The sequence below is a fragment of the Carcharhinus amblyrhynchos genome, chromosome 6 (genome assembly GCF_965287045.1).
Source record: "Carcharhinus amblyrhynchos chromosome 6, sCarAmb.v2.hapA, whole genome shotgun sequence".
NCBI classification, from domain to species: Eukaryota; Metazoa; Chordata; class Chondrichthyes; order Carcharhiniformes; family Carcharhinidae; genus Carcharhinus; species Carcharhinus amblyrhynchos.
The window spans coordinates 47,173,258-47,245,346 of record NC_137329.1 but is presented as its reverse complement, the minus strand read 5'-3'; the positions used below and the strand labels follow the sequence as shown (position 1 = coordinate 47,245,346).

The window sequence follows — 72,089 nt, the reverse complement described above, 5'->3', positions numbered from 1 at the left end:
GTTTTCCAATTTTTATGATAATTAGAAGGTAGAGATAATATCGAAATAATTGATTATAAAAAATAAACATTATTGTTGTAAGGTTTCATATAATTCTCGATTGTGTTTTATGCAGTCCGTTCCTGATTGCCCTATTTCCCCGACTAATGGACTTACTGTGATTTACAGCACTCAAAACTCTGAAAAGTTCCAGTCTATTCATACCATGACCAAGTCGGGGTCACTCTGGATGTTAATTTATAGCTCTGTCAATTCTGTGTGGTTCTGGTATGTCTTTGGACTGTACCTCACTTCGCAGTTTGTTGAAATTCGAATTCCTCAGCTTTGCAAATGCCATATAGATGGGTTCAAAGCATGGATTAATTTTGTGCCAATACCTGGCTCTGCGCTAGCTGTCAATCATCGGTGCACATCAGGGAGGTGGGGTAATAATTTGTCACTGGACTAGTAATCCAGAAACCTAGGGAAATGCTCTGAGGATCTGGGTACAAATCCCACCATGGCAGATGGTGAAATTTGAACTCAATAAAAAAAAAATTAGAATTAAAGGTGTAATGATAACCATGAAACCACTATTGATTGTCTTAAAAACTCATCTGGTTCATTAATGCTACCCTGATCTGAACCCACAACAATGTGGTTGACTCTTAAATGCTTTCTGAAATGACCCAGCAAACCACTCAGTTCAAGGGCAGTTAGGGATGGGCAATAAGTGAGGGGATAGCACAGTGGTATTGTCAATTGACTAGTAATCCAGAGACCCAGCGTAAAGGTCTGGGGACCTGGATTCAAATCCCACCACAGCAGATTGTGAAATTTTAAGGCAGAATGGTGGCACAGTGGTTACAGCAGCATTGCTGCTTCACAGCACCAGGGTCCTGGGTTCAATTCCCGCTTGGGTGACTGTCTGTGCGGTTTGCACATTCTCCCTGTGTCTATGTAGGTTTCCTCCGAGTGCTCTGGTTTCCTCCCACAGTCCAAAGATGTAAGGGTTAGGTTGATTGGCCATGCTAAATTGCCCCTAATTTTGGGGATTAGCAGTGTAAATATACGGTGTTACGGGGATAGGGTGAGATTGTTGTCGATGTAGGCTCAATGGGTCGAATGGCCTCCTTTTGAACTGTAGGGATTTTATGATCTACAAATACTGGTCTAGCCAGTGACACCCACACCCCAAACAACTATTTTAAAAATGATGTTTCTGTGGTGTTTCCCTGTAACTCACCAACCCAGTAACTCAGGTTCATTCCCCAATCAGTGACTGATTTCAGGCAGGGCAGCAGACTGACTGCTGCAACTGGACTTTGGGAAGTGAAAATATATTTTCAAGTTTGGTCAACATCTTCAGGTAAGATTCCTCACTCGAAACAATAATGAATTAAATCATTTAAAACAAACGGTTAATAAATAGAGAAGATAGGAATTTCACAGAAGACATTAACCGGTTTTCAGTTGTGATGAAAGGATATTGATGTTAGCCTTTTTTCTTTCTACAGACGCTGCCAGTGAGTGTTTCCAGTATTTGCTGTTTTCATTTTGTGTTTACCAATTTATTATGAGTCACATAGAGGAGCTTCACCCAATGACTGGAAAGGACAGTTCTGATGGACTGGATTTACCTTCCACACAAAAAGGTACCTGGTTAGGTACATACTGGTCAAGCACGTGAAGAATCAGCACTTGAATGAGATACAGGAAAACTGTACGTTCAAAAGTGCCTGACATTGAGATACCAACTTGAGGGCAGGAGGAGAGATAAAAGGATTTACAAACTGCCTATGACCAACACACCTCTGTGTTAATATGATATACGTTTGCCCGCATTAGCTCTCTGACTAATTTTAGAAATGAAATGTGGATACAGCTCACAGTCAACACAGAAGAAGAACCCTTGATTAACACATATCTTACATTCTTGCCTTAGTCCAAAATATTTTAAAAGTGGATTGATTTCATGCCAACAGCTGTCTTTGCATTGCCAGATGTCAATCATCAGTGCACACCAGTCCACAACAGAGCTCCGACAGTCCCAGTGTCCATGATGCTGCTTCTCAATGTTACAGCACCCAGTCACAATAAACATCTGAGAACTGAGCCCCTCCCACCAACAGCCTACAGTACCATCTGCAACCCATCACCCCACCAAGGAACTAATTCTCCACCTTAAAATCAAGGATGATTTGCTTCATGCTTTCACTCCAAATAGAAGAGTTCTAAGATCGCTGACAATTCCCTCAGTGTCCAAAGATGTGTAGATTAGGGGGATTAGTGGGTTAAAAACCTGGGGTTTATGGGGACAGGTTGGGGGTGGGGGGGGTGGACCTGCATAAGATACTCTGTTCATAGAATCACAGAAACCCTATAGTGTAGAAAGAGGCCATCTGGTCCATCGGGTCTGCACCGACCACAATCCCACCCAGATCCTACCCGCATATCCTGACATATTTTTCCCGCTAATCCCTCTAACCTACGCATCTCAGGACACTAAGGAGCAATTTTTTAGCATGGCCTCTTCCAACGCCTCTGTGTTAATATGATATACGTTTGCCCGCATTTGCTCTCTGACTAATTTTAGAAATGAAATGTGATCTCAAGTGATCTCAGCAATCTTGAGTTCATGTCACACTATCTGTAACCCCCACGATTTGCCTGGGCTTGCAAAATCTCACTAACTGTCCTGGCTGGAGATAATACACATCTCTTTAACCTGTGCTTAACCCTCTCTCCACTCACATTGTCTGTACCTTTAAGACTTGATTACCTGTAAAGACTTGCATTCCAACCATTATTTTGTAAATTGAGTTTGTGTCTTTATATGCCCTGTTTGTGAACTGAAATCCCACTCACCTGATGAAGGGGCAGTGCTCTGAAAGCTAGTGGCTTGTGGTACCAAATAAACCTGTTGGACTTTAACCTGGTGTTGTGAAACCTACAGCAGACAGCTCAAAGAACTGAAGAAGTACAACCAGTGATGACTCTGCAAGATCCTCCAAATCAGGTGGCAATGAAAGATGTCCAACAGTAGTGTCCTCTCCCAAACCAACTTGCCCTGTCCAGAATCAAAAGGTGAAACAGCCTAAACCAGCTTCACTGGGCAGCCAGAGAGGCTAACAGCTGGCTCTCTGTTATCACAGCTTCTTAGTAATTGCCTTATTTTGTATTTTGAATTGAATATTGGTGAGGATTTATCGTGTGGCGAAAGTACAGGCTATCAATAATTATGTTAAAAATAGCATTGCTGTTTATAAAGTCCTTCCATAAAAAGATAGTAAATTTGGCAAACTGAATCTAATCACTCTGCCGACAGGCTGACAGCACCATCTGCTGTTCACCTGTACAATTAACTGCGGTGACTAATTCCACTTCCGCCAACATCAAATTTACAATTGTCCCAACCAAAGTGTTCATGTTCATAGTTAAATTTTAAGAACCACAAGACCAGATATCCCATTTTTGAAAAACTCCCTTGATAACAGTGCAGCAAACCTCGATGTAAGGAGCAACTTCCGGGACAGTTCATCTTGTAAATGAAAAATGTGCTCTTTAAATACCCACTGACATGTCAGGATGCAACTCCTGCGTAAGCTGACGAAACATAAAGGTGGATTTCATGAGCATTATTTAAAATGTATTATTTACTGAGGAAAGCAGCGGGCTGAGGGAACGATTGATAGATCCGCGTGTCTACACCAGGGGGCAGTATTTATCAGCTTGTCGAAATTAGCGCCTCACCAAAAATGTTCTGAATCATTCGTTAGATGAATGGCTTCAACTGAAGGAGCAGAGAGGCCCGAAGACGGGAGCAGTCCATTGCAAGGAAGCAGAAATAAACAGCACAATAGAAGACCCTAAACGTTATAGTCTAGTAGATGAAATAGGGTAAAAGAGGAATCGATTGTTTGAAGCTCACGGATAGAAACTTTTGTAGGGTTTCATAGGCACTCCCTCAGCCTGATTTACAAACCAATGAGAGAATAAGCTCAATGATTTCACCAAAGCATTTAAGACAAATGCCATTGCTCCTCTGTCGGGCACTCTTTGACACACTAATCGCTATTACTACAAGGAACATACTCTTGTTTTATATTGCAATATGGTTCATAGCCTTCAGTTTGCAACATATATTGACATCTTCCTTTATAAGATTGGCTCACATGTTTGCAGATTAAAACCCCTCCTGACTTTTAATAGCCTGATACCAGTAGATCTATAAATATGCACTATTGTCATCCTGATCTTCCTCATCATTGGTGTGACACAGTGGTTAGCACCAGCTTCAATTCTGGCCTATGGTGATTGTCTGCAAGGAGTTTGCACGTTCTCCCCATGTCTGTGTGCGTTTCTTCCGGATGCTCTTGTTTCTTCCCACAGTCCAAAGATGTGCAGGTTAGGTTGATTGGCCATGCTAAATTGCCTTAGTGTCCCAAGATGTGTTGATTAGGGGAATTAGTGGAGTAAGTACATGGCATTACAGGGATAGGGCCTGGGTAAAATGTTCTGTCAGAGAGTCAATGTAGACTCAATGGGCCAAATGGCCTCCTGCACTGTAGAGATTCTATGATTCTATGATCATTTTCATGATTGGAAATAGTCTTGACTGGTTTTGATTCTTCCTTTAAGATGTTCTTTAAAACTTGCATTTGGTCACCTGTTCTAATACCTCATTTGGATATGAAGTGCTCAGGTGCTGAAGCAGTCCAGGTCCAAATGCAGCAAGACCTGGACAATATCTAAGACTGGGCTGACATTTGCACTCCACAAGTGCCAGGCAATGTCCGTCAACAACAAGAGAGAATCTAACCTTCACCCCTGAACATTCAGTGGCATTACCTATCCACCATCTGCAAGGCGCAAGTCGAGAGTGTGATGAATGCTCTCCACTTGCTTGGATGAGTGCAACTCTAAAACACTCAAGAAGCTTGATACAATCCAGAAAAAAGCAGCCCGCTTGATTGGCACTCCATCCTCAAATGTCCATTAACCTCCGCCACCAAAGCACAGTGGCAGCAGTGGGTACCATCTACAATATGCACTCACCCAAGGTTTCTTAGGCAGCACCTTCCAAACCCAAAACTACTATCATCTGGAGGAATAATTGCAGCAGACATAGGGCACCACCACCCAGACATTGATTTGGAAATAAATCTCTGTTCCTTCAGTGTTGCTGAGTCAAAATCCTGGAACTTCCAGGAGTATGGGTGTACCTTTTGTTTTTAATTCTTTCACGAGGTGTGGGTATCGCTGGATGGGCCAGCATTTTTGCAAGTTCCTAATTACCCTTAAACTGAGTGACTTGGCCATTTCAAAGAGTCAGCCATATTGCTGTGGATCTGGAGTCACACGTAGGCCAGACCAGATAAGGATGGCAGATTTCCTTCCTTAAAGGATATTAGTGAATCAGATGGGTTTTTATGACAATCGACAGTGGTTTCATGATTATCTTTTAATTTTAGGTTTTTTTATTGAATTCAAATTCCACCATTTGCAGTGGTGGGATTCAAACCTCGGTCCCTAGAACATTAGCTGAGTCTCTGGATTATGCCTTCTGCATTACACAGAGTGTGAGAGATTCAAGTCTGAACTCCCACTGAAAAAACAGCGGTGATTTACACCAGTTTTCCTCAACTCAGCACTTAGAATATTTTTGTTTTTAAGAACATAAGAAATAGGAGCAGGAGTAGGCCATCTAGCCCTTCGAGCCTGCCCCTCCATTCAGTAAGATCATGGCTGATCTGAAGTGGCTCAGTTCCACTTTCCCGCTTTCTCCCCATAACCCTTAATTCCCCTGTCTATCAGAAACCTATCTACCTGTGACTTAAATATATTTAGCGAGGTAGCCTCCACCACTTCAACGGGCAGAGAATTCCAGAGATTCACCACCCTTTGAGTGAAGAAGTTCCTCCTCAACTCCGTTCTAAACTGCCCCCACCTTACCTTGACGCTGTGCCCTCTAGTCCTGCTGTCCTTTCTGAGCGGGAAGAATCTCTCTACCTCTACCCTATCCATCCCTTTCATTATCTTATACGTCTCTACAAGATCCCCCCTCATCCTCCTAAACTCCAACGAGTATAGACCCAGTCTATTTAGCCTCTCTTCATAGTCTAACCCCCTCATCTCCGGATTTAGTCTCTCTTCATAGTCTAACCACCTCATCTCCGGAATTTGTTCCAATTCAATCCAATCAAGTCCAAGTCAGAGTCTCAACAAGTTGAGACATTCCCAATCCAAGCTGACAAGACAGGGCTCTCACCTCCTGTCTTGGACTTGATCTACATGATCCAAACTGATTGGAGTAGGCATAGCTCCTCCTCCAAGGCTTGATCTCATTTGCATCTTAGCCAAAAGGTCGGCTAAGATCAAGTGTAGTGTCAACATGCTGTGCTTAGTTGAAGTCATTAGGTTGTATCTTAGCTTCATTTGAAGCAATTTTAAAAGTGGCATCTCAGCCTTTTGGATCAGGAATGTCTCAACTTGTTGAGACTCTGAAATGGACTTGATTGAATTGGAATAAAAACATAGAATGTCCTAAGGTCTCACTTACAGGTTCACCTCACACGGTTGCTCACGTAAAAATAGCCACATAAACCCTGCAGTTGATTCACTGTTTAAATCCTAGTTTTTACACGAGTTGCCTCATATTTGATTCAGCAATTTGGAAGCAGAACCGGAAGCAGCTGTATTATTAATACCTTGAATTTCCATAACATTAGGTTATGGCAGAGGTTACTTGTTGATCATGACCTGGGTCTTCCCATGATCCAGTTTCGACAGACACATCTGCCGATTTCCTGATGATTGATGGAATACATCCACTGAATTTAGATTTAAGCCTCAAACACCAAGAAGATTAAGTTTGGTTCCTAGGTCTATTCTGAGTTGGCTGATCACAAGCCAGGCAAAAGTGGCCACAGCAGCCCTGAACTAGGGATGGTAACATTGCCAGGACTAAAATCAACGGGAATGTCCCCAACATTTAAGCCAGTCTGAAGGGCCCTTTAATCAGAACTATCAACCATCCATGATTAATGACACGAAGGTACAAACTACAGCACAACAATCCTTTGAACAGGTGCTCACACCTAAGTTTGAGATATATATCCGGTTTTAGATGTTTCATTTAATACTTTCCAACTTGTATGGCCTAATTTTTATTTTGCACTTGGTAAAGAAAGGAAGCCCCATTTTGACTATTTCAGAAATAGATTAAACAAAATGCAGAGTCCTCCCTAATTTATCACAGGTAGCATGTGAGATACCTAAAGGCCACCATTGTGGCCATTTATAATACAGTCTGATCCCAGATTGGGACAGTTGGGGTACAAAGTGAATGAGTTTTAGTGGGCCACTGGGCTTTTTTTATTCATTTGTAGATGTGGGTGTTGCTGGCTGGCCAGCATTTATTGCCCATCCCTAGTTGCCTGAGGGCAGTTGAAAGTCAACCACATTGCTGTCTCTGGAGTCACATGTAGGCCAGACCATGTAAGGATGGCAGATTTCCTTCCCTAAAAGAAATTAGTGAACCAAATGGGTTTTTCCAACAACCAACAATGGTTTCTTGAGCATCAGAAAATTCCTAATTCCAGATAATTTTTATTGAATTTTAGTTTTACTAAATTCAAATTCCACCATCTACCGTGGTGGGATTCAAACCTGGGTCCCCAGATCATTAGCTGAGTTTCTGGATTAATAGTCAAGCAATAATACCATTAGGCCATCAGCTCCAGCTGAAATATGACTTTGTCATTTCTCAGCTAGACCATCCATAAGTACAGAACCACTGAGTGTAAAATTCAAGCTACAGGGCAAATGGACCTGAATAGGCACAGTGAACACTATCAATCAAACAGCAGGCAGTCAAATATAGGCCATTGCTAAACAAATGTTTTGTGACACCAGCCAATCACTTTAATGTGAAGTAAAAGCAAAATACTGTGGATGCTGGAAATCTGAAATAAAAAGGGAAAGTGTTGTAAATATTGACAGTTGGTCTGTCAGGTAGCTGCTGAGTTTTTCCAACATTTTCTAGTTTTATGACCTTAATATGAAGCTTCACTTTCATAGCAGCAGCCAACTCCTGTACCTCAAATTACAGCAGTTTCCAGTGGTTATGCTGCATCACATTAGTTCCTAAACTAATAGTCCCTAGTCACCGAAGATAACATGGCAGATGGAGACAGCACTTATTAAAGCATAAAATATCCTGGGCTTTATTAAGAGGGCCATGCAGTACATGAGCAAAGAGGTTATTAGACCTGGAATGTTGTGTATAGTTCTGAAGCCACACTATAGGAAAGGTGTGAATGTATTGGAAAGCATGTAGAAGAGCTTTACAAGGATGGTTCCAGGGATGGGAAACTTCAGTTATGGAGGCAGTTTGGAGAGATTGGGACTGTTCTCCTTGGAGCAAAAATTTGACAGAGATGTTCAAGATCATGAGGGGACTAGGCAGATTAGATAGGGAGAAACTATCACTGTTCATAAAAGGATCATGAATGAGAAGGCACAGTTTTAAAGTGATTTGCAAAAGAAGTAAATGTGAGGAAAGGAAATACTTTTTCAAACAACAAGTGATTCGGGTCTAGAAAGCACTGCCTGGAAGTATGGTGGAGGTTGGTTCAATCGAGGCATTAGATAATTATCTGAATAGAAACAATGTGCAGAGGACAGGGAAAAGGCAAGGGAATGGCATTAAATTATATGCTACTTTAGACAACTGGTGCAGGCATGATGGCTGAATAGTCTTCTTCTGTGCTGTAACAATTCTATGATTTTGTAGTCCCCTCAATATGGGGAGATATTAAAAAGATTATTCTACCCTACAGTACAAGGCCAATGTTGAATGTTGTACCGCAGGATTAATAAATGTCTATTCCGGCATGGATCAATGGATTCAATGGCCTATTTCTGTGTCATATATTCTATGGAATCATGAAACATTAGACGTTAGGTTTCCACCTAAGTTCGCTCTTCTTCACTGTTCTTCTTCCTTGCCCAATGCCACTGACTTGTATCCTATGAGTGCCAAAGGTCAGGTCTTCCTATTCACCAGGGCACTTTTCAAATCTAAAGGTGACGAACTGGTCAAACTATCCAACAATAGAGATTGTTGTAGCCCAGTTCAGCCTTATTCTGAGACTGAACCGACACATAAAAATTTTCTATAAGGGTAGCTCGATGGTGATCAGGAAAAATTGAACTAATTTTTCTTCCCCAAACTAATTCTAGTGTCCAGAGTGAAAAGGAGTGTCAGCCCAACAACTAGCCAGGCTGAAATCAGCTGAGATGAGAACTGACCTCCTGACCCTGACGACTCTGATGAAAGGTTATAAACCTGAAGTGTCAATTGTTTCTTTCTCCAAACATGGAGTGTTTCCAACATTTTCTGTTTTTATTTCAAATTTCCAGCATCTGCAGCATTTTGCTTTTGCAGTTGTTACATGTTGGCTTTAACCAGTTTGTAAACAGGCTCCAAGTGGAAAGCTCTAATTGGAATGAAAGTGCAGCACCCGAAATAAATTCTCTCATGTTTGCTCTGATTGGGTAAGAGCTGAGTGTCAGTCAGTGAAACAGTTGCCGAGAGTCCTGAGCAGCAGAAATTAATTTTACTTTCACTTAAGAAGCTGATTTTAGACAGCAGCAAAACATGGTCCTCTTCATCAAACATACCCACAATGACAGAAGAAGGGAAACCAGACTCAGAACCTTAAACGTCTCAAGTTTAAGCAAATGGTGAACTCCTGACTTTCTACTCCAAATCTCAGTTGTCTCATGTTTTCTTGATGTTCTGATCTGTTAAGTCTTTGTAGCATTTGATGGATTTTGTTTTCAACAGGGCAACTAAGACCAGAGGACGCACAATCACTTGTCAAACTGCACAAACACAAGTCTCAAAGCCGAGGAGAATTTCTGGTGAAAATTAACAGCTAGCGACTTCAAACAAGATCATATATTGTCTGCACACCCCATATCCTCTGTACTCAAGAAATAAACTCCTTTCAGAAAATAGTTAACATAAAATGGCACAGCACTGCCTCACAGCTCCAGGGGCCCAGATTCAATTCCAGCCTTGGGTGTCCTTCTGTGTGGAGCTTGCATGTTTTCCCCGTGTCTTCATGGGTTTCCTCCAGGTGCTCTGGTTTCCTCCCACAGTCCAGCGATGTGCAGGTTAGGTTGATTGGCCATGCATAAATCCACCCCAGTGTTAGGGGAATTAGCAGGGTAAATATGTGTGGTCAAGGGAATAGGGCATGGGTGAGATTGTGGTAGGTGCATACTCGATGGGCCAAATGGCCTCCTTCTGCACTGTAGGGAGTCTATGAGTCTATGAAAATTAGTTTAAATGTGACACCTTTAGCTCAATTAACAGTTCATATGACAAAATGCATACATAAAATAAATCCTTTACTGAGACACAAGATGGACCTGATATTCATCACAGAGAGCTCTATATTAGGAAGGGACAATAGTTTTTTTTCCCTCAGTAGTTGAATCAGACTTCAAAGTTTTCTTTTAGATGTTATCATTTATTAATTGAATCTAGTCATCCACAATCAAATTGCTTTGATCTGTAAGAATGTACTTACTCTGATACTTTCTGTAGAATGAATTATTTATCTAGTTAAGGACTGAGGGCCTGTGATTCTGATGGCATTTTGGTGCTGCCTGCAGTGAAATGGGGCCGTGCATCCACTTGCTAATAGACCCTGATGCTGACCATGCTGTGAGTCAGATAATCAGCATTAGAAGCTGAGTGGAGGCTGTGTAAATCCAGTCTGCGATCGATGTGCTGAGTTTAAAGATCTCACCAGAGCAGGTGAAGGAAGCCATTTGCTTATCATGACCCTCCCTTGCTGTTCCTCAGGTTCTCTCTACTGCAATCAGATCAGAATCCAGCACAAAGAGTCTGGAATTTGCCAAGATGATGCTTTTGCTGGCAGTTCCAATGAGCCCCTCTCACTTAGTAAAGGGGATAAAGCTGCCCACAGTTATGAAAATGCAACTTCATGAGTCATATGTTTTAAGTGGATAACTTTTAGTTTTGGGATTTGAATTTTCCATTTTTTTCAATTCATTCATCGCATATGGGCATCACTGGCTATGCCAAAATTCATTATCCATCCCTAATTGTCCTTGAGACGTTGGTGGTGAGCTGCCTCTTTGTAGTGTTGCTGACCATGTGGTGCTGGTACACCCACACCGCTGTTAGGGAGGGAGTTTTACAGCGATACATTTCAAAGTTAGGATGGTGAGTGACTTAGAGGCGAACTTCCAGGTAGTGGGGTAAGATAAATGGAAAAAATCTGTGTTTGAGAAACTGGTAAACATTCCTAATTACAATTCAATAGATAGTCCACATCCATCACAGGGGTTAGAGCTAGATTTGTGAAAACAGTAACTAACAGCTGATCCTCTCTTAGCTCCTTGTTGGAGCCAGTGAGTCAGGGAAGACTGCAGTTGGCCCCATTAGAGATATAAATTATTTGCATGGATCCCAGTTTCTAAAGGCTGTTTTGAAGGTAAAGCTAATTTGTTTTAATCTTTATCCTAGGTGGATTACAGAGCATTTTATTTGTTTTAGGTTTATTTCTGTGATATTCTCACTGAAACTTGCAATCAGCTTGGGAGAAGCTTTGAGGCAGACAGTTGACTTGGTCAGGAATTGAAAAGAAGCTGTGGATCAGGACCAGAGGGTTATCAGAAATCAAGGGTGCTTTTCTGATTTGGATTCACTAAGCAAGAATTCAATTAGGTCCAAGTTTGAGTTGGGGTCTCTTCAATCGTGAGACGCTTGAGAAGAATTGGAAGGTCTCTTAGCCATATGCACATGTACCCAAAATATCTCATACCTCCTGAAGAATAATGATTTCCCAGAGAGCAGCCAGTCACCGATTCACTCTCAGTGGATGGGACTTCTGCGGGGGGAGTCATTGGTCCTGGGGAAGGACAACTGATACTCAATTAAGAGCCTAAATGGCACTTAATTGGGTAGCCCTTCCTGAGAAAAGACAATGTGGGTCTCTCCCACACTCTTCAGCCAATGGGTGATGCCACCATTGCCTAACATTAAATTCTGCACATAAATATGTGGCTACAAGAGCAGGTAAGAAGCAGGGAATCCTGTGACATAACTCACCTCCTGATTCCCAATAGTCTGTCCACCATACACAAGGCACAAGTCTGGAGTTTGATGGAACATTCTCCATTTGCCTGGAAAAGTGCAGCTCACAACACTCAAGAAGATTGACACCATCCAGGACAAAGCAGCCCACTTGATTGGCATCCCATCCACCACCTTAAACAATCGCTCCCCCCACCAGTGACACACTGTGACAGCAATGTGCACCATGGGAAAGATGCATTGCAGCAACTTGCCAAGCCTCCTTGAACAGTGCCACCCATAACCTCAACCATCATGGAGGACAAGCACAGCAGATGTAATGGAATATCACCACCTCAAAGTTCCCCTCCAAGTCACACACCATCCTGACTTTGAGCTACATTGTTATTCCTTCACTGTCACTAGTTCAAAATCCTGGAAATCCATTTCGCATAAGTATGATATCAAAATTTTAGGACCTAAATTTTGATTTTTTTTCACTTACGCCATGTGGGTTGTCAGAGGTTTATTTAATCTAAATGTATTTAGTGGGAGTAGTATTTTCTTGCACAGATCATTTAATTATTAACATAGCCCATTCAGGCACTACCACAGCCAAAGAGATTAGGAGAGAAACAAAATAATTCAGGATGTAGCAATTAATTAAGATTCAAAACAAACATGAGGTAAAAGATACTGATGGAGGTACAGAGTTCCATACTTGAGGTGCTGAGAATGAGTTTGAAATTGCAATGAGTCTTGCTTTCAGGACTGAGGATGTAGGAAGGAAGAAGAATGTAGGATAAACTATTCAGAATTTAGGATGAAGAGATAGACATTAATTGATCAGAGTGCAGCTACCAAAGATAAAAAGGATGTAATTGTTCAAACTCCCTGCAGATAATTTCCCATACTGTTCACATGGAAGCTTACTTCCTTCAGTCAGCCCTTGCTTCTCAACCAATTGTATTAAAATTAAGTCCCATGTGTCAAGGGTTAATTGTGAGGTTAATTGCAAACTGGCTAGAAGACAATATGATGTGGGAATGCCAGTGTTGGACTGGCGTAAACACAGTAAAAAGTCTGACAACACCAGGTTTTAGTCCAACTGATTTATTTGATAATACTCACAAGCTTTCGAGGGGACTGCCTCTTCTGTGCTTTATATGCTCTGTCTGAGGCCAGAACTCTCCATTCACCTGACGAAGAGGCAGTCCCCTCGAAAGCTTGTGAGTATTATCAAATAAATCGGTTGGACTAAAACCTGGTGTTGTCAGACTTTTTACTAGAAGACAATAGGCAGAGTGATTTTTAACTGCTCTTGTCACTAATGAAATGTCTCAGGGATCGGAGCCGAGTCTCCACTTGTTTATTGCGTTTATATATTTCAGCAACACAGAAATAGTATGCTGACTGAATTTGTGGACAAAAGTGGAATTGTGTGTAAAAATACAGTCTTTAATACACCTTAAAGGGCAAAGAAGACAGTAAGATATGATCTAACCATAGTGAATGAATAAAATTAATATGCATTTAATGTATAGAATCTGTGTTGTAGCACATACACATCACCTCCCATGAAAATGGAAAACTCCATTACACCACCACTGAGAGTTTGGCTCAGTCATTGCACACAGTAATTTGACTGGGTAAAATTGTCCTTTATTATTGAAGTACAAGCGCCTTGGGCAAATCATTTGGCACAAGGAGGACAAGCACATTTAAAATACTAGAACCCAGCAAGAGTTATACAGTTGAACACTGTGCCTACATGAGATCCAACCTAATTTGTCATTTATAGGCTATTAATGCCCATTACACATACATTGAAGGCTACAGTCTCTTCCTGCATGATCCCAGTTTCTTTTCAATATGTATACAATTAGTCTCAAATTCTATGCATAGTACTTGATCAAACCAAAAATACACATTTGCTGCCTGCTACATTTTAGCCTCAGTTTTCATTCAAAAGCTTTCCCCATAATGAACTTCAACCAATTTGAGATTCAATGCTGCCTCTTCCAGTCTTTAGCTGTTCAAGTACATTTACCCCAGCTTCCATCCAGTGAGCAAATGGGTCCTCCTGGAACTGAACTCTTAGTCCAGTATTGTTTCCTATCTTGTAGGGAATGTCCCCAACCTCCAGTGGACAACTTTTCACAGTGGGATGCCTGAAATCAAACCAGTGTGTGAGAGTCACAGGCTCAGATTCAACACTCTGTCATCAAGCATCCCATCATTATATGGTGCAGCATTCCATGGTCTTCAAATACTAGTTAAGACTGTAACCCTTGACAAAATATCTATGAGTAACACCAGATCAAATCACCCTCACACAAAACTGATCTTCCAGCTACAATACTTATAACTTTACTCTTTGGTCATCTGTGTAGGACTAAGCTCATATCTGATTGTTTAGGAACTTAAATGAAGGTGGTGTTAGTCAAAGATTTAGGACGCAAAAGGTTTGGTTACTTTAAACAGTGATTCTCTACGCAGAAAAGCTACCGTTGACTGTGAATGCATGCAAATAGACAACAATAGCAGGCAGTCAGGGGATATGGAAACTACTCACAGCAGCTTCCAAATTTTCAGAGTGATTATTATTGCAAAGCAGCAGGATTTCATTAAACATTCTAATACTAATCAGGGATTGCCAACATTAACCTGCAAAACTCAGTGAGAATGGATAGTGTGCATCTTTGTACTAGAGGCATAGCAGTATCAGGTAATGTGCAGTCCCTCCAAGGTGTGATGATTATACCTGAAGCCAGTTGCTGGATTACACACTGCACCTACTGTTAGCAGCAGATAATTCTCCAATTGTAAATTATTGCAAGATTAATGCCTTGAGAACATCAACAGGTTTGCCCAAAGCTCATCCTTGCAATTTTCTAAGCTTCTCAGCCTGGTGCCCAATGCATGTTTCATGTGATACCCCTACATACTCTAACCTAGCTACTGCATTCCATCATCCCATCATTTACCCGTTACAGAAACGTCATTGGGAGTATGATATGCCTTCTTCATCATGGATAGATACAAGTACATGCAAATGACAGGAATATGTCAGAAGACATTTTCCTCATTTGTTCTCAGTAACACTCAACGGCAGGAATGCCTGCTTGTTCCTGGCATCCAGCATTCCTGTGGGAAGCTGCCAAGAGATTGAAAGATGAAAGGGATGGGAAGCCTTTCCAATCATTCACCTTCAGCAGCACTCTCCAGACTCACACCAGGTTCACAACTTGGTAGTGGCCAGGGAGCCTAATTAAAAATGTGAACCACCCCCTCACCCCAGAAAAATGTCACAGCAGATCCTTGTAGTGGTCAGAATGTTCACCCTGTTATGACATCTTAGATTTTACACTTTTCCTGAAACAAAGTTTTTATCTCTTCTGGCACATTATCCCAAATACATTTTTTCATGGAGAAGTCCCTTCTGGCACCTTCTTCACAAATGTATATTTCTGCTCTTGGGCTAGTCTAGCTTACCTTATTCTACAGTAATAATCAGGATTTAACTCATCCAATATTTCATTTATTTCAATGAAGACTACTCATCCGAGCAGCAGGCCCAAACATTAGACTAACAACCAAAGGACAGATATTCAGTTTCTTGGACTTGAAGGTTGTTTTTTTTACTAACACACAATGCACATTAGCCTAATTTGCTCACTGCTGATCATGGAACATCAATAACTGAGCAATGTCCCCTGAGAATTCTGTCACAAAGATAGCCATTTTATCAACATTCTTTTAATCATAGGCAATGAATAAATTAAGAATGTGCTACCATACACATCTTTATTGCAAAATCTTCTGTAAAATGCCCCTTCAGGCCCAATAATATGAATAATGGAAACTGTCAGTCTGGTATTCTAGCTGCATTTTTTTAAACTTGCTAGGGGATGGAAAAGAACCGGTCAGAACACCAAAGCAAAATATTGCCCTCAGTAAGTTTAGCAATATTCTGTGCAGAAAGGAAAGAAAAATAGAGTGTGGCCTTTCAGCAGTACCTGACAAACTTGGCTTCAATACCTACAAAGAGCTGGGCCTAGATGGCCGAAGCAGTACTGCAATTTCTTAAAGATATCAATTTGAACAGGGAATAGTGTTAATGGATTTCTCAGTTGAATACTGAGCCTACTGTACAGGATAGCATGTTTGCTTCCCAAATGTAGATGGTTTTGAAACAGGGATTGCTTTCAGAGTTTATACTTTTGCAGGTTAATGTCTTGTAAATTAATTGGTCAGGGTGTTATCTAATCATGCCTTGGAAATAACAACCAAATTTGGACTTGCAATAGGGATGAGGGGTTAGGGTGGGGATGTGGGGGTTGGGAAGAGCTCAGATGCCAAATTGCTTATTGATCCTGCTGAGAGCATCTGAAACAATATCGAGTTCCTGACAAAGTTCCTTTACAACATTGGTGATGCTCTTGGTATCTTTCAGAACCTCCACACTCTGTGAGTACGGGTTGTATCTCACACCAAACGGACGCTTGATCATCTTTGCAAATTCCCTTGAAAAACAAAATTGATAAATTGAGGTTAAAAAGGTATCTGTGTCAACATACCAATAGACCTCTTTTTAAAGGTGGACAGGACAGAAGATCCCAGATTCCAACCTGAGGCTGTATTTAGCTAGCTGGTGTCAGTTGGGAGAACAATATAGCTTATGTGATGCTGGGATGAAAAAGAAAAACAGCCCAGGGTTCCCACAGCTCTTAGTGTTCATTATCTCCCTCTCATTAGTGCTGTTTAGATATCAATCCACCAAGCTGTGACACACTTTCTGGTCAAAATAACCTGTGGACCTGCTCATAAAGGCCAAATCAGGAAGAATGACTATGTGGGCAAGGTACCAGGGGGCTTAAAGAGATATCACCTTCTGGAAACGTAGACAGAAAAGGAAAGAAGCATGTTGTCGGCCTATAATTGACATCTGCATGTGTACATTCCAGCAGGGCTCGTTGGATGGTGATCAGGATGGGGAAACATGGTTTGATTTTTCCTTCCATAATCAGAGACAGCTTTGAGATTAGAGAAGTCGGATATCAAACTTGGGATTTTCCTGATCTGCAGGGCTCAACCAGATGTTTCTTCACATGTGAGGTCTCATCGTTTCTTCAGATAGCACACTGATTACCCTCATAGTCCAGTTCAACCAAATGGTAAGAGATGATGAGTCAATATTTAATGTTTTTTCTGGCATAACTTTACTTCATTATTTATTGTGAATTTTGTAGTTAAGATAAGAGATGTCAATGCTGGAAAATAGAGAACTTGAAATTTTGAGCATCCATTGTTAACATATAGAACAGTACAGTGTGTATAGGACAGCATGGCGGCACAGTGGTTAGCAATGCTGCCTCACAGCATCAAGGACCCGGACTCAATTCCCGACTAGAGTCACTGTCTGTGTGGAGTTTGCACATTCTCCCTGTGTCAGTGTGGGTTTCCAGTTTTCTCCCTCAGCCCAAAGATGTGCAGGTTAGGCGGATTGGCTATGGTAAATTGCCCTTTAGTGTCAGGGAGACTAGCTAAGGTAGGGCTTGGGTGGGATTGTGGTTAGTGCAGACTCGATGGGCCAAATGCATGTAGGATTCTGTTATTCTATGAACAGGTTAGTGGAAGTAAAAGTTCCTTTTTCTCCACTCAGCAATGTGTCATGGCCTCAAGCACACACAAACACAACCAACTCCACCTACTTTTCCCTCATTTTATACATTGTACTTTCTAATTAAGATGCTAATTTAGTGCCACTTGATATTAAGTCAGACAGATTTTAATTTGGTGCATCAGCTGGTAGGAACTGAATTGATTTGTAAGCTGTAGATCCTTACAGCCAGCAGACAACAATTTTTATCACAACAGCTTGAGGTCGATATAAGCCCACAAACCGGGGCTGAAGTGTCTAATTCACGATTCAGTCCCCAAATCTACCACATTCTATTAGTGCCCCTGCTTACCTCATCTTCTCTTTTGCATCTTCAAAACTTTCTGAAACGAAATAGACATCTTGGAATGTGGTGATGAGACACTCCTGCTTGCTTGTGACTTTTGGATCAAAAGGTTTAATCTTGGCGTTTCCTGAGAGTGAGTGCTATAGCATTAGAGAAAGAGCGGGTTAGTGTTTCTCAAAAATGAGACGTGCAGCTACAAGTGTTTTGCTTAGTAGAAACACAGGGAAATGCAGAAGATGCAAGACATGACCAAGGTTGAATGGAGTGTAAGACAATATGAGGTAAAGACAGAAGCAAAACTTTGTTGATATCTGTAGATATTAAGAGAGGAAATAGTGAGGAAGGTGGAGATTTCCACAGTTTTTTTCACCTGAGAACTAATACTTTGCAGTAGAAGATGATGTAATGAGTATTAATGTCACCTTAGGATGAAAGAAGCTGGGAAATGCCATACTTGGAACTTAGGAGGAATGTCTATTGCGGTCTTGATAACTTGGAAAAAGACAAGAGTGGTGAGAGTAAGGATGGAGATTAGAGAAGAAGGTTCAGATGATTGTATCCCTATAATCCCAAATGTGGCACAGTGGTTAGCACTGCTGCCTCACAGTTACAGGGACCCGGGTTTGATTCCCAGCTTAATTCGTTGTCTGCACGTTCTCCCCATGTTTGCATGGGTTTGCTCCGGTTTCCTCCCTTGGTTTGAAAGACGTGCTGGCTAGGTGCATTGGCCTTGCTAAAATCTCACTCAGTGTACCTGAACAGGTGCTGGAGGTGGCAAGTAGGGGAACTTCATTGCAGTGTTAACAGAAGCCAACTTGTGACACTAACAAATAAATTAATAAATAATACAAAAGAACAGAAGGGAATGTAGTGATGAAGGAATGGGTAAGAATTTAGGCCAGAATTTTATGGTTGCTCAGGTGGGCACACACCTGACTCAGAAGCACATAAAACCATGCAAGAAGATATTGGGCCAATGTCATCACGCACCAGCTCAACATTTCGGTTGGCGGGTACGCGCAAGAGCTGTAAGCATGCCTGCGGACAATCAAACAGGTGGTTTAGCTCATTAAGAGTCTGATCAAGCACAATTTTACATGGTCTGTTTGTTTATACAATGGGCCAGTGGGCCACTTGGCCAAGCTGCAACCTCGATCCAGGGCAGGATAAAATGTCAAGGCTGAAATAAAATTTAAAGAAGGGTCTGTGCATGATGTTTGTGCATGAATGTCCTGCCGAGACACTCTCTGCAGCGTTCTTCTATCACAATGTATTTATTTACAGACTAGCAGCTCCCTGAGACAGCTATACAGTGGCTGCCCCCTATGGGAGCACATTAGAAGTGCCAGCTCATACCCTCCCTTTTCTATGTGCCCACCCTCTTCCTGTCACCCCAGCACTATTGAGTGTTTTGCTAGCTGACCATTAACTGGCCCAGAATGAAAGCGGGTTCCACAGCCAATCATAGCCAGAAGCGCATTTCTTATCCGCTGAATGTGTGTGGCTCGGCAGGTGAAAAATTCAGGCCTAAAGAGTTTATGTCTTATTGAAAAGTTAATTATACAGATCTACTGCACTCTCAGATCCTAATTTGCTTAGAGTGATACTAACCTTCAACTCACTGGCAGAAGACAGCAGACCAGCTCCATAAACTCTGTATTGGCCATCTTGCTTACACAGACCAAATTCCACAGTAAAAAAGTAGCACTGTAAAATGAATCAACAGTGAACAAAATTGAAACACAATCAGCCCCTTACATCATATAGCTGTAGTTTCACATTGATTTCTCCCACAGTCCAAAGATGTGCAGGTTTGATGGATTGGTCATGCTAAATTTCCCCTTATCTTCCCAAGATGTATACTTTAGGGAAATTAGCAGGGATGTGGTGGGATGGGCTCTGTTGAAGAGTCAATGCACCAAACAGCCTCTTTCTGCACTATAGGGATTCTATCATTCACAATTTTAACGTAACTTACTGTGGCTAGTTTCTGAACTGCTTCATCAGGTGCTCCCAGAGAAGCCAAGCCAATCTCCTGAGAGAATTGAGCAAAGCTTGGTTCAGCCAGAAGAGGAACATGTCCCAACAGCTCATGGCATGTGTCACTTGAAAGGAAGTGCAAGAAAAAAGTTGCTATAAATTCCGGGGGTAATGTTATTTGGTATTGTTTATGCAAGCAATGAACAAAACACCAAACTATAAAGCAGCAATTACATATACAATTAAGGCTTTAATTTGAAGATCAACATTGAAATGATTTAAGTAAATTTAAATATCACTATACATTGGACTTATATTACAACAAGGAAAAGTACACAATAATGTAGGTTCTCAATTTCTATTTTGAACACGCTCAATGATAGAACTTCTATAGCTATCTCTGTAGAGAATTCCAAAGATTCACCAATGGCTGAGTGAAGTTATTTCTCTTCATCTCAGTTTTAAATGGTCAGCCATTCTGAGACTGTGTCCCTTGGTCCTAGACTCACCAACCAGGGGAAACATCCTATTTACATCTACTCTGTTATGCTGTGTAAAAATTTTATAAGTTTCAATGAGACGACCCTTCATTGTTCAAAACACTAAAGAATACTGACTCAGTTTCATCAATCTTTCCTCATAAAACAATCCCAGGTATTTGTCTGGTGAACCTCTCATAGAATCATAGAATCCTACAGTGCAGAAGGAGCCATTCAGCCCATCGAGTCTACATCAACCACAATCCCACCCAGGCCCAATCCCCATAACACCATGCATTTATCTACTAATCCACCTGACACTAAGGTACAATGACCAATCCACCTAGCCTGCACATCCTTGGACTGTGGGAGGAAACTGCAGCACCTGGAAAAACCCACGCAGACACAGGGAGAACGTGCAAACTCCACACAGACAGTGATCCAAACTGGGAATCAAATGAATATCCCTGGTGCTGTGAGGCAGCAATGCTAACCACTGTGCCACTGTGCTGTCCTACACTCCCTCTTGCACTGCCTCCTTGAGAAGCATATCCTTCCTCAGATAAGGAGACTAAGACTGTGCACAATACTCAGGTGCAGTCTCACCAAGGTTCTATACAATTGCAGCAAGACATCTTTTCTCCTGTATTCAAATCCCCTTGTGATGAAGGTCAACATATCATTTAATTTCTTAATAGTTAGCAATACCTGTATGCTAGCTTTTAATGATTCCTAATCAAGAACACCCAGGTCCCTCTGGACATTAACACATCTCTCGATTTTGGAAATGCACTGCCTTTAAGTTTTTTTCTACCAAGGTGAATAACTTCATGCTTCTTCACATTATATTCCACCTGCTATGTCCTTGTCCATTCACTTAGCCTGTCTAAGTCCACTTGAAGTCTCCTTGCATCCTCCTCACAATTTATATTCCCATCTAACTTTGAGCAAATTTTGAAATATTACATTTGGTCCCCAAATCCAAACCGTTTATGTAGATTGTGAACAAGTGTGGCCCCAGCACTGATCCTTGCAATACCCTACTGGTGACAGCCTGCCATCCTGAGAATGGCCCGTTTACTTCTACTCACTACTTTCTGCCTGTTAACCAATTCTCAAATCATACAAAAAATAATTCACTAACAATAGGGGAAGGATCCACTTGTCATGGTCCATGTAGGTACCAATGACTTAGGTAGGATAAAGAAAGGTAATAAGCAAGATTAGAATACATGGGATTGGCATTTAAAGTCAATATTTGACGTAAATATTTTATTCTGTTTACTCAAAGTATCAACAGCATAAATAAAAGCATCAGTGTACAACCTTTATATCATCAGCACCAATATTAATGAATTAATTGTCAGGCCATTAATTAATTGCTAATTGGAATTAATTGTGTTTAATTTTATGCAGGTAGTGATTCTTAACTGGAGTTCCCGTAAGTCCCTATGTATGGACAGTCACTGATGCTTGTTGGTTTAGAAGGTATATACTTGAGATGTTCAACTCTGTAAATAAATATAAAGAGAGTGAACATTGGTTCCAGTTCTATCCTTCGCCAGCTGATTGAATTTTATAATCCCTTCCTCCTGGGCTTCTATTACATATCCTCAATTAGTACTGGTAATGAGAAGCAGAGACAGTTGTTGCCAATATTCGCTCAGCGAATGCATCAAAATATTGGGATTCATTTTTAAATCTTGTTAGAGATATTAAGATTCCCCTGATTTTCAACAGTCCAAACATTTCAAATGTACTGGAAGCAGGTGTGATAGCTCTAATTTTAAGTAAGTAAATTAATATGTAGCACTTTTCAAGTCCTATCATATGTTCATGTCATGCTGTCCCCCTTTGTCTTCCCTGCTGTTTGGTATCATGTCCAGCTATAGCCAGTGAAAGACTTACGGTTCTGGAGTATAGAGGGGGTCTGAACTGTGCCTCACATATTGAGTGCAATGAAACACTCGAAATGCCAGACCTGCGAGGAAATCCCTGGGGGACAGATAACCAGCCACTGGTCGGATAATGAACCCGGTTCTTTCTGAAATAAATAAGGAAAGGGTGTTACCACAGCTATAAAATAGATAACTTAAGCAAATAAATAAGTTATATGAATAGAAAATGTCAAAAGAAAATAAATATTTTAGACACTCATGAATGCCAATTGGGCCAATAAGACTGTCACTTTTGTATAGGTTAACCCAACCAACTCTTTTCTTAACATGCCCCACAACTCCTTTCATATATCCTGAAATTACTTGTCTTTTGAAGCTTTCATAGTATTCACTTAACCATCCAATAGCCCTTCCAGCCATGGTATTCCACAATGCACTAATTAAAAAATGTTTTAGTTTTCACTCCAAGTTTCTTGGTTGGAATTTTACCATCCTGCTGCCACGGGAATCAGAGCATGCAAGGAGCAGATCATGGAAAAGTCCATTGACCTCGGACAGGAATTTGCGGTTTCGGGACGAGCGAGGCCGTAAAATCCCTCCCTTGTGTCTTGAGCATTTGAGCCTTAGCAATGTGAACAATTTACCCATGACAAACTTCTCAATATTATTCAGAATTTTAAAAAACTTAAAAACATTACAAAATCTAGAATAAGAATATTTTTCCATTATAACCCATTCCATCCAGAGCCAGTCAGAACAAGTGTACAGCATTCTGCACATCAAGCCTGTTCTACCGCTCTGTTTGTCATGGCAATTCTTTATCTCTTTCACTGCCAATTCCCTCTCCTTTCTCCATAACTCATTATTTTCTTTCTTGCTCTTTAAACAACTCAACTGTTTCTACCTCAATGATTTTCTGGATAACACACACCATATTCTCAGAATCCTATGCTACATTTGCTGGTACCTAATTCAGATCTTGAATATGATAATCAGATTGCCACGATGTCTTTTTCCCTATAAACTAAAAAATATGTGGACTTCCCAGGGAAGCAAATTAATTTGGAACCAACTGACAGTTCTTGGACAATATAATCCAAATGTCTGCATCCACCCTCATGGTTAAATCCCTTCATCCCAGCTCTTGACCTTTGAGTTAGCACTGTACTCTGTCCAGAGATAATGGGTGCAATCTTACCAGCTCACCATACCGGTCAATCAGCATGGTAAGTCAGAAAGATAGCATGCAAAGGTAAAAATCCAATTCCCACCCTATTTTCCTGGTCCCGTCTTGTCGGAAGGAACAGCTTCACACTCAGAAATGGAGCAAAGTCTATCTGCTTTAATTGGAATGGCATTAGCACGTCCAGGATGGCTGCTTCTGCCCTTCCTCATGCTTTTGTCCTGAGATGTCATGCTGGCGAGAATCAGTACTGTAATGCTGACTCCAGGCACAATGGTCAGGCTAGGGGAGTTGAATGCCATTGATGCCCACAGGCGGATGAGGGCATGGCTGAGCAGTGCCCATCAAGTACTGCCAGTCTGGCAGTGCCCGCCTGGTACCTTGGCAGTGCCCAGTTGTGCACCATAACTGCCAGGGCAGTGCCAAAGGGGGGCCTGAGTGGGGGTGGGGCTATTCTGGGGACTACGCACAATGACGGGGGGCATATACAGGGGGGTACTGTGCGAGTGGGTTATGCAAGAAAGGGGGCAGTTGTGCAAGGGAGGCTTTGTAAGGGGTGGTCATACGGCAGGGTTATGCAAGGGAGGGGTCATACAGACATGGGCTGCAGAGAGTTACGTGATGTGGAGGACATGTCGGGATCCAGTAGGGGACTCATCAGGAGGGTCCAGATACCCCAATGTGGTGACCTGTTGGTGTGGGGGCTGACAAGGCCATTGATGATGGGAAAAGGTCCGATGTCTATGTGGGGTTGGGGTGGGAGTGGGAGGAGTTTTCCCAGTTCGGTAGGAGATCAGGGCTCCCTGAGCTATGCTAACTTACCACTCTGAAGCCAGCTTCCCCGGTGTATTAAAGCTCCACCCCCTCCATCGGCAGAAAGCTCCCAGCTCTCAGTAAAAACAGAACACAGTGCTGGAGAATGGTCGTGCCAAGCTCATTGAAAAGACCGGTGCAGAACACTCCTGTTTTCACACTGTTATGACACTTAGGATTTTTTTGGGAAGATTCTCCCCAGTATATCCTTCTTAAACTGGGCACTAATCTAAACACAATACTCCATATTGGGATCTAACTGGTGCTAATTTTGCTTTGATGGTCTACATGGTAGATGTTTTGATCATGATGCTCAAGCTTCTGGTAAAGGTGCACATAAAGTCAGCCTAATTATCAATGTGTGAACAAAGAACAAAGAACAACCCAGCACGGGAAACAGGCCCTTCGACCCAACGAGCCCACGCCGCCATTTCAACAAAGCATTTTCCTACACCTACCCTGCCCTATGTGTATGTGAATGGTACCCCTAATGTAGCCAGATTCAGGGGAGAATAGTGTAGGGTCAATTTGGTACACCAATCAGCCTAAGAGCACATCTTTGGGGTGTGGGAGGAAACCGGAGCACCCGGAGGAAACTCACACAACCACAGAGAGAATGCGCAAACTCCCACAGACACAGGCCCAAATCCATGTATCTGCACAGCTAGCAGTGATAGTCACTGAGCTGTTGCGGTGCCCATCTGCTGGTCCAGGATTAAGCACACACAACGACACGAAGTACTAGGCCACTCTCGAAACCTCCAAGGGCAGCCCACGCACGACCCACCGTGTGCATGCCCCTCGTTTGACAACAAGGTGGACTGACACCTGTGGATTAAAAGAGTCAAAACATTAACATGTAATACTACATTTCCAGTGTCGTCCCGAGGCTCTGACCCTTTTTAATGCCATCTACTATAACCCTCCATCCCTGTTTCGCTCATGTGTCTATCTAAGTAAACCTTAAACAAGTCCAACATGCCTGCCTCCACCACCTTACTTGGTAGCACGTTCCATACCCCCACGACCCTCTGCATGAAAAACCTTCCTCTAGTATCCAAATTATACTTCTCCCCCCTCACCCTTAAATCGTGACCTCTCGTAATAGTTGTCCCCAATCTAGGGAAAAGCCTACCACTGTTGACTCTATCTATTCCCTTCATTATTTTATACACCTCTATCAGATCCCCCTCTTAATCTCCGTCTTTCTAAGGAGAAGAGCCCCAGTTTTTCCAACCTTTCCTCGTAACTCAGTCCTTCCATGCCAGGCAACATCCTGGTAAACCTCCTCTGCACCCTCTCCAGGGTCTCCACGTCCTTCCAGTAGTAAGGTGACCAGAACTGGACGCAGTACTCCAAATGCGGCCTAACCAACATTCTGTACAACTGAAGCATTAGACGACAGCTCTTATATTCTATACCCCTTCCTATAAAGGCTAGCATTCCATAAGCTTTCTTCACAACCTTCTCTACCTGTGTTGACACCTTCAAAGACTTGTGCACCTGCACTCCCAGGTCCCTCTGTATTTCTATACTCTTAATCGGTCTATCTTTTATCATGTAACTCCTCCCTGCATTATTCCTTCCAAAATGCATTACCTCGCATTTGTCAGGATTAAATTCCATCTGCCATCTATCTGCCCAATATACCAACCTATCTATATCCTGCTGTGTCACCTGACAGTCTTCCTCAGTATCTGCCAATCCTGCCATCTTGGTGTCATCTGCAAACTTGCTGATCACACCACGTACACCCTCTTCCAAGTCGTTTATATATACTACAAAGAGGAGAGGTCCCAGTACTGAGCCCTACGGCACACCACTGGTCACTGGCCTCCAGCCAGAAAAGGACCCTTCCACTACTACTCTCTGTCTCCTATTGCCCAGCCAGTTTTCAATCCATCTAGCTACCTGTCCTTGTATCCCATGTGCCTTAACCTTTTCTACCAGCCTACCGTGAGGGACTTTGTCAAACGCCTTACTGAAATCCATATAGACGACATCAATGGCTCTCCCATCATCAACCGTTTTTGTCACCTCCTCAAAAAATTCTACCAGGTTCGTAAGGCAAGACCTCCCCTGAACAAAGCCATGTTGCGTATCCCTAATCAGATCGCAACGCTCCAAATGCTCATACATCCTATCCCTAAGAATTTTTTCCAATAATTTTCCTACCACCGATGTCAAACTCACTGGTCTATAATTATCAGGGTTATCTCTACTACCCTTTTTAAACAGTGGTACCACATTAGCTACCCTCCAGTCCTCTGGGACCTCACCTGTGTCCAAAGAAGAGACAAAGATTTGCGTCAGAGGCCCAGCAATTTCATCTCTCACCTCCCTAAGCAGCCTGGGATAAATACCATCAGGCCCCGGAGCTTTATTCGTTTTTATGCTACCTAAAAACCCTAGCACTTCCTCCCTCGTAATGGATATTTCCTTCCACTGATCTACAGCTTCCTCCAAGACATTACACGACACCAAACCCCTTTCCTTCGTGAATACCGACGCAAAGTATTCATTCAGGATCTCCCCCATTCCCTCAGTCTTGATACATAGCTCCCCTCCTTTGTCCCTAAGAGGACTAATTTTCCCTCTAACCACTCTCTTGCTCCTAATATAAGAGTAAAATGCCTTTGGATTTTCCTTAATCCTATCAGCCAAGGCCATTTCATGCCCTCTTTTCACCCTTCTAACTCCCCTTTTTAGCTCCCTCCTACTCTCTCTATATTCCTCCAGCGCACTCTCCGTTCCCAGTTGTTTCGACCTAACATATGCCTCCCTCTTCTTCCTGACCAAGTCTTCAATACCCCCTGTAATCCATGGCTCTCTAATCCTGCCTTTCCCATCCTTCCTCTTTGCTGGCACATGCCTTTCCTGCAACATTATCAGTTTGCCCTTGAAAGCCTCCCACTTACCAACTGTGGACTTGCCAGCTAACAACCCCTCCCAATCAGTGTCCTTCAGCTCCCTCCTAATCCGGCAATAGCTCGCCTTCCCCCAGTTCAGCACCCTCCCCTTCGGACGGCACTCATCCCTTTCCATTTTTATCCTAAAGTAGACAGACTTGTGGTCACTGTTAGCCACATGTTCGCCTACCTCAACCTCAACCACCTGCCCCAGCTCATTACCCGACACTAAATCCAGTATAGCCCCCTCCCTAGTCGGGCTAGTTACGTACTGCTCTAGGGACCCTTCCAACACACACTTTACAAACTCCTCCCCATCCGTACCCCCAGCTCTAGGCACCTTCCAATCCACTCCAGGAAGATTAAAGTCACCCACTACAACCACCTTATTCTTTCTGCACCTATCTAAAATGCCTCTGCAAATACCTTCCTCCACTGATCTCAGGCTGTTGGGTGGCCTATAGTATACCCCTAGCATTGTAATCTCTCCCTTTTTTATTCCTCAACTCCACCCACAGCGACTCATTCCCTAACTCCTCCATATTGTCCTCCCTCTGCACTACTATGATGTTCTCCTTTACTAACAACGCCACCCCACCACCTCTCTTCAACCCTCCTCTGTCACACCTAAAACACTTATACCCAGGAACATTCAGCTGCCAGTCCTGCCCTTCCTTTAACCACGTCTCCGTTACTGCCACCACATCTAAATTCCTCACAAACATCAAGGCCCTAAGCTCATCCGTCTTACCCGTCACACTCCTCGCATTGAAACAGACGCAGTCCAACCCACCAGGGCCACTCAGAACCTCCTTCCCCCGATAATTTTTCTTTCACCCAAACCCACCCTGTCACCCAACTCCCTCCCGACCCCAGTGTCTAATGAGCTATCAGTCTCATCCCCACCCCCCCTCCCTATTAGTTTAAACCCTGGCTAAACACTCCAGTTAACCTCCCTGCTAAGACATTTGTCCCTCTCCCATTCAAATTTTCCCCATCCCTCCTGTACAGTTGCCCTTCTCTCACAAATACTTCCCAGTGGTCTACAAAAGTGAAGCCCTCTACCCTACACCAATCCCTCAGCCATGCATTCAGCTGCATGATCTTGTTATTCCTAGCCCTGCTGGTACTAGGCAGCAGCCCAGAGAATGCCACCCTGGAGGTCCTGCTCTTCACTTTGGACCCCAACTCCCTAAATTGCCTACATACATCTGCCCTATTCTGCCTTCCTACGTCCCTCTCCCCTACGTGTATTATTACTTCTGCCTGAGTCCCCTCCCCTTTCAAAATTCCCTCTATCCTTTCTGAAATGTCCTGTACCTCTGCTCCAGGGAGGCAAACTACCATCCTGGAGTCACGCTTCTGCCCACAGAACCTCCTGTCAATTCCTTTGACCCTCCCATCCCCCACCACTATCACATTGCCAGCCCCCTTCCTTCCCTCTGAGTCATTCTGGCCCTCCTGTCTTTCCTTTGGTACCCCTGTCGATGCCTTTTGGAGGGCCACTGGGGTGGTCTTTGGACCAGGACTATTCTTCTTCTTCCTCTTCTTCCTCTTAACAGTTGTCCACGCATCCTGCTCCTCAGCCCCTGGGACCTCCACTTGTTCATGGTTCCTAGCCATTAACTCTTCATTCTCCCTGACCAGAAACGCATCCTCTAAATGCACCTCTAGTTGCCTGACCCGGGCCCTCAGGCACTGCAGCTCTAAACACTTGAGACCCTGATATGCAATGGGCACAGTGTGGGAGTGCAGAGTTTAGGGTCATACAAACTTACTAGAATTCTTTGTAAAAAGTCTCACAACACCAGGTAAAGTCCAACAGATTTGTTTGGTATCACGGGCTTTCAGAGCACTGCTCCTTCTGATTAATGGAGAGTTGGGTTCACAAACACGGCATATATAGTCAGAGACTCAATTGCAAGATAATGATTGGAATGTGAGTCTTAACAGGTAATTAAGTCTTTACAGGTATAGACAGTGTGAGTGGAGAGAGGGATAATCACAGGTTAAAAAGGCCTCAGAAAAGGAACAAAGCCTATCATCATCGGATTGCTTTAATTTGAATTGCATTAGCACACCCAGGACGGCTGTTTCTGCCTTCCCCCATCCTTTTGTCCCGAGACATCATGCTGGTGAGAATCAATACCGTTATACTGTAGCAGACACCAAATACAATGCTCAGGCCAGGGGATTTGAAGGCCATTGATGCCCCCAGGTGGTCAGGGGCATGGCTGGGCAGTTTTCATCAGGCAGTGCCAGACTGACAGTGCCCATCTGGTACTTTGGCAGTGCCCAGTTGTGCACCATAACTATGCCAGGGTAGTGCCAAAGGTGTGAGGCCTGAGTGGGGGTGGGACTATGGGGGGACTATGCACAATAAAGGGGGGGGCTTATGTGAAGGGGTATTGTGAGGGATGAATTGTCTCAACAGACACCACGCGGCAATCACCACGCAGGAGTATTCCCTTCCAGTTGGGGAACTCTTCAGCAATCAAGGGCATTCAGCCTCTGATCTTTAGGTATGGGTTCTCCAAGGCGGCCTTCAAGACACACAACCACTCAGAAACTGATAGCCAAGTTCCGCAAGCACAAGGATGGCCACAACCTGAATGTTGGGTTCATGTGTAACCCCTCAGAATTTGGCCTGGGCTTGCAAAATCCTACTAACTGTCTTGGCTTGAAACAATTCACACCTCTTTAACCTGTGCTTAACCCTCTCTCCACTCGCACTGTCGTCATCTGTAAAGACTTGATTACCTGTTAAGACTCATATTCCAATCATTATCTTCAGCTGAATCTTTGTCTATACATGCTGTGTTTCTGAACCCAACTCTCCTATCACCTGATGAAGCAGGAGTGCTCCAAAAGCTCATGATCCCAAATAAATCTGTTAGACTTTAACCTGGTGTTGTGAGACTTCTTACTGTGCCCACTCTAGTCCAGCTCCGGCATCTCCCTATCATAGAATTCTTTGAGGAGTTCACTGAAAAATGGGTTAGAGAGAACTTTCAACAGGAAACAAGGAGTATGAATGCAGGTGAAGTAAGGTGAACTGTATTATTCATATTATCTTATTTATCCACCTATGGTTTGTGAATTACACCAATTCATTAATTTATATTTGGCCTTGCCTCATTAACTATTAATCTGTCTATATTTTGGAAGAATGTAAAAGGACACATGGCATAACTGCATGTGATTCGTATACAACTAGAAGTCCCAGGTCTCATCAACAAAGGATTAAATATTGAGCAGCACAGGTAACTCCCAAATGTAAGTGATGCTGAACCCAAGAAATTATCTAACATAAATTGTAAGGGTGGCATTTAGCACCAAGCAGGGAGTTCAAAACTCAAGGCAGCAAATCAGTGAAATTGCAATTCACGGTACCAAATTATGCAGCACACGGCAAATGTCACAGCATCAAATCACAGACAGTGTGACACAAGGTACCAAATCACAGAGTGTGATTTAGAGCACACAAGAATAGGAAATGTGGAAGACAGAATTCAGAGGGGAATACTGTATCCATGTATGATTATAATCCACAGCTATCATAAATTATACAGTGACACTATAATCTTCTTCATCAAAAAGGAAAGATATCTTCCCATATTTCTGTGACCCACCTTTTAGGAACCTGGACACATCCTCCAGCTGAGGGATATTGTCCTCCCTGTAGCCACAATACTTTGTCAACAGAGGCAAATTCTTCAGATATTCTCTGCAGGCATGGGTCGGGTAAAGCTTGGTCAACTCTCGAAAAACTGTGCCCCAGGTCTTCACTTCTTCCTCTGTGAAATCTACACGTGGAATGGGATCACCACTGCAGAGACAGGTCACAGTTAATCTTTGATAGTCTTATTCCCCCAGGTGTCATGAGTGACCATGCCATCTCAACCTATCCCAAACCCTGGTGTCCCACCTCTACCTCTGTTAGTGCAATAACTTTATAAATTTTAGTGGAAATGGTTGTACTCAAAAAGGTGGATGTTGAGCCTAGGGGAGAGAAAATGGCTATCAATTTATATTTGCAATGCTAGTATAAATGTTTCCTAGGTCAGGTGGAGCAATGTCAAATACAAAGTACTCTTTGGTCATTTCTCAATTTTAAATGCAGCTCCTGTGGCCTAGCTGATTTTGATTGCCAAATTAATGCCAGTTGGTGACAAATTAGAAACAAAAAATTATTAATTAGTCACAAATAGGCTTACATTAACTGTTCAATGAAGTTACTGTGAAAATTTCCTAGTCGCCACAATCTGGCACCTGTTGGGTACGCGGAGGGAGAATTTAGCATGGCCAATGCACCTAATCAGCACATCTTCCAGAATTTGGAGGAAACCAGAGCACCCAGAGGAAACCCACACAGACATGGAGAGAATGTGCTGGCTCAGCACAAACAGAGACCCAAGCTGGGAATCAAACCTGAGTTCTTGGCGCTGTGAGGCAGCAGTGCTAACCACTGTGCCACCATGATGCCCAGTTTTGTACTGTGGGTCCTTGCAACTCAGATTGGATTTATACTGTCCTAAACTCATTTTTTGCAAGGTAAAGTATTAATTTGGTCCTGAACACCCATCGATAGCATATCCATCCAAGCCATCTTAATTTGCAAATATATCACTCTTCTTTCACAATCGCTACATCAAAATTCTCAAACAGCACTCTGGGTGTACTTACACCACATGAACTGCAGTGGTTCACAAAGGATAAGAAATAAATCTGGCCTAGCCAGCAATGTCAACATCCCATGAACGAATGAAAAAAAAAAGTCACCCTAAAATTACAAGGTGGCGATCTTACCAAAAATACTCTAAGTGACAAAGAAGTGTGAAAACGCATATTTCCGGCAAGACAAAAATTCTAATATTGCCACTTAGAGAAAAAACTGAGACAAAGTGTGATTCACACCAGTAGGAACAGTGGACAGTATCTATTCTTGGCAGGAAGCCAGCTGTTGACAGCTAGAGGATACCATTGCGCATGCATCTGATCTCCTAATCCACTAATTGTGTACAAGTGTATAGATCGCAGCCTTTCTTCACTCCCACCCCCACTATTGATCGCCACCCTTATTCACAACTCCGCCGCCCCCCCCAGGTCAATCATTACCTCCATTCACCCACCCCCTGGCCAATCATCGCCCCCATTCATCCACATCCCATCAATCATCAGTCCTGTTCATCCATACCCTCATCGATCACTGCCTCCGGCAATCCCTCATTGCAGAATGCGCTGCTCCCCACACACTGCCACCGCTTAGGGTCTGCTACACTTTTAAGTCCCGCCTCTTCCCTTAGGCCCTTTCTCCTTGGCACTGCTCAGTCCCCGTTGGACAATGCCAGGATATCCTGTGGGCAGTGATAGAGTGCCAAGATCTCACTGACAGGGTCCGAGCTGCCCAAGGGGCACTGAACCCTGCCTGCCCCTGACCACTCTGAATGGCCCATGGTCACACTGCCAAGGCCATCACAACAGGTCCCCATTGCTGGGGGTATTGCATCCATCCTAGGCTCACTAATAATATTTAAATAGGAATTTAAATATTAAAATCAGCCTCGCATTCTTCCCTGATTTCACCAGCAGATCAGGCCAATAAGATCACGAGTGTTGAGAAACCAGGCGTGAACCCAGTTTTTTGTCTCTCTCGTGATTTTACTCACTTGTCATACTTGTCACACAACTTGTTGACTAGCATGATGAACCAGTAAAATCACCCCCTAAATTTATTATAGGATATGGAAAATTTCTGGGTAGTTTGATTACCCAGTGCCTTGCACCAAATCTATTTTTGCTCACAGGAACAACTCATGTTGAGTTTGCTGAGACATCTGCTTTTTGTCCAGTCCTGCAAATCTGATGTTGTCATATCCAAATTCCAAACACAAAATCCAATGGATGGACTGGGTTAAGTGCAGTCATCTTTGATCTCCACTAGCCTAGTGTGAACCCAACATAGACTGATTTGAAGAAATCTCCCTGTCCTTATTGTCTGTCAAGGTTCTCCATAAACTAGGTTGTACAGTCTGAATCCAATCCAGTTTGCATACTCTCAATCCAATGCTGTTTGTATGGTCTCAATCCAACCCAGTTTATATAGTTCCAATCCAATACAGTTTATATAGTCTCAATCCAACCCAGTTAATATAGTTCCAATCCAATCCAGTTTATATAGTCTCAGTCCAACTCAGTTTATATAGTCTCAATCCAACCCAGTTTATACAGTCTCAATCCAACCCAGTTTATACAGTCTCAATCCAACCCAGTTTATACAGTCTCAATCCAACCCAGTTTATACAGTCTCAATCCAATCCAGATTATATAGTCTCAATCCAATCCAGTTTATATAGTCTCAATTCAATCCAGTTATATAGTCTCAATTCAATCCAGTTTATATAGTCTCAATCCAATCCAGATTATATAGTCTCAATCCAATCCAGTTTATATAGTCTCAATCCAATCCAGTTTATATAGTCTCAATCCAACCCAGTTTATATAGTCTCAATCCAACCCAGTTTATATAGTCTCAATCCAACCCAGTTTATATAGTCTCAATCCAACCCAGTTTATATAGTCTCAATCCAATCCAGTTTATTTAGTCTCAATCCAATCCAGTTTATTTAGTCTCAATCCAACCCAGTTAATATAGTCTCAATCCAACCCAGTTTATATAGTCTCAATCCAACCCAGTTTATATAGTCTCAATCCAATCCAGTTTATTTAGTCACCATCCAACCCAGTCTATATAAGTCTCAATCCAACTGTTAATATAGTCTCAATACAACCCAGTTTATATAGTCTGAATCCAACCCAGTTTATTTAGTCTCAATCCAACTCAGTTTATATAGTCTCAATCCAACCCAGTTTATATAGTCTCAATCCAACCCAGTTTACTTAGTCTCAATCCAACCCAGTTTACATAGTCTCAATCCAACCCAGTTTATATAGTCTCAATCCAACCCAGTTTATATAGTCTCAATCCAACCCAGTTTATATAGTCTCAATCCAATCCAGTTTATTTAGTCTCAATCCAATCCAGTTTATTTAGTCTCAATCCAACCCAGTTTATATAGTCTCAATCCAACCCAGTTTATATAGTCTCAATCCAATCCAGTTTATTTAGTCACCATCCAACCCAGTCTATATAAGTCTCAATCCAACTCAGTTAATATAGTCTCAATCCAACCCAGTTTATATAGTCTGAATCCAACCCAGTTTATTTAGTCTCAATCCAACTCAGTTTATATAGTCTCAATCCAACCCAGTTTACATAGTCTCAATCCAACCCAGTTTACATAGTCTCAATCCAACCCAGTTTATATAGTCTCAATCCAACCCAGTTTATATAGTCTCAATCCAATCCAGTTTATTTAGTCTCAATCCAATCCAGTTTATTTAGTCTCAATCCAACCCAGTTTATATAGTCTCAATCCAACCCAGTTTATTTAGTCTCAATCCAACTCAGTTTATATACTCTCAATCCAACCCAGTTTATATACTCTCAATCCAACCCAGTTTATACAGTTTCAATCCAATCCAGTTTATTTAGTCTCAATCCAATCCAGTTTATTTAGTGTCAATCCAATCCAGTTTATTTAGTCTCAATCCAATCCAGTTTATTTAGTCTCAATCCAACCCAGTTTATATAGTCTCAATCCAACCCAGTCTATATAGTCTCAATCCAACCCAGTCTATATAAGTCTCAATCCAACTCAGTTTATATAGTCTCAATCCAATCCAGTTTATATAGTCTCAATCCAACCCAGTAAATTTAGTCTCAATTGAACTCAGTTAATACAGTCTCAATCCAACTCAGTTAATGTAGTCTCAATCCAACCCAGTTTATATAGTCTCAATCCAACCCAGTTTATTTAGTCTCAATCCAACTCAGTTAATATAGTCTCAATCCAACCCAGTTTATATAATCTCAATGCAACCCAGTTTATATATTCTCAATCCAATCCAGTTTATTTAGTCTCAATCCAATCCAGTTTATTTAGTCTCCATCCAACCCAGTTTATATAGTCTCAATCCAACCCAGTTTATATAGTCTCAATCCAATCCAGTTTATTTAGTCTCCATCCAACCCAGTTTATATAGTCTCATCCAATCCAGTTTATTTAGTCTCAATCCACCCCAGTTTATACAGTCTCAATCCAATCCAGTTTATTTAGTCTCAATTCAATCCAGTTTATTTAGTCTCAATCCAACCCAGTTTATATAGTCTCAATCCAATCCAGTTTATATAGTCTCAATCCAATCCAGTTTATATAGTCTCAATCCAATCCAGTTTCTATAGTCTCAATCCAACCCAGTTTATATAGTCTCAATCCAACCCAGTTTATATAGTCTCAATCCAATCCAGTTTATTTAGTCTCAATCCAATCCAGTTTATGTAGTCTCAATCCAATCCAGTTTATGTAGTCTCAATCCAACTGAGTTTATATAGTCTCAATCCAATCCAGTTTATGTAGTCTCAATCCAACCCAGTTTATATAGTCTCAATCTAACTCAGTTTATATAGTCTCAATCCAAATCAGTTTATATAGTCTCAATCCAAATCAGTTTATATAGTCTCAATCCAACTCAGTTTATATAGTCTCAATCCAACTCAGTTTATATAGTCTCAATCCAACTCAGTTTATATAGTCTCAATCCAATCCAGTTTATATAGTCTCAATCCAACCCAGTTTATATAGTCTCAATCGAACTCAGTTAATACAGTTTCAATCCAACTCAGTTAATATAGTCTCAATCCAACCCAGTTTATATAGTCTCAATCCAAACCAGTTTATATAGTCTCAATCCAACCCAGTTTATATAGTCTCGATCCAACCCAGTTTATATAGTCTCGATCCAACCCAGTTTATATAGTCTCAATCCAACCCAGTTTATATAGTCTCAATCCAACCCAGTTTATATAGTCTCAATCCAACCCAGTTTATATAGTCTCAATCCAACCCAGTTTATATAGTCTCAATCCAACCCAGTTCATTTAGTCTCAATCCAATCCCGTTTATATAGTCTCAGTCCAACCCAGTTTATATAGTCTCAATCCAACCCAGTTTATATAATCTCAATCCAACCCAGTCTACATAGTCTTAGTCCAATCCAGTTTATTTAGTCTCAATCCAATCCAGTTTATATAGTCTCAATCCAACTGAGTTTATATAGTCTCATCCAACCCAGTTTATGTAGTCTCAATCCAACTCAGTTAATATAGTCTCAATCCAACTCAATTTATATAGTCTCAATCCAACCCAGTTTATATAATCTCAACCCAACCCAGTTTATATAATCTCAATCCAACCCAGTTTATATAGTCTCAATCCAACCCAGTTTATATAGTCTCAATCCAACCCAGTTTATATAGTCTCAATCCAACCCAGTTCATTTAGTCTCAATCCAATCCAGTTTATATAGTCTCAATCCAATCCAGTTTATATAGTCTCAGTCCAACCCAGTTTATATAGTCTCAATCCAACCCAGTTTATATAGTCTCAATCCAACCCAGTTCATTTAGTCTCAATCCAATCCAGTTTATATAGTCTCAATCCAATCCAGTTTATATAGTCTCAGTCCAACCCAGTTTATATAGTCTCAATCCAACCCAGTTTATATAATCTCAATCCAACCCAGTCTACATAGTCTTAGTCCAATCCAGTTTATTTAGTCTCAATCCAATCCAGTTTATATAGTCTCAATCCAACTGAGTTTATATAGTCTCATCCAACCCAGTTTATGTAGTCTCAATCCAATCCAGTTTATATAGTCTCAATCCAACTCAATTTATATAGTCTCAATCCAACCCAGTTTATATAATCTCAACCCAACCCAGTTTATATAATCTCAATCCAACCCAGTTTATATAGTCTCAATCCAACCCAGTTTATATAGTCTCAATCCAACCCAGTTTATATAGTCTCAATCCAACCCAGTTTATATGGTCTCAATCCAACCCAGTTTATATAGTCTCAATCCAATCCAGTTTATATAGTCTCAATCCAATCCAATTTAGTCTCAATCCAATCCAGTTCATTTAGTCTCAATCCAACCCTGTTTATATAGTCTCAATCCAATCCAGTTTATATAGTCTCAATCCAATCCAATTTAGTCTCAATCCAATCCAGTTCATTTAGTCTCAATCCAACCCAGTTTATAGAATCTCAATCCAATCCAGTCAATATAGTCTTAATCCAATCAATATTGTCTCAATCCAACACAGTTTATATAATCTCAATCCAATCCAGTTAATGTAGTCTCAATCCAACCTAGTTTATATAGTCTCAATCTAATCCAGTTTATATAGTTTCAATCCAATCTATAAGTGAGTGTGAACCAAATTTAAAATTGGCACTAAAGACATCATTTCATCCCAGAAGCCTCAGGATGATTGATTTGGAAAGCGGAAAACTATCATATGTTGTTTTGAAGATGCACATTTGTGGCCTTAACATTGGGACAGAAAGTTTTTACATACTTGCTATGTAAGAATTGTCATACCTATCCTTACGGGACAATGCAGATGAAGTTTTACTCTTGGTGCCATTCTGGATTTGGGACTGCTTAATGCTGATACTGGGTGTATGAAATAGAAAACTATCCAATCCCCATCTCAACATCTCGCATATTGATAAGCACAAAATTCAATATGAGAAAAAACAGATTAAAAATTCCTTCCCACTCCACACTCTGCCCTCCAACCCTTCCTCTCTGCAGCAGCTTTTGCTGATTACTGAGGAACTGTATAAAAGTTAGCCTCATGAGTTACTAAACTGCAAGTTAGCATTCTGACACAGTAAAAAGAAAGGAATTCCCATCTGAGCAAATGAGATGGTTTACATCATAGGATTGTCGTCAACACACTTACTGTTTGTAGTCCATGGCCAGATCAGCAAAATATTTTCTCCTCTTCCGATAAACATTGTCTTTGAATCCCTGCCAAAAGCAGAGCAAACAGACAAGCATTCGATCATTCTCTAAAAGTGTACCAAAGTGCACCTCAAAGGCCTATCAGGTATGGTAGTGAACTGTTTAGACCTAGGATATCCCAGGTTCAATCTCTGCCCTGTACTGAAATAGCCGATGTTGCTCCAGGCGGTAGGGTTGTCAACATTGGTCACCGCACCCCTGGAATAAAATCAACACATTCCCCATCTCTATCTATTGGCATTTCCCGCTCCCCCCACCTCTCCTCCAGGCCCAGCTGCAAAGTAGGTGTCAAATCAGAGGGGAATTAATTCAAAAGACCCACAGACTGACACGATTGCAGCTCATATGTGCAGGGCCCGACTTTAACTTTGTGCAAGTGGGTAGATCCTGAATAAGGTAGAACCTCAACCAAAGAGTGACCATTGGATGAGGTGAGAGAGATCTGGCCAGAAACAGTCACAATCCAGAGAAAGGGAGAAAGCAGAAGCAAAGAAGAAACAAAAGCTCAGCCAAAGGAAAAGAAAGTATCAGTTTGGAATTTGCCACACTGTCTAAACCATACCACAGAAGCATAGAATCCCTAGGTGATTTGGCCCATCAAGCCTGCACCGATAACAATCCCACGTAGACACTATACCCATAACCCCAGGTATTTACCCTTCTAATCCCCCTAACCTGCACATCTTGGGACACCAAGAGCCAATCACACATCTTCGGACTGGGAGGAAACCTGGCCACTCGGACAAAATGCACACAGGCACGTGGAGAACGTGCAAACTCACACAGTCACCCAAGGCCACAGGCACCCAGGTCCCTGCTATGAGGCAGCAGTGCTAGCCACTGTACTACTATGCTACCCATTGAGAACACTGAGACGTAGACAGCTCCTAACACTGGAAGAACACATTGTAGTCATTATTGTTAATATAGTCTCTGATACTGAAGAGAAATTAGTGAACCCTCATGGGAAGAAAGATCTGTGAATAAAATTTATCCAGTTCACTATCATAAGGTTCAAAACTGGGCAAGAGCTGAATAGTTTCCTGCCCTTTCAGCTCAAAGGGACAATTTAGCATTTTTTTAAAACACTTTATCAGAAGGGTCTTTTAATTTTTCAATTAAAATATTTTCATTCATTAGACGTCTGCTGCAAAATAAAACATTCTATTCCCAACACTGATATTCCTGAACACAGAAATTCATCTCAAAATTCAAAGTGCACCACTGTACTTATTCCTGAATGTCAGCTCTACTTCTATAACTTCTACAGAGCAAGTACCCACTTGGGGAGGGAATATCAACATTAAACCATCATGAACACTTCCCAGTTCCCAACTAAAGAGTGGCATAAACATCATTGTGACAATATTTTATGTAAAGCATCCAAACAGAGCTGAAAAAAATAAATAGAAGAGAGTGAGATAGGGATGTGTTCCCCCCCCCCCGCCACCCCACCCACTTAGCATTTCATACCGGGTGATCTGCATCTAGATCCGAGCCATACATCAGCACCCGGTTTGCACACTTATCCAGATCTGTGATCTTCTTTGGAAACCAGGGAATATTCTCCATCTCTGCAGGGAGACAAATAACCAAATTATACAGCAGCTCCACACTCATACCACATTAAGCAAATGGGCGAGAAAGAAAAATAGCAGCTGCTCACCATTTACACATATTTCAGAGAGGAGCAATATTTACACAGGGAAACAAAAGGTTTGGGAAGTTGGTGATGATTCTATAGCTCCCCAAAACCCCAGGTATTTAGCCTGCCAAAGGGCAATTTACCATGGCCAATCAAACTAACCCACACTTAGGAGGAAATTGGAGCACCCAGAGGAAACCCAGTAGACATGGGGACAACTTCACACAGACAGTGACCCGAAGTTGCAATTGTTCATGTTGTGAGACTTCTTGCTGTGAGGCAGCAGTGCTAACCACTTTGCGGCCCAAGCTGGAACAAAAACTGATGGAGTTTGTCCACGTCCAGTCTGCCTGATCTGTGCTTGACCCTGCACTCCATCACTCTAGTCATAGGAGCGGCAGTGGCTAGGCAAGATGGAACAAGGAACTTCCACCTCCCTCAGGATGCACCTTGTACTCAAGGAAAGGAGGTACTGTCAGACATCCAGAGAGAGGAAGAGTGCCATTCAGACACCCTAAGATTCTCCAAAGGTTCCTTGCTGTTCTGCCTATCTTCTACCAGTGACACTATCACCCCCAACAGGTCAGGCCAAGCATGGTGTACCTGCACCAGAGCGGTAAACCATTAGCAAACCAGAGCCCTCTAGGCCTTGGACTGTCAGAGTCATGGTCAACAGGGCATAGCAGTCAGGAGGCTGCTTCCACCTCAGCTATGGATATCAGGGTTGCACCTAGGTATAGCAATAGAAAAAGGAAGGGAAAAAAATTGAAGGCATATAGCTGGAACGGGTGTCCAATTTTTACATTATACATGATTCACACTTCTAAAGTATGTTTAATTACACTGTGTTCAGGTTTGTTGTATTCTCATTATGCTGCTAATTGCTCCAATAATCACATGGATTTAAGGGCTTTGCACTTCATTCCCCATCAGATCCCAATGATGCCGTTCCACCAATACACCATTTATTGTTTCACATCGTTAGTGTCATCACTGAGTATCCCAACAAGAGTGTGTTTGAGCCTTGGAATTCATGAATGTGCAGCCTAGGCACACATCAGGCAGCCCAGCAGGTATCAATAACCCAGTTTGGAGCACTCAGAGAATGCTACCTACAGCCGTCATTGCATATGCAGCTGTTGTCCCATTGTGAGTTGAGGAGGTTGCAAAGAGGCCTCAAAAGCAGACGGACAGACTACGTGAGTGGCCAGAAATTTGGCAGATGGAGTTTGAGGGTCAAAAGTATGAGGTTTTTCACTGCAGGCCAAGGAATAAAAAAAGCTGGGGTCTTTCCTAGATAGTGAGATAATGAAAAGTATAGCTGCCAAATGGACTGCATCAAGACCTTTTACTGGGCTTTAGAGGGTAGATGTTTCCCATGGCTGGGGTATTCAGAACAAGAGGACTCAGTCTCAGAGTAAATGCATCGTTCCTAATTAAGATGTCCTAATTTCGACATTCAGAATATGCTGAGTGTTTTGACGTCTCTACCCCATTGAGCAGTGGAGACTCTGTGACTGAGTATGCTTAACAAATAGATCAATATTTTTGTAGCTAAAGAGCCAGGATCCTCAAGAATATTGTTGCCAATTCCCCCAACTCTCCTAGACCCCTTGGAATTTACCCCTGCCTCTCTTCATCCTTTCCTGTGGTCCAGCCCTTTGCCTTCACCAGCTTGAGTTATCCATTAGTTTACTGCAGCCCTGATCTATCTGGGATCTCACTGAGACCCATAGTTGGGAAGCAAACCTGCTGCAGTGTGGGCTTAATCTTAGAGAGAACACACCTGACTATGGTTCTCAACCTGTTTGACTTGTGATTATTATCACTGGCATCATTGGGATCTGATGGGGAATGAAAAGTGCAAAGCCCTTAAATCCATGTGATTATTGGAGCAATTAGCAGCATAATGAGAATACAACAAACCTGAACACAGTGTAATTAAACATACTTTAGAAGTGTGAATCATGTATAATGTAAAAATTGGACGCCCGTTCCAGCTATATGCCTTTAATTTTTTTCCATTACTTTTTCTATTAGTTGACCAATTGTGTTCAACATTAACTCCTCCCACCCAAAACACCTCCTTCTCACAATGAAGGATCACACTTTCAGACAATGCGTCACATTTCAGACTCCACCACCTTCCACTCTTTCATGTGACTCACCAACTTACCCCATCACCATTGACCCATTTAATATAACCATTTCCCTCCCTATTGTTACTCTTCAACCTTCTCTCATTGTCCTCAAGCCTATAACCATCAGCTGACACATGCCTTCTCTCTGCTATGAGTCTACACCCATTACCTTGCCCGTCTGACATTGATCCCTAATTCACCATCTGTTTTGTTCATTTCCTTGACCGCTCTGACCCCATTAGACCATTGGCTACCTGACCATGACCCTGGATTTGCCACTGTACAACACCCCACTTCTCCTCCTCACTGTGACTGTTTCATCTGCCACCCCACCCCCGCCCCCCACTCTCCTCCCACCACCACCACCACCGCAGTACCTTCAGCCTGCATTTCAACCCCAGGATTTCTCCAAAGACAGCACCAAACACACCTTTTTGGACCATCTCTACCATGAGCCCATTCATTCTCCCCCATACTATTCCTATTCCAGACAGTCAGGCTTCCTTTCCTGGATACCTTCCTCATCCCAGGCAGTCTCGCTTCCTTTCCCAGATACCATCCCTGTCCCAGACAATCTGGCTTCCTTTCCCAGATACCATTCTAATTGAGACAGTCTGGCTTCCTTTCCCAGATACCATTCCAGTCCCATCAGTGTGGCTTCCTTTCCCAGGTACCATTCCAGTCCCATCAGTGTGGCTTCCTTTCCCAGATACCATTCCAATCCCGGTCAATCTGCTTCATTTGCCAAATACCATTTCAACCCCAGACAGTCTGGCTTCCATTCCCAGATACCGTTCCAGTTCTCTGGGTTTAGCTGCAATCATTGATGAGCTGTTGTCTTTGTGCTTGCTTACTTAGCAACACCACCTGCACCGAGAGTAGCTCAATTTCTACAGCAACAGGTCAGTGTTGCTGGCTAGAAAAAGCAGTTCAAACTGACTACCTAATTAACTAACTGCAGCTGCCTCTCTTGGAAAGAGCCTGCTTATACCTAAGACTGAATTAACTTTAACAGTAAAATGTAGTTAAATGCTAAATGCAAACTAGACTAGATTTATCGAAGAGATTATTCCTTAAAATAATTTCATTCACCAAAGTCCCAAACTCACACTCTGTCAAGCTGCACTCAGTGAGGAGCCGCTATATTCATGCTTGCCTACAAAATGTGGTCACGTTCCATATTATTATTGAGGGGTAACATTCCATATTTGTATTGGGACAGAGGCATATTACAATAGATTATATTTTATATTTGTATAGATAAAGACATATATATTACAGATGAACAATATTCTGTATAGAGAAAAATATTTAGAGGGTTATCTACATTTCTAAAATGCAAGGCACTTATTATAGATGAGTACTATTCCAACTATATAAAGGGGAGACACATTATAGAGTTTTATTTCACATGTATAAAGGGAAAGGCATGTTTTATAGGTTAGTAATATTTAGCAGGTAAAAAGTATAAGGCACACATTACAGATAGATAATATCCCATATTGATGGACGCAAGTACAGATAGAGTTGAGTAATATTCTATATTTGCATAGAGATGTGAACTGACATTAGAGATCAGTATTATTCCATATATGAAGAAAGGCATGTAAAGTAAGAGTAAAATGCCTTACAATTATAAAAACAAAGATAGAGATTACAAATAACTAATATTCCTTTGTAATTTAGAGATAGGCTTACAAACATTTCAAAGGGATGACAGTCCATATTTATACTGACAGGCACTAAGATTAAAACAGGCAAAATTTATACTTCAGTAGAGACTGGCACAAGAACAGGAAGTAATTTTCCATTCTTAAATGTAGACATGCACAGATACCACAGGCAGTTAATATTGTGTATAGAGAGATAACATTGAGTAAAATACAGAAATTTTCAGAACTGGTCTTATAGTTAATTATTATCAATTTTAAATGTTTCATGTTATTTTACTTTTACCTGTCCCAGCACAACCATTAGTCTTGTTTGAATTCTGCAACATTATATTGGTTGTGTTCATTTTTAAATCCCTTCACATTAACAGCTTCCTCAGCAGCCTCTATTAGCCCTACGTCCCAGTTTGCTTCCAAATCTCTTGACCCTCCTTACTCACTTCTCCTTAATCTCAGAGCATTTAACCATCTCCCCCTGTCCATGCATCATAATTACCTTCATAAAATCTTCTCCTTCACAACCCAGGACTGAGGTGAGGAGAAATTTCCTCACCCAAAAAGTATTGAATATGTAGAATTCACTACCACAGGAAGTGTTTCATGGCCAAAACGTTGTCTGATTTCAAGAAGAAATTAGATATAGCTCTTGGGGCTAAAGGGATCAAGGGATATGGAGGAAAAGGGAGGATCAGGATATTGAATTTGATGACTAGCCATGATCATAGTGAATGGAAGAACGGGCTGGGCCGAATGGCCTACTCCTGCTTCTAGTTTCTATGTTTCTTTTATTCCCCAAAACCTCTTTGTCTTTGACTCTGCTTATTGTTTTGTCCTGATACTGAACATTGATGCACTTTTGAATATTTTACGATATTAAAAGGTATTGCATGAATATAGGTACTTGATACAACTTATATATATAATTCCTATAACTTCTCTTGATTGTGTACTGCAGTATTCACAATTGAAAATGCATACATTTCTTTTCATTTATAATTTTATTATATCACGTGATACTTATATCTAAGTTTCAAACTATGATATGCATCATTCCAACTCAAACCATGACCTGTGATTATCATCATTTCTATTTGTCATCCTGTAAAATTTTGAATTTACTTTGGCATATTTAGTCTAATTTGTGTTTTCAATTTATGTGTTTACTTGCAATGTATCATTTCTATTGAGATATTTTACTCTAATATTTATCATTTCTTATATGGCTTCCAATAAAATGTAATCTTTTAATATTTAATCGATATCTAAAATTGTCATTTATCTTTTCTATTTAATATTTCAATATATTACATTATATTTATGCACTAACCATGCATTCACCAATATTGATCATTTACACAATTTTCCCTAATATAAATATATTCTAAGTATAGTTATCCATCAATTCAGTGAAGTGATTTATATTTGTATATTCTTCTGTAAAAAATATTTCAATTAACAACATTTACAATGTTGACATAAGAACATAAGAAATAAGAGCCTGCCCCGCCATTCAATAAGATCATGGCTGATCTGTTGTAGCTCAGTTCCACATTCCCGCCCTCTCCCCATAACCCTTAATCCCCTTGCCTATCAAAAACCTATCAACCCGTGTCTTAAAAATATTGAGCGAGGCAGCCTCCACCACTTCAACGGGCAGAGAATTCCAGAGATTCACCACCCTTTGAGTGAAGAAGATCCTCCTCAACTCCGTTCTAAACCGCACCCCCCCCCTTTATCCTGAGGCTGTGCCCTCTAGCCCTACTGTCCTTTCTGAGCGGGAAGAGCCTCTCCACCTCTATCCTATCCATCCCATTCAACATCTTATACGTCTCAATGAGATCTCCCCTCATTCTTCTAAACTCTAACAAGTACAAGCCTAGTTTATTCAGCCTCTTCTCATAGTTCAACCCCCTCAACTCCAGAATCAGCCTAGTAAACCTCCTCTGCACTCCCTCCAAGGCCAAAATATCCTTGCGTAAGTGCGGCGACCAAAACTGCACACAGTACTCCAGCTGCGGCCTCACCAGTGCCCTGTACAGCTGCAGCAAGACCTCCCTACTTTTATATTCAATCCCCCTCGCTATGAAGGCCAGCATCCCATTTGCCTTCCTGACCACCTGCTGCACCTGCAGGCTGGGTTTTTGCGACTCATGCACAAGGACCCCGAGGTCCCTCTGCACCGTCGCATGCTGCAGTTTTTCGCCACGTAAGTAATAGTCCTTCCTACCATTATTCCTACCAAAGTGGATAACCTCACATTTGCCAACATTAAATTCCATTTGCCAGTTGCTGGCCTATTCGCCCAGCCTATCTAGATCCTTCTGCAGACACTCCACACCCTCTGCACAATTTGCCGTTCCACCAATCTTGGTGTCATCAGCAAATTTCGACACCATACACTCGGTTCCCTCCTCCAGATCATCTATATAAATGGTGAATAGCTGAGGCCCCAGCACCGACCCCGGGGCACTCCACTAGTCACCAACCGCCAATCCGAATAGCACCCATTGACCCCCACTCTCTGCCTCCTATTTGACAGCCAATCCTCTATCCACGCTAACACCCTACCCCCAACTCCATGCCCCCTGACCTTCTGCAATAACCTCTTGTGAGGCACCTTGTCAAACGCCTTCTGAAAATCAAGAAAGCCACATCCACCGGCTCTCCTCTATCCACCGCCCTAGACACATCCTCATAGAACTCCAATAAATTCATCAGACACGACTTCCCCTTAATGAAACCGTGCTGCGTCTGCTCTATCAAGCAATTCCCCTCAAGATGCCTCGCTATTTTCTCCTTGATCACGGATTCTAACATTTTTCCTACAACAGACGTTAAACTAACCAGCCTATAATTCCCCACCTTTTGCCTGCCACCCTTCTTAAACAACGGCGTAACATTAGCCGTTTTCCAATCTTCCGGCACTTCCCCGGAATCCAGTGACATTTGGAAAATAATCACCAAGGCATCCACTATCACCTCCACCATTTCCTTCAGAACCCTTGGATGCATTCCATCCGGTCCTGGGGACTTGTCCACAATCAGTCCCTCCAGTCTGTCGAGCACCGCCTCTCTAGTAACAATAATGTCATTTAGGCCTTCCACTCCTACCATCTTTCCATCGCTAACACCCGGCAAATTATTCACGTCCTCCTCCGTGAAGACTGAAACAAAAAAGTTATTCAAGGCCTCAGCCATTTCCCCATCCCCTACCACTAAGTCCCCCCTCTCAACCTCTAAGGCTCCAACATTCACCCTAGCCAGCCTCTTCCTTTTTATGCATTTACAAAAACTCTTGCTATCCTTTTTTATATTAAGCGCTAGCCCAGCTTCATAGTTTATTCTACCCTTCTTTATCAACTTCTTTGTCATTCTTTGTTGACATTTAAACCTCTCCCAATCCTCTTCTCGCCCACTACTCTTAGCTACTCTAAATGCATCCGCTTTTAATTTAACACTTTCCTTCACCTCCTTCGTTATCCACGGCTGATTACCTCTCCTCCTACGATCCTTTTTAACCATCGGAATAAATTTCTGCTGAGCACCAAGAAGGATGTCCTTAAAGATCCTCCACTGCTCCTCAGCAGACCTACCATCCAACACACTCCCCCAGTCAACATTCGCCAATTCCTCTCTCATCCTACCATACTCCCCTCTGTTCAAACAAAGGACACATGTCCGGGAACCCACTTTCTCCTCCTCCATCTGCATCAGAAACTCCACCATACAATGATCATTCTTCCCAAGAGGATCCTTCACCACAAGGTCCCTAATTCTACCCGCCTCATTACATAACACCAGATCCAAGATAGCTTGCTCCCTCGTCGGCTCCAACACACACTGTTCGAGGAAACTATCCCGGTAGCATTCCAAGAACTCCTCCTCAAACCCACCGCATCCAACATGGGTCAACCAATCAATATGTAGATTGAAATCCCCCATAAATGCATGCCGCATTTATTTGCGCGTTAACAGCCCGCCCCACCTCCAGATCATTATTCGGGGGCCTATAAATGACACCCACCAGCGTCTTCTTCCCTTTGCTGTTCCTAATCTCCACCCACAACGATTCCACGTTCTGCTCTTTGGTTCCTATATCATCCCTTACTACCACCCTGATGCTATCCTTAATCAGCAGAGCTCCGCCCCCCCCCCCACCCCTCTTTTTCCTCCTGCCTATCCTTCCTAAACACTTGATACCCCTGGACATTCAGCTCCCAGTCCCTGTCACCTTGCAGCCACCTCTCTGTAATGGCCACCAGATCATATCCATTTGTGCTGATCTGCGCCACCAGCTCATCCACTTTATTCCGAATGCTTCGTGCATTCAGATAAAGTGCCTTCATCCCAGCCTTCACCTGTACCCTATTTGCCAGAACGCCACCAACCATACTCATGCCCCCTACTCCTTTTATTACTGGGACATCCTTGGTCTCCTCCCTTACCTGCACCCTCTCCTTTACTTTAGACATTTGCTGTATCATATATGTTGCTGAAAAGGAATACTTTTTTGTCGAAGCTTTTTGCCTTGCATTCATCAGAACTTTTCACATGAATATAAATCCAAAGGAGATAACAAGTTTATACTGTACAAGAAGAGAGTGCCCCATGGCAGTGTGTCTACCAATCAGCCAACCAATCAGTACCTGCTTCTCACACATATAAATTTGTTATCCTCCATAGATTTGTACTCTTGCAAAATATCCGGCTGAGTGCAAGACAAAAAGCTTCCATAAAATGTCTCTTTTCAGCAATATTCAAGTTCTGTACAACCAAACAGCTATTAATATATATTGTATTAATACTGTAATCGGTAACATTCTGTCGATCTGTCTGGTTAGCTGTCTATCTAGCTACCTGCCTATCTTTCTATCTGTCTGTCTCTTTCTTCCACAATTTAAAATAATGTCTGGTTTTGGAATAATAATGCTGTAATGTTTACAATTGAGAAACTTCCTGTGACATATACATCTTGCTGCAATTAGAATTTCAAATTGTACATTTACAGTAATTAGAATTTTTTATTAATAGTGTAATATATAGATTTTATATTGTTAATCATTTCAATTTACAAGTTTACTTATAATATTCACAACTTTAAAAATGAATGAATAATGTATTATTTTCACTTCAGCATACAAGTATAAATGTATGTATTTAGAATTGCATTAAAATGCCTTACTAGAATATTTATATCACATTGTATTCATCATTTTGATTTACATGTTCCTCTTTAATATTTTTGCTTCTATCTTCTCATTATTTGGTTGATGAAATATTTCTTAAATGGTATTTTAAATGCAGTTTCTTGTAATATATCTTATTTGCATTACGTATAATTCCTATTTACACATTTCTCTCAAACATAACTTGTATCTGTTCATCTTCCTGTAATGTTCATAATTTTTGGTAACAATTCCCCCAATTGTTATAACGTCTGTTGGCATGCTTATCTTGTTACATTTATATTTTCTATTCATACATTTCCTCAACATACATAAAATGATTATTAAAATATTACTTGTGTCTTTTTAGTATATATTTGCATGTAAATGTGATACATTGTGTTCACATGTTCCCCATAATACTTTCAATTTTTATTTGCACGTTTCCCAGAGTATCAATATTTTCATGTATTTACCTACACTACATAAATTCTATTTTAGTATTTGCCAATAACCTTTGCAATTTCTATATGACACTGTACACTTCATAATTTCTATCGAAATTTTTTTTATGCGTTATAATGACAAAAAGGACACCATTAATGAGTAGAATTAATTCAGAAAATAAGGTGCTTGAATCACATCAAAGGTGATATGCTTTGCAATGCAGTCTCCCTATTGTTTTAGTTATCATTGTCACTGACTACATTTTAATGATTTTTTTTAAGATTGCATGTTCTCTGATAATATGTTAGGCTGCAGAGTGCGGTCCTGTCTCATGCAATCACTTTTTGTACTTGTCATTTTTCATTAACTTTGCAACATTTATTTGAATAAATAGACAGCACCTTACAACAGAAAATTAATGCACATGTATACATACCATCAACAACAATGGAATAAATTTGTACATCTGTGTGATAAACAAAATAATTATTTTAACTTACAGATATGCTCAACCTACAAGACCATATTCATGAAATTCTATTCTACAGATGTGGCATTGTCTTATTTGGATCATAGCTCACAAAGAAGTAATTACTAAAAGATACACAAGATGCATTATCACATGATGGTACATGCATAGATTCATATGCCATTTTAGATGCAGTTTGCTCAATAATAGTGATTCAGTTGCAGTGACAAACTGATTAGGCTACACACTTATTGACATTCAAATTGTCATAAACTGACACACTAATAGTGACATGCATGCACACTAACATGCATGCAGATATGCTCATTGTTATTGATACATATTAATATAATTGGCCCTTTGAAATACATACAGACAGTTTCAGCATCACACACTCACTGTGATGCATTGACATATTTCTTACCATCTCCTTGTGCATAGGAGTTGTCAGGTGGGTTCGGGGCAACCACATTAATGTGGCTTTTCAAAATCTGGATGACTTCACTAAGCTGCTCTCTGTTACTGTCACAGTCCAAGAAGATCTCAAACTCAGAGTTCCTTCGCTTGGACTTTCGAGACTCAATGTGAACCAGGTTCACATGTTTCTCCTGGAGAGTGAATAGAGACAATACATGAAATTGACAAAATACTGAAAATGCACAGTGTGACTATCTTCATTTGGAATGTTTTCTTTTCACTCAACTATAATGTTGTTTGGCTGTTCATAATAGGCAGAATGCGGACCGTACTAACAACAAAGCCAAACAAACATCTACAGTTAGATGTGATCCTGTTCAACAACTCTGAGTATGCTAATAGTTACACTAACAACAAATTTAAAATCACCAGTCAAAGTCATAACAAGGTGGCACGGCGGCACAGTGGTCAGCACTGCTTCCTCACAGCGCCAGGGACCCAGGTTCAATTCTCGGCTTGGGTCGCTGTCTGTATAGAATTTGCACTTTCTCCCGTGTCTGCGTGGGTTTCCTCCACATGCTCTGGTTTCCTCCCACAGTCCGAAGATGTGCGGGCTAGGTAGGGATTGGTCATGTTAAATTGTCCCTTAGCGTCAGGTGAATTAGTAGGGTAAACACATGGGATTAGGGCCTGGGTGGGATTGTCGTCAGTGCAGACTCGAAGGGCAGACTGGCCTCCTTCTGCACTATAGGATTCTATGATAAGGCTCATTTACGCTTATTGGAAGGAAATACCCAAAGAATATGTTCAAGTCTTGTGCCTTCTATGAATTATCCAGGAACTTGGAGTGCCTAAAATTCCCCCTTACTTTCTCTGTGGCAGCACCTCAGCAATTCAGAGTCAGTATTCCAACCAATTGGCACCCTTTCTTCAGTAGTATAAATTGTGATTGTTTGAAATTTGGCATTGTTGCATTTGCCCTGATGAATGCAAGACAAAAAGTTGTGGCAGCACATCTTTCTATTCATTAATACTCAAGCTCTTGACAACCAATCAACTGCAAATATAATGTTGCATTTTGTGAAATAGTTCTTGAATGGATCAGGCAAGTATTTTTCTTCAGCTAAAGTTTAATAGAAGAAAGCCACTATGCTCATGCAAATGAACACAAGAACAGGGTTTGCTTTGCATAGCCCTGTGCAATGGTTTAGTTTGAGGACTGGCCCCTATAAGGGCCCTGAAACTGGGGCAAGTGCCTAAATGTGGTCCCTAATGGAGAAGATTTGCACAGACCAGTCAAGCAGAAACAGGGTTCATTAGGCTGAAAGCACAGCCTGCCTGGACAACCTCTATGCCAGTGGCAGACAGTTACTGGAACTGGATCCACTAGGAACCCTAACTGGGAAACTGCACAGTTTGCAGTGCCCCAGCATTGCTCCTGGGTGAAATAAGTTGGATGGAGCTTTTTCTTCCATTTCAATGTTTTGCAATATTTTGCACTACTCTTAAATGTTGTTAGGATATATAGCTGTAAAAAGCAATATTTGTTAATTGAATGAGAAACAGAAGCTGGAAGTGCTCAGCCAGTCCAGATAGCATCTGGGGAAAGAAACTGATTATCGTTAGAGATTGATGGTCTTTCATCAGAACAATGTTGCTTTCTCCACAGATGCTGCCTGGCCTGCTGTGTGTTTCTAATAGTTTCTGTTTCTTTTAATTTCAGATTTAGTATGTTACCTTTCCTCTTTGTTAACTACTGATTAAGTGCTCTTAAATCTTTCTAAAGGACAGACAAGATGAACCCTTGCACTTTTGTTCAGGGTGAATAAGGAAGATTGAGTTAATGGCTAACACTGAGGAGATTTAGGGAGAGTGCTGGGGATTTGAACACATCTACTAATTAAGCTTATTTGAGCTGGCAGTCCCTACTTTACTCATCCAGACAGACCTTACAGCTGACAACTCTCAACTTCATTTATTTAGTGAGCTATTTATTTATTTTGTGAGTATTTTTTAACATTTAAAATATAATCATTCACACAAAAACCAGTCATTTCTACAATTACAACTCGTTATTTGCTGGAGTCAGGTTGGGCCATATTTATCTGTAGAATTTAGGTCAGGGTGGGAGATAGGTCAGTAGGTGAGATACAGTCGCAATGTTGCAGGATTGAGCCCTCTAGATTCTGGCCACACTGTTTAATCAGCTTTGTAAAATTAGATTAGCACTATCATTGAGATACATATGTTTTGCAGTCTCCACTACAGTATGTATATTCCCACTTCCATTTGTTCGGTACCAGTTGGGTGACCAAAAAATGTAAAAGCACCATTATTATAATTGGATCCTGGTGGTAGTTTTTCCATTCATTGATGCTAACAAATCGCTTAAATTGAAATTTTCAGGAGAAATAGCATGCATCTGACCATTTGACTTGGTGCCATTGTTTTCTACCATTCAAGGGACAATGATTTGTATTCCCAAAATAGGGAAAATATACCTTATACAAATTCAGGATTGCAGGAATACAGGAGTGGACAAAAAGTCATTGAAGAGACATAGTGTTGCTGCTCAGGATGAATAATAATCTATAGATGGCAAGGTAACCTGTCTCCAAGGTGCCTATCTGGTACTCCTAGTATCATATGCGGGAGCTCCAGACTCAAAGTAGTGGCATTGATCATATAGGCTGTATTCTGAGCAAGAGCTGGAAGCGGGAGTTGCTGTGACACAAGCTGGATGTTTGCAATCATTTTAGTTGTTGAGTATAGTTAATTGCTAATGTAGCATGTTTGTGTACCAGGCTCAGGCATGAATGAGTGACTTGAGTGAGAAAGGCAGAAGTGTATGATATTGCCTCCTAGTTTGCTCCAAATGTGTAAAATGATGCTACCTGGAAGACTTTCAGTGCTTTCGCCAACCCTCCTATTTCATTTTTCAGTGAGAAGACAACAGCCACTCGACCCCGCTCTGCAGATTCATTGCAATTCTCTTTATCCTCCTTATTCTCTTCAATTTTGTTGAAACTTGACTTGTTAATCTGCCAGATATAAAAAAAATCAATAAAGACCAGCTGCATTGAGACTAGCAGGAATACCAGAGACAAGTCAGCACTGCTGGCTAAAGAATCCAGTTCAAACCAGCTAGGTAATTAACTAACTGCAGATGCCTATTTCTACAACTTAAATCAACTTAACTTTAACTGTAAAATCTAGACTAGGTGTGAGAAAAAGAGTAACCCTTAAAATTCATTCACTCACCAAAATCCCAAGGCCATACATTGGATAGAATGGTGTCCAATAGGGAAAACAGTTTGGACCAGTACTCTTGTTTCCAATTTGTACAGATCATTCTGGGATATAAATTATGAGTTGCGGGTGGGAGTGAGAGTGATTTATGCTTGAGGGTGGAACAGCTGACCACGTGTGGTATCATGCTAGTCAGCTCATTAGCTATGCATACACGAGGAAGTCGGTGAAGCCTGTGGCGGGATAAACAGTAGCTCATTACCCCAACCTTTACCTCAGGGGCTTGTAGGTCTAGGCACCATATTTCAAGGAGAAGTGGACAGGGACTCACTCACTGCAAGCCAGGAGTATCAGTCTAGTTGTCACTCCAGAGGATGAAACCTATTACACATTCAAGAATGCTGTAGAGCAGAAGAGTATCCCATAGTTCACTCCAGGTTCTCCTCCAGATCGTCTTGGAAAACTAGGAGGCTCCTGTTCTCCAGGGATGGGAGCAGATGGCTTTCTTGTCTGACAAGGCAGCTTGGACATAGGTAGCAATGCAAATCAGTGCCAGTGGGACCCACAAACAAGCCTGGGTGCAGCAGTGCTGAAAACAAGTGAATGATCTGCTGTGCTTTATAAGGGTAAAATACATTACAAAGACTCATAGTGAACCAAGATTCCCACACTGATTCCAGGGATTGTCCGATGAGGTGAGAATGGGGAAGAATGGGTCTGTATTCTAAAGTGCAAAGGACTGAGAGGTTATCTGTCTATGTAAAGCAGAAAGACAGGGTGGATGTTTCCCATGGCTGCAGTGTCCAGAACAAGACAGCATAATCTCGGAGTAAGAGGCCATCAACGACTGAGTTGTGTAGGAATTTCAACATTCAGAGAATGCTGAGTGTTTGGATGTCTCCACCCTGTAGGGCAATGGAGACACGGTCACTGAATATGCTCCAAATAGATCAATAGATTTGTAGCTAAACAGCAAGGATAAAAACTGACATTGTAGTTGTTCCCTCCCACCTCACTCCTAGCCCTAGGGAGCTAACCCTTGCCTCTTTCTTTCCATCCCTCCCACCCCCTATTCCCCCTCCCCCACCAAGATCAACTTGAGTTGCTCTTTGGCACAGTGTTTACTGCAACTCCTGGCCTTGTTGGGATCTCAATGTTGTAAGACCCATGAGTCAGAGAGCAAAATCTATTGCTGTGTGGGCTTCACAGTTGAGCATTGTTCTTATCCAGTTGCTTCACAATTTAGTCAGTCAATTGCACTCAACCTCAACTCCTGCCACCAAAAATGACCACTCCCACTTTGAAGGTCACATTTTCTAGAACCACCTCATTACGACCTTTGCTTGTAAATACTTTTACATGCGTTTTTGCTCTTTTTAAAACAAAACAACACAGCCATAAAGCTGATACAATACAGCACAATCATTTACCGTATAGAAAATAACAGAATTGGTTCATCCGACCCAGAGCTTCCACATAAAAAAAACAAATAAAAGGATGAAGAGAAAATGAACAAAATACAAAAAGGAGAAGGGGCACATCCTCACGTACTTTCTATTAGGGGCAGGATTGCGTGTTTTACAGAAAGCCTTGTAGAAGTACATCTGACACGATGGAACCTAGATATTTAAGATACTTTCTGGAATGAGACCGACTTAGAGCGAAGTATATAAATTAGAAATTCCATTGAGATATGCTCCATAATAATTTTCTGCCAATTCTGTACAGAAAATGACTTGTCATTAATCCAAAAACATAAAGATATTTTTCCATGCTGCAAATGTTACAATGCAATACAACCCTTTCTCACTGACAACAATTACTCATTTATCTGGAAGTCCTAGAATCAAAAGCACAGGATCCATCTCCAAGATCATATAAAATATCTTTTCCAACTCTTTAAGTATATTGGGCCAATAGGTTTTCTTTAATTTTGATACAAGAGTCTAGAATCTTAGATTTCCAACAGTGCAGTACCCAACAAGTCTGCACTGACTCTCTAAAAGAGCATCCCACCAAAGCCTTCCCTCCATCCTATCCCCATAATAACCCTGTGCATCTACCATGTCTAATCCACTTAATTTACACATCTTTGGACACTAAGGGGCAAGTTAGCAAGTAATCCTCCTAACCTGCACATCTTTGGACTGTGGGAGGGAACCAGAGCTTCCAGAGGAAACTCACAAAGACACAAGGAGAACACGCAAACTCCACACAGTCACGCAAGGCTGGTATATAAAAAAACACAGATCCCTAGCCCTGTGAGGCAAAAGTGCTAACCACTGTGCTTCCCAGGACTAGACACAGTGGAGACACTGGCATCAAGATGCAATGTTGTTTTATTAAAAATAAAGTCTCTAAGTTATATCTAAAAAAGAATGTCTGGAAATATCACATTGTTGAAAAAGTTGCTCAAAAGATAACAAGAAGGCCTCTCTAAGCAGTCTCCTCAGTCTTGTGGGTCCTCTAGCCCTCCAAATGTCAATACCATGGTCTGAGAAAAAAACAGTTTGTAAAGAATGTTCAGCCTGACAAGCCTCAATATTAAGCCAAATGGGAGTGGGGTCCCTTCTTATCCATTCTCATATAAATGTCAGATGACAGGCTAGATGATACTGTTTTATCTTCGCTACCCCAGGACTCCCCTTTTGAAGTTGGATGTTGTAATTTGATCAGTTTTAAGTGAGGTCTTTTCATGTTCCATATAAAGGAGTTAAACCCCCAAGTAATTTTCTTAACCAAAAGTAAAATTGGGAACACCTGTGTAGGGTACAGCAACATTGATAATGCATTCATCTTAATAAGCGCTATCCTGCCCAGCCATAATACAGGTAAAGAGGTCCAACAATGTAGATTTCACTTTATAGATTTGAGTAACCGGGTAAAGTTTGCCTTATACAACTGACAGAATGAGGGGTTATAAAACTAAAAATAAGCATAACCAGAAGGGAACAATCTGAAGGAGAAGGGAGTAAGGGGAGGAAGTCAGGGGAGGGAGCAACTCTCTAAATCTTCCTATAGCATAGTCTCAGACTTTGCTAAATTTATGTTATAACCTGAGAAGGAGCCAAACCGGTCAATAATGTCAATAATATCTGGAATAGAAACTTCCGGCTTAGATAAAAATAGTAATACGTCAGCAGTGTACAACATAATCTAATGCTGCTTTCCACCACCTGCCAAACCAAATACTGAATGATTAAGTCTAATTGCTTCACTAAGGGCTCAATAGCTATTGCAAACAACAACAGAGAGCAAGCAGCCCTGCCTGGTCCTCCGCTGAGGATTAAAATTATTAAATCTATAGATCTAATATAGGATGGCACAGTGGCACAGTAGTTAGCACTGCTGCCTCACAGCACCAGGGACCTGAGTTTAATTCTGGCCATAGGTTACTACCTGTGTGGAGTTTGCATGTTCTCCCCCTGCCTGTGTGGGTTTCCTCCCACAGCCCAAAGATGTGCGGGTTAGGTGGATTGCCATGCTAAATTGCCCCCTAGTGTCAGGGGATTAGGTGGGGTTACGGGGATAGGGCCTGGCTAGGATTGTGGTCGGTGCAGGCTCAATGAGCCGAATGGCCTTGTTCTGCACTATAGGGATTCTATGATCTATAACTACCACAAGTGGATTTTATGATGTACTTGCATCCATTCACTAAAATCCACTCCACCCCCACGGCCCAAATTTATCCAATGTGTAAAATAAATAGTTCCATTCCATCCAATCAAATGTTTTCTCTACATTCATTGAAATCACCATGCTGTCAATTGCCTGTTTTGAGAAACCTAAATGAGATTTAATAATCTCCTGATGTTACATGAATTGCAAAAGGGAAGATTTTTTTTTCAAGATGCAACATTTAGATAATAATTTCAGATCTACATTTAAAAGCAAGACTGGTTTTTCAGAGACACAATCTTCTGGACTTCTGCCTGTCTTCAAAATTAAAGTGATACTTGCTTCTCTAAAAGACTGAGGTAGCAGTCCTACTTCAAATGAATTGTCATAAGTACCAATCAAAGGTTCTGTTAGCATGTTTTTGAATTCCTTATAAAATTCACTTCCAAAACCATCCGGTCCCAAAGCTTTACTAGATTGAAGATAATATTTCCTCTTTAGAAATGCGGGTGTTTAGGGTCAATCTTTGGTCCTCAGATATTGTTGGATATTCAAAAAAAGATAAAAATTATTTCATATGCATTAGTACATCTTTGGATGGATCTGCTTTATATAAATTGACATAAAGTAATTAAATGCCTTATATCCTCAATCTTAAACGTCCTATTGCCCTTCGAATCCAATACAGAAGGAATAGTACAGAATCTACTCTCATTGTAAAGAGAGCTAAGTATCCACAGCAAGCACATTTTAAAGATGTGGCATATCATATTTCAGACCTATTCCACCACCTTCCACGCTCCCCCATGAGCCATCAACTTCTCCCATCACCCTTGAGCAACCCAATATAACCATTCCCCTCCCCTCTGTTGAGTCATGTGAAATGGTTGTTTTTTTCAAATTGGATGATGGTAGTTAGTGATATTCCCTGGGTTGATGCTAGGGCTACTGTCTTTTATAGTTTACATAAAAGATTTGGATATTGGAATACAGAGTAAAATTTCAAAATTTGTCAATGATATCAAACTTTGAAATGTAATAAACAGCAAGGATTGTACCAAATGACTGCAACCAGACATTGATAAGTTAACAGAATGGACAAACATGAGCATTCTTTATAAAGCCCTAATAATGTTAATGCTACAGTACTACCTCAAGTTCTGTTCAACACACATCAGGAAGGATGTGAAGGTCCTTGATAGGGTGCAAAGATTTACCAGAATAGTTCCAATAATAAGGGATTTAGTTACACAACTATGTTTGAAAAATTGAGGCTTTTCCTCTTGAAGGGTAGAAGGTTGAAGATACATTTGATAGAGCTGTACAAGATTATGACAGCCTTAAATAAGGTAGACAAACAAAAGCTGTTCCAGTTAGTTGATAGTGCAAGGACTAGGGGATATAAATGTATAGTTTTGGACAAGAGATGCTGCATGTGAGCAGAACTTTGTTTTACACAGTGAGTGGTGGAAGCAGACACTATCAATAATTTTGGAAGTAAATTGGGAAAGAGTGAGGTAAGGGAACTTGATGGGTTGAATGGCCTCCTTCTGTACCTTAATGTTTCTATTGTTTTAATTAGCTTCCTCCTCTACCAATAGACTTCTGAAAATGTGATCTATTGCCCAGTTAAAGATGTATGTTTAAATAATAAATTAATAAAAAGAGACATGGGACAAGGACAAGCAGAATACAAAGCAGGAATACCTAGACCAAAAAATAAACCAGTCAAGAGAAGCACATACCACAGAAGCAGCCTTTGGAGATTATGATTTATAAACAGTCTGTTGCCAAGATTAAGTCACCTGACCAGACTGAGTTGTCAGTGCACATGTGGAATCTAGCATAGTGTTTTTGGATATGTCATCCAGGGAAAACATGGCTTCTTCTCATATGTAGGTGAGAAATAGAAAGGGTCATGTATAGATCCTTGGGGAACTACCAAGATAATGGTTCGGGTCAGGAAAGAAGACATTGCAGAAGAATATCTAACTGCAACTGATAAGCAAGAGAGAAACCAGGCGACTGAAGCACTACTCAGCTGGACAACAGAGGTGAGGCAGTGGAGGAAGATGGTATGTTTAACCACCCATGTCAGAGGTTGCAGAAAGGTCCTTCCTGGAGGAGCAACAATTGTGCATCTCAGTTACTGTGGATGCAATTTGTAACTTTAATTAGAGCTGTTTAAGTCTTTAGTAGGTGTGTCTGTGTGTCCATGCATGCTTATGAATTGGTGGGTGATATGTGTATATTGGATATCTGTATGTAAAATAGTGGTCTGCAAATGTATATTTTTTGGCCCTTGTGTGTACAGAGAGCACTAGCAATAATTGCAGAAATGTGCACTTTTCACACACTGAAAACTAACATCCAGACATCACAACCAGAAAACCTTTCGCTTATCCCATTACCTGCTGTTAATTTTAAATGGATGAATGTAAAATCATTGGGAACAACTCTATATTCCTCAATGTGCATTCCCAGTAGCCACTTTATTGATTAAATTGTTCCATATATATTAATCGACCCTTTGGCTGGAGTTGTTTTTAGTCTGGCATTTGTTGTCCATCCGTAGTTGCCCTTCAGAAGGTGGTGGTGAGCTGCCTTCTCAAACTGCTGCAGACCCTGAAGTGTAGGTACATCCACAGTGCTGTTAGGGAGGGAATTCCAAGATTTTGACATAGTAACAGTGAAGAGACAGCGATGCATTTCCAAGTCAGGATGATGAGTGACTAAAGGGAAAGTGTTCTACTTCAGTGAGAGACAGTCTGCAGTTACCTGCCCATGACAGTGAAGTGAATGCACTGAAAAGCTTGGGGTTTTTTTTGTCTTTTAGGGAAAAAGTTTGGGTTAGGGAGCACAAAAATGGAATCTGCTTATAAGAACATAAGAACATAAGAAATAGGAGCAGGAGTAGGCCATCCGGCCCTTCAAGCCTGCCCCGCCATTCAATAAGCTCATGGCTGATCTGTCGTGGCTCACTTCCACATTCCTGCCCTCTCCCCATAACCCTTAATCCCCTCTCTTATCAAAAACCCATCAACCCGTGTCTTAAAAATATTTAGCGAGGCAGCCGCCACCACTTCAACGGGCAGAGAATTCCAGAGATTCACCACCCTTTGAGTGAAGAAATTCTTCCTCAACTTTATTTGTGTCTATTAGTGGCTGTCACTGTATTAATCATTACATATGCATTAATGGACTTTTTTATTTATCCATTGCTGACAGGAGTGGTATTTATTATTGTCCATCCCTAATAGCCTTTGAGATGGAGGTGGTGAGCCACTTTCTTGAGTACAACTGAATGGTTTGTATTAGTGAACAAGGTGAGTTTTGTGGGAATCCTTTGGTTTCATGGCTAACGTTACTGGTACTAGCTTTTTATTCAGATAAATGAATTCAAATTCCCCAGCTCCCATGGTGGAATTAGTCCTGGCCTCTTGATTACTCATTCCACCACACACTATGCTACTGTAGCTCCTGTCTTAGATCTTGGTTACGTGTGTTGACTAGGTGGAGGAATGGAGTTAGTCAGTGTGTGTGCGTGTGTGTTAGTAACCCCTTGGTGTAAGCTGTTCATCCAATGCATGTTAGCCATCACTTGTGTGTACCAGGCACTTTATGTCTGGGTGGATATTAATCACATGATGCCTGTATTCGGAACTTCTCTGTATATGCTTGTATATTACATATATTTATTAGTGACTGTGTGTATTGTTAGCTGGTGTGAATGCGAAGGACTGCAGACACGTTGACCATAACTTACTGGAAGCAGGACAACAAAATGTGCTAACCATAGGTCAGACTTGCCCTTGCCCATTCACTAGCAATGATATTATGAGCCACAGGCTGCTAAAGTACAATCTGATAATGGTGGAGTGAGGGAAACTGGACATCCGGGACCGGAGTCCCAGGGTAAAAAACTGTGCATCTCCTTAACCAGTCATTTTGAAAGACTGTGGAATTAACAGCACAAGGACTGGGAAGGAGCGGGTGAATTCAATGTCAAATCAGAGACAGGGAGAAAGAGAAGGAAAGAAAATATGGATTAAGAGAAAGGGAGTGAAAAAGAGACAAAAAGGCAAAGACGAAATATTAAATATCCACATCTGCAATAATGTAAACTTGGGGGGAATGAGGCTGCACGCGTGTTATCGGCAATTTTCCGTTTCAGGGGTTGTCAAGTGGCTAAATGACTTAGACTGAAATGGACAGGATTTCTTTCTCCGGAAAGTGTGTGTTCCCATGATAAGTAGGAACGAAGGAGTTTAATCTCACCTCAAAACGGTGAGGCTAGCAATGTGTTGCTGAATTCGCAATAAGAGAGAGCAGCATCTCCTACAACAACTTCTGCATTGCTGACCCGCCTCAAGTTACTGTGACATTTGCGCAGAAATATGGCTTGGTGCCAGCATTCTGTCTTATTTTGACAGTAAGTGTACATTTACACAATTATTTTTGCTAACATTGGGATTTTTTGGTTGATTAGACAGTCCCTCCTCAGTGCGCATTTCCTGCGTGGGTTTTTATTGAAAGGACAGCAAGTGCCCAAAGGTGCTTCTGTGCTAGATTTGTTCTACAATCCTACTTAATTTGACAAGTGTTCAGAAGGGATCGGCTATGAATAGCTGGCTTTACTTAATGCGTAATAAATAAGACTCTAAACACTGGATTAAAAAATTCTATCTCCAAATGACAATGAGGAGAGGCTTCGACAGCAAGGGGCAGAAGACTAAAAGTAAGTCTGGAACATCAGCGAAATTGTTCGTCGTAAAATATCATAAACGGGCGCCTTTTATCCATTCCCAGCTCTCCAATAGATCTTTCACCAAGACAAGCGCTAGCACAGGTAATCCTTTTACAGGCTTTAACTATCACGATGTGGCGCAGACAGCAACATCACAGCCTGGCTGCCGGTAACTAAAACAACGTGGGAGAATCCTGTGACCTTCAGAGGAAGCGGGCAGGTTAAGAGTGCGATTGCCTGACACAAATCCCTTCGTTACGCACAGATCCGCCAGCTTCAATCCAGCAGAACAGCGGGGGGCCAGAATCTGAAATAGGATTTTCTGACCAATTCTTACTCTGTAACCACACTCGGAGAGGTTCAGTGATTCCTGGTTTAGTTATGTGTAAGTGTGAGGGAAGGGGGAATCATATTCACCACATGTACCAGAGACTCAATCACCGTTGCGCTTAAACCGATGAGCTCCCACCTTCTTCTCCAACTCATCTCTAGGTTTTAAATCCTTTATTTCAAACACTTGGCATGTTAAGGGTCACCACAACATGTCAAGGCCATCGCGACCCGCCGAATTCTCACAAAATCCCGTTCAGATATAACCACTGGAGAGTACCGAGACAATTTCCAGTTTATAGGAGAAAGGTATAATCCATTTCCAATTTGTCTTTTTTGTGAGGAAGACAGAAAAGCATTCTCCCACCCATCACCTCCCCACCCCGTTCCCTAGCGCACCTCCAAACTTCACCTTGGCTAAATCCCATGATTTTGTTCTCTGGCCTTCAGCCCTTCAAATAAGGACAAAAAAAAACTCCACCAACCTCATTATTCAGATATTTCTCGTCCAAGCCGGAGTTCATAGATTCAAAGGACCGTCCTCTCCTGGGTCCCTCGTATTTGTTGGAGTACATGGTGCTAAGCTCCCACCTCTTGCTATTCGTGTCAGGATGTATCCCCTGCCCACTCCGAACGCTGCTCTGCCTGCTATCCTGCTCTGCACTCTCTGGTATCCTACCCTTTCTGGTATCCTCTCAGGTATTCTGTCCTGCTCTCTCTCTGGTATCCTGCTCTGCTCTCTCTCTCTGAAATCCTGCCCTGCTCTTTGGTATCCTGCTCTGTTCTGGTATCCTGTCCTGCTCTCTCTCTCTCTCTGGTATTCTGTCCTGCTCTCTCTCTGATATCCTGTCCTGCTCTCTCTCTAATATACTGTCCTGCTCTCTCTCTGATATCCTGTCCTGCTCTGTCTGATATACTGTCCTGCTCTCTCTCTGATATCCTGTCCTGCTCTCTCTCTGATATCCTGTCCTGCTCTCTCTCTGATATCCTGTCCTGCTCTCTCTCTGATATCCTGTCCTGCTCTCTCTCTGATATACTGTCCTGCTCTCTCTCTGATATCTTGTCCTGCTCTCTTTCTGATATCCTGCTCTCTCTCAGATATCCTGCTCTCTCTCTGATATCCTGCTCTGTCTCTGATATCCTGTCCTGCTCTCTCTCTGATATCCTGCTCTCTCTCTCTGATGTCGTGTCCTGCTCTCTCTCTGGTATCCTGCTCTGCTCTCTCTCCCTGATATCCTGCCCCGCTCTGTTCTAGTATCCTGCCCTGCTCCCTCTCTTTCTGGTATTCTTGCTGCTCCTGTGAACTGCTGTGTACAGTTGTTGTGTCGCCTCCTCTGCTGCGGCTCTGTTACTTATACCAGAGCGTGGAGCCCTCCCACTTCTTCTTAATCTCCCAGGAAAGTTAGCCAAGAGCAAACATGGAAATGGAAGGAATCACACCAGCCTTTCCCAGAGCCCAGGCCGGCCTGTGTTTACAAAGTGACGGCATTGGGTGCTGGGTGACTGGAGAAGCGGGGGCGCCCAGAGGGAATTACGGCTAAGGATGGGTTATTGTTAAGGAAGGATATGCGCAACAAGCCGCGTCAGCTTCTCGCCCCCTTCCTATTGAATTTACAACCTGGGGAGTAAACAACAAACTATTTTTACCTGGTGACGCGAAAGCTCAAAGGTGTGTGTGGTTGAGGGGGGCAGTAAACGTGTTTCAATGACAGGAGAGAGAATGAGAAGCGGCTACAACCATAGCGATTGTGGAGATCACAAAGTACTGGATCCCAGCGCAAAGCAACTAACCAGCAACTGGCAACTGTGATTTCAACACAATATCATAAAATGATTCACCATTCGTTCATTGCACCTCACTGTTTTGGTGTTAATAATTACAAGTATCAATTCACTGGCAGACTTTCGTTAAAAACTGTATTATCCTGAGCGCTGTGTAAAAACACAATTTGTGACTGTCAATTCATCAGCGATAAACGAAATCATGGAATGCATATGTGAAATCGATATGGTTTCCTGCTTCTCACCAAAGTACTGTAGTCGGCTGCCCACCTCTGTCTCAACATCTCTCCCCACTTATCCTTCAGTCTTTTTTCTCTCTCTTTATCTAGATCTTTTTCTCACTTTACATCTCTATTTCCACTTCTCCCCCCTGTATAATTTTCCTTCTGTTTCATTTTAATCTGTTGTTCTCTGTTTCTGTTTCTTTTTGTCTTCCTGATCGTTCGGTTTATTTTTTCTTTAAACTAGCTCTTTATTCTGTTTATCTCAGCCCGACTTTCTGCCTTTTTTTAACTTGCCAGATTCTGTCCTAACCGCACCACACCTTGCTCTCCATGTCTCTATCATTTATCTGCCTAACTCGACGTTTTTCCAACCCTCTGTCTCACTAACTCAGCCTTCGTTTGTCTACATCTCTCTACTCCGTTTCTAGATACCTCTATTTTATTAAGCTCCATCTACCAGTGCGTTTCTGTTATTGTAACTGACGGTTTATCCCTTCTACCTTTCTGTCTTCGCCTGTATCTGTTTTTCTGCAGATTCTTTTTATTTCTTCTCTCGTTTATCTATCCTTGCTTGTTCCAGCTTCTCTGCGACTGGGTCCATCTCTATATTTGTCTCTTATTTGTCTGTGTCTCCTTGCTCCTACTCCGACCAGCCTGTTTAGTTCTATCTCTCTCTCATTGTTGCTGCCTTTCTCTGATCGGCCCTTTGCCAAAATGTCAAAATAAAACAATCGCAAGGATTAGATCAAAGGTTTTAGGAGTTGCAACGTCTAGGAGTGTCAATCGCACAATTTAGTAATGATATTAACGCTATTTGTGCCTTAAAACTCTGCAGTTATTAAAGCTATGCAGGGTATTAACGTTATGTTGGGTTAAAACTTTGCGAGTATTAACGCTATATGGCTATTAACACTATGTGGGTATTAAAGCTCTGTGTGTATTAATACTAAAGCTTTACGAGTTTTAATGGTATGTAGGTATTAAAACTATGCAGGGATGAATGCTATGAGGGTATTAACACTGTGCAGGAATTAATGCTCTGTGGATATTGACACTGTGGCTTAAAGCTGTGCCGGTATTAAAGCTAACGACGCTCTGCGGGGACTAACACTACTGGTATTAACGCCATGTGAATATTGAAGCTCTGTAGGTATTAATACTATACGGCTATTAATGCTCTGCAGCTATTAATACTATGTGAGCATTGAAGCTCTTGGGTATTAGCTCTATACCAGTTTTAACACTATATGAGTATTAAAGCTCTACAGGTATGAACACTAGGTGGATATTAAAGCACTGTGAGTATTAACACTGAGTATTAACACTTTGCAGCTATATGGCTATTAACACCATGTGGGTATTAAAGTTCTGTGGGTATTTACACTATGTGGGTATTAACACTCTACAAGTATTAAAACTATATGAGCATTAAAGGTATGTGGCATTTAGGCTGTGCAGGGGTTAAGAACATAAGAAATAGGAGCAGGAGTAGGCCATCTAGCCCTTCGAGCCTGCCCCGCCATTCAATAAGATCATGGCTGATCTGAAGTGGCTCAGTTCCACTTTCCTGCTTTCTCCCCATAACCCTTAATTCCCCTGTCTATCAGAAACCTATCTACCCATGACTTAAATATATTTAACAAGGTAACATCCACCAGTTCAACAGGCAGCGAATTCCAGAGATTCACCACCCTTTGAGTGAAGAAGTTCCTCCTCAACTCTGTTCTAAACTGCACCCCCCCCCTTATCTTGAGGCTGTGCCCTCTAGTCCTGCTGTCCTTTCTGAGCAGGAAGAATCTCTCTACCTCTACCCTATCCATCCCTTTTATTATCTTATACGTCTCTATAAGATCCCCCCTCATCCTTCTAAACTCCAACGAGTACAGACCCAGTCTATTCAGTCTCTCTTCATATTCTAACCCCCTCATCTCCGGTATCAGCCTTGTGAACCTCCTCTGCACTCCCTCCAAGGCCAAAATATCCTTGCGCAAGTGCAGCGACCAAAACTGCACACAGTACTCCAGCTGTGGCCTCACCAGTGCCCTGTACAGTTGCAGCAAGACCTCCCTGCTTTTATATTCTATCCCCCTCGCTATAAAGGCCAGCATCCCATTCGCCTTCTTGATCACCTGCTGCACCTGCAGGCTGGGTTTTTGCGATTCATGCACAAGGACCCCCAGGTCCCTCTGCACAGTAGCATGCTGCAGCTTTTCGCCCTTTAATTAGTAATCCCTCCTACTATTATTTCTGCCAAAGTGGATAACCTCACACTTGCTAACGTTGTACTCCATCTGCCAGGTCCTCGCCCACTCGCTCAGCCTATCCAGATCCCTCTGCAGACTTTCCACACCCTCCACACAATTTGCTTTTCCACTCATCTTCGTGTCATCAGCAAATTTCATTACCCTACACTCAGTCCCCTCCTCCAGATCATCTATATAAATGGTAAATAGCTGAGGCCCCAGCACCGATCCCTGCGGCACTCCACAAGTCACCAACCGCCAGTCAGAATAGCACCCATTGATACCAACTCTCTGCCTCCTATTAGACAACCAATCCTCTATCCACATTAATGTTATGTGGATTAATCCTATGTGGGTACAAATGCTATGTAGAAATTAATGCTCTGTGAGTATTAACACTGTGTGGTATTAAAGCTATGCGGATCCACTCTGTGGATATTAACGCTGTGCGGATATTAATGTTGTGTGGGTATTAACACTGTGTGGGTATTAATGCTGCATGGGTATTAATGCTATGTAGTATTAACACTATGCAGATATTAAAGCAATACTAATATTAAAGCTATGTGAGTTTTTACACTATGCGGGTATTAATGCTATATGGTATTAATGCTGCACATGTATTAACACTATCTGGATATTAATGCTATGCGGGTAATTATGCTATATGGAGATTGAAGCTCTGCAGGTATTTAAACTATGTGAGTATTAATGCTGTGTGTGTATTAATGATGTGTGGGTACTAACATTATGTAGGGTGCTAACATTTTTTCCTCTTTTTCACATTAGATAATTATCCTTTCATATTTTGGAATAACTACCAAAGCTAATAGGTTGGGGTATGGGAAAACCAGTTTTGGGAAAGGTTTTGATGGTTACCATCTCATAACCAATCAGAAAATTAGAAAACAATAAGCATTTTTGTTTTTTTCTCCATCCTTATGCATTTTCTCCAATGTCAATAATTAATAATGAAATAGCAAGAGTCCAGCAAAATTACTGAAACAGAAAGATCCACTCAATCTGTATAATCACAACCTGAAATGAAAACATCTCCTATTATTAGCACTGTTATAGAAATATCATAACTACTCTGACCAAATGGAAAGATCACAATCAGTATCAATGAGATGAAAAATCCATCTTCTGAAACTCTTTTGAAACATCATATTATCAGATGGCAGAAAACTCATTATTAAACTATTCGCACATTTTTAGTTTGAATAAACTATTTGTGCTTGTATATTTGTGCCAGTGCACCACAGCGGTTCTCACATCACGTCTCTATGGCTGCAAGGTATGGACAGCCTGCTGGCATCACATAAAGCAATTAGATTAGTGTTAATAATCATATAGCTTTAACATCAGCATTGCTTTAATATCTGCATAGTGTTAATACTACACAGCATTAACACCCATACAACAATCCAACTTTGCTGTATAAAATCTATCTGCAATATTGCTGATATCCAGAGCATGCTCATCAGAGCTTACTTTCGCTGCAAAAGCCATGTGATTTGAAAAAAAGATTCCTGTGTGCCAAAGATAGTACTCTACAGCTAGATGAGTATGAGAACGTGCACAATAGAGCATTCTAAACTCAGATGCATCCTGAAAACCAATCTCAGTCTGTAATTTAGACCATTTTCTATTAGGCAGTCCTGTGAGATTGAGGATAAGTTGCTTCCATTCTGGGTTGATGGGCTCTGAGGAGGTTGATACATCCAGTGCTTGATACGGGGCTTATAGTTTTTGAAGGGCAAATGAGGTGTTTGGAGGTTTGTGCACTTTCTCCAACCCCTTGACTTCTTCCCTGTGTGCTCCCAACAAAGTCACTCAATGCATTCAGTGCCTTCCAGATTAAATCTTCCCCATTTGATCAGTCACAATCTCTTCAGTGATGCTTTGGGGACATCCCTAAAGCTTCCTGAACAAGTTTATTAATCTCTTGCTGCCCTCCACCCTTTCACAGACATTCTCTTTTGTTCTTTCTGCCTCTCCCCAATCCCACTAGTTTACAAACTCTTGAATTTCTTTCTTCTGTTCTGGTGAAAGGTCACCTTAACCTGAAACATAAATTCCGTTTCCCTTCCAGATGCTGCCTGACTTGCTATGTATTTCCAGTTTTTTTTGTTTATACTTCAGAATTCCATCATTTGCTGCATAATCCTTTTGTAAACCAAGTCTTCCAATTGAGAAAGTGCAATTTGAATACTTGCCACTTATAGCAACAAGATCCACCTAATAGTTGAGTGGGAAATTGTCTTTAAACTCTTGAAGTGATGTTGCAGTGTTAGGTCAGTTTATGTTCACAGCTTCAGCTTAGTACAATCAAATCCCAATGTACATTTAAGTTTTGAATTAATTTCAAGGGATCACTGGGGAATCAGTCACCTTGTCACACTGCACAAAGCAGCTGATTGATTCTTTGTTTATCAAAGGGGGCACTTTCATCAAGCATAATAAAGGGTAAAGGGAATACCAATGACTTTTTATCAACTGGTCGGATTCTCTAAAGTACATCATGTCATGGTTTTACCTACTCCTGCAGTGTACAGTGCCAAAACGAATACTTCTTCATTGGGTTCAATTTCTGAAGACACAAGATTCCTTCTCATCACCTGTCCTGTCTGCATCTTCTTTGTTGCCAAAATCCCAACATTTGCATGTCGCTACTTATCTTCAGCCAGGCCATATCTCTTCACTGTTACTCAATATGCATTCTAGCCTCACAAGGTTCTTTTTATGGATGAAGAAACCAATTCAATTTAACTCAATTCACCTTTAGATATTGGTAACCTGCCTTCTTGGACCACTGCCACCCATGTAATGTAAATACACCCGCAGTGCTGTTCGGCAGTTCCAGGATTTTGAACAAGCAACAGTGATGGAATGGTAATGTACTTCCAAGTCAGGGCAGTGTGTAGCTTGGAGGGGAACCTGCAGGTGGTGATGTTTCCATGTGTGTGTTGCCCCTGTCCTTCTAGGTGGTAGAGGTCACAGATATGGAAGGTGCTGTCAAAGGAGACTGGCTAAGTTGCTGCAGTGCATTTTGAATATGGTACATACTGCTACTTCAATGGTGGAGAGGGTGAATGTTACTTTAATAGCAAAATTATCAGAAAGATGAGAGGAAGAAGAGTTGCAAAGCCTAGTTCTGAAGGGATTTAGCAAGAGATGATTTTAGCAACAATTTCCCCTCAACTATTAGGGCAAACCAAGATCCTTAAATTTCTGTAGGTCCCATCTCCTCAACCAGAGAATGAGCTTTAATGAAAATTACTTTAATAGCAGAATTATCAGAAAGATGAGAGGAAGAAGAGTTACAAAGCCTAATTCTGAAGAAATTCTGCAAGAGATGATTTTAGCAACAATTTCTGCTCAACCATTAGGGCAAACCAAGATCCTTAAATTTCTGTAGTTCCCATCTTCTCAACCAGAGAATGAGCTCCCATCAGCATTCTTCCAGCAGCCTATCAGAAAACCCCCTTCCCCCCTGCCATTTCTCTCTCTCTCTTCATGACTTTCTTGCAATGCACCATCTCTGAATCGGAAAGTCTGCACACAGCAAAGTTTGCTCCTTGCTTTGTGTCCGGGTGTGAAAATTGGTGTTTCGATACGACTTGCCCTGGGCCCCCAGTTCATGTAGGTTCATCACCAGGCCAAACCAGTATGTCACATATCACCCTCTACTATTACCTTGACTTAAAAGATACAGCTCAAAACCATATTTTAAAATCTCACACTTGTAACACCAAGCAGCTGGAAAGTTGAGGCATTTTTTCAGTGTAGGTCGTGAATTTTATGTTATTAAAATGAAAATAAATACTCCCTTTATTTTACATATCAAAGTGAATGCAGACTGTTTTGTTTACTGTTCATGCATTTGTCTTATGAAGAAAAAAGATTTATTGGGTCACAGGGGAGTAGAATGAGTTGCTGATCAAAAGCCAGAGTAGAGTGACTCTTCTGCATTATAAGCAATCTATAGCACTTTGTGTCCATGTAAGTGAAACTTCTTGCAGTTGCAAAGCCTATTTTTTGATCTAAAAAAATGTATATTCCGTTCATTCTTTGAAGAAAGGAGAATCTTATTTAAGAGCATGAAGTAGCCACTGTGTAGAATTTTTAATGATACCTTCATTAGCTGGATAGTAGGAAGGTAAAACTACATTCCAGAAAGCAAGGACTTAAATACACTTCCAGAGCTGGCCAGTAATACTGGATGAAATATCATTCATGGCAAGTTTTAACAAACTCTATTATTTTTCTCTAGCTGGGTCCATGACATCCGGATCACTACAATCCTCACCTCTCGTATTTTGATCCAGTATGTTGCCCATAATCAGCCATTTAATGTGCACACAGTACCAAAGACTACAAAAGCAGCAGAGAGGTTGAATACCTGTTACAGAATGACTAAATATTAGATGACAGCATAAGGATAAATCTGCATCAAACCTTTACCTTCTTCGGCTGGCAGAAGGCCACCAAGCTCTGCCTTATCTGTCCCCTCAATGGCCTCCAACTCATATCGAATTGCCTGTTCAATGCAGCAACTGATATGTTGCAGACTGGCTGGTTTTCCAGCAGTACAGGTTGCGCCTGATGAGTACACGTGGCTTTTACCTTTGAAAAGAAGAGAATGAGACCCTTTGAGCATTAGAACATAACACAAGTGGTACTGTAATAAGGAACACCTAATGTGAATGGGAGAGAGTTGCCAAGCTGTCCCTGAAGTCATATAGTGAGCATGATAATGTATATTTGTTACATGATTGAAAGGAAGCCTATCCTTTTGGTTGCTGCCAAGTTGAAAGTACAACCTCAAATAGTGAGGGCCAGTGGGTTAAAAGTCATATTGCAGATGTGAGGAGTGGTGGTGGACTTTTTCCAACTTATCACAGGAGGCTCAGGGACAGGCTACAATAATTTATAGATGATTCAGGCATGAAGAGCACTGCTCCAGAGAAACCCCCTAAGCAGCACTCTCCTAATTCAACTAATTCAACTATTCAACTAATATATGTTCTTTACTGTAATGCAGGGATGTTTGATCTAATTCCCCCCTTCACCCGCCCAACCCTTTACTAAATGCATTCATTCACTTTAACATGAGGTATACTGTGGGATGAGCGTTTGGTGTATACAGTATAGCCATTGATAGGCAACCCCATTCCTGGTCCTCACACCTCTGATCTTCCTCAATCTGCAAAGCTGATTCCTCAATTACTTCAAGGATCAATACATGATAATGCACAGAAAACATAGCAGGAGGTATCTAATTTGGAGAATTTTTCCTTGTCTACCACATTTTCACTTTTCTTAGAGCTGGCTCCAGCAATAATTCCTACAGGTTCTATTTTCGGAAAAAAAAATTGCTGTCCTGCAGGAAGGAACAAAATGATATGAAGATAGGTGGAAGGGCAGATTGTGATGAGGATATTGTGATGCCTCAAAGGGGTCTAGATAGATAGTGACTGGGCGAAAACCTGGCAAATGGAGTTTAATGTCAGAAGTGTGAGGTCATCTACAGTGCACATCTGTGTGCCTTACAACTGAGATAAAAGTGCAAGGAGTTAAAGGAAGCCTCATAAGTTGCAGAAGGGAACAAATTGCAGGCAGGAGATCATATTAGGAACAGGAGGTATATGATATGGTGCGTTGTGTTAAGAG

General features: G+C 41.5%; 1 protein-coding gene across 2 annotated transcripts; it reads right to left on the bottom strand.

The window, feature by feature from the left end:
• Positions 1-13,659: 13,659 nt before the first annotated feature.
• Positions 13,660-63,245, bottom strand: tph1a (tryptophan hydroxylase 1 (tryptophan 5-monooxygenase) a). Of its 2 annotated transcripts, XM_080190398.1 has the most exons (12): positions 62,650-63,245; positions 53,115-53,261; positions 50,228-50,411; positions 49,771-49,800; positions 39,740-39,840; positions 38,205-38,272; positions 30,961-31,157; positions 22,434-22,569; positions 20,045-20,171; positions 19,678-19,773; positions 18,073-18,206; positions 13,660-16,623 (listed from the first exon to the last, which is right to left on the bottom strand). In XM_080190398.1, exons 1-12 carry the CDS (start codon positions 62,737-62,739, stop codon positions 16,449-16,451), a joined length of 1,485 nt encoding a protein of 494 aa, XP_080046524.1. In that variant the 5' UTR covers positions 62,740-63,245; the 3' UTR covers positions 13,660-16,448. The 2 variants fall into 2 exon arrangements, with proteins under 2 accessions (XP_080046524.1, XP_080046526.1); XM_080190400.1 differs by lacking the exon at positions 49,771-49,800.
• Positions 63,246-72,089: the final 8,844 nt, after the last annotated feature.

Excerpts from the sequence above, each read along its gene's own strand:
- tph1a (XM_080190398.1), bottom strand. The coding sequence starts at position 62,739 with ATGTACTCCAACAAATACGAGGGACCCAGGAGAGGACGGTCCTTTGAA. Across the intron at positions 49,801-50,227 it reads CTCCTATGCACAAGGAGATG|ATGTACAAATTTATTCCATT; the intron begins GTAAGAAATATG and ends TTTATCACACAG. Across the intron at positions 18,207-19,677 it reads CTTCTGCCAGTGAGTTGAAG|CACTCACTCTCAGGAAACGC; the intron begins GTTAGTATCACT and ends CTAATGCTATAG.